Source organism: Arvicola amphibius, chromosome 13 (assembly GCF_903992535.2).
Source record: "Arvicola amphibius chromosome 13, mArvAmp1.2, whole genome shotgun sequence".
Classification (NCBI taxonomy): domain Eukaryota; kingdom Metazoa; phylum Chordata; class Mammalia; order Rodentia; family Cricetidae; genus Arvicola; species Arvicola amphibius.
This window is the reverse complement of record NC_052059.1, coordinates 30,321,233-30,393,321: the sequence shown is the minus strand read 5'-3', so window position 1 is coordinate 30,393,321 and position 72,089 is coordinate 30,321,233. Positions and strand designations below refer to the sequence as shown.

General features: G+C 40.0%; 1 pseudogene; it reads right to left on the bottom strand.

The window, feature by feature from the left end:
* Positions 1-60,931: 60,931 nt before the first annotated feature.
* On the bottom strand, positions 60,932-69,675 carry LOC119800338 (annotated as a pseudogene).
* Between the last annotated feature and the right edge of the window lie 2,414 nt (positions 69,676-72,089).

Sequence of the window (72,089 nt, the reverse complement as noted above, 5' to 3'; positions counted from 1 at the left end):
ATTTGAAAGAGTACAAACTGATATAAAGACCCCAGCGGCCATTTTTTGTAACCTAGGTTGGGTTTTTTGTTTTGTTTTGTTTTTGTTTTTGTTTTTGTTTTTTTGGTTTTTCGAGACAGGGTTTCTCTGCAGATTTAGAGCCTGTCCTGGAGCTAGCTCTTGTACAGCAGGCTGGTCTCGAACTCACAGAGATCTGCCTGCCTCTGCCTCCCGAGTGCTGGGATTAAAGGCGTGCGCCACCACCACCTGGCTCTAAATTGGGGTTTTATATATCTCAAATATAATTGCTGAAGGAAATGCTTAGACTAGCTCATACCTGAAGAAGAGGTAGAAAGACCATTCTGAACCAATAAGAACTTCTTTTGTTGTAACAACTTCTAAGACATCTGCATTGTCCTATAATTCTCTCCAGAGTCTCCCCCAAAATGTTTGTTGATTGAATGACTGTTATTTCTCAGGGACTCTAGCCTGCTAAAGACTTGTAGTTTCAAATTTTGCTGCCTCTCAATGACTACTGTTTTTTGTTTGTTTGTTTGTTTTTGTTTTTGTTTTTTGTTTTTTACCAGACATATATGAGAAGCTTATGGAAGAAGCAAGGAGAAGCACAACAAACTAATCATAGAGCCAAGTTCCTGTTCTTTTTTCAGAGCCCATGGACCTTCACTGGAACTTCTTACTCCTAATCACTGGTGTCGGAAAAGTCAGGAAAGTAATCCTCATGCTGGCCTGTTCCAACAGCCTCAAGTCAAGGAGAGACCTCAGCTATAAGGTATATATGTAGTTAGATCCTCTTAACTACAGTTCTAAAGTCATCAAGAAAAGTCTATGAAAATAAATAGCTAGGCTTTCTGCTCTGTGGTAATGGGAGGATGGTAATTTTGTCCATTTCTTCCTGTGATTCTTGAGTTGTATTTCTGATCCAGGGAGCACGTGTGAGATTTGTCCTATTGGCAAGGGAAGAAATCAAAGTGCAAAATAATTGGGACTTTGACCATTTTGTCTGGCAGTCAATACTGACCAGCCACTAAGAGACATGAAGGCCATCAGTTGATAAACACAATTTAGATTTAGATGCACACACAAGATTAGAATTTGGGTGCACCAACTTCTCATTGAATATTGTTTGGCCAATATGCACTCTGTTTCCAATACCATTTTGTTCTCTCAAAAACAAAAGCTATTTGTTCTATATTAGTTCCAGAAACTGTTCTAGATCCAGATGAGTTAGTTAAGCCCTTGGTAAATCCAAACACCAACCAGGTTAAGTAAAGAATTACACGGTTTGTTCTGTTGATTACAACTGAAGCTTGAAAAGGATACTGTGGGAATGCCACAACAAAGACTGACATTGTCTGAGGCTCTCGAAAGGAATACATGTTTACGTGACCTCTTAAAACATAGATTGGAGAGCTTGAAGTTATGTAGCAGTAAAGAATTTCCTTGCTTGTGCAAGTGCATGTGCGCGCGCACCCACACCCACACAAATAGGGTAAATGCCAAAGAGAAATGCAGGAAAATGGCAACTAAGTAACAGCCAACAATAGAAATGCTTAGTTATGATAGGGCTGGGCAACGAAGAAGACTGTAACTAGGATAACAAATTGGAACTTAACTATTTGGGCTAAGGGCAGCTAAGGAAATGTGATATTGTATTGTTTTAAAGCTGATTAAAGACTGTCGTGAATACTTAGTAAGGGTACCGTGCAAGGTTTTAAGTACCACTTTCCTGGCACACTAGCTAGAAACAAGAACAGCAAGGCTTCTCTTTGCTTTCTCTAACCTCCCTCTGCCCAAGCTGACATCACCATTCACCTGCCTTTCCACGGGATCCAGGAGGCATTAGATGTAATTGAGCATCCGTAGCAAGTTCTGTGTTGGCAGTGAATGGAGTCATTCATTCTGGCTACGGGATCTTCATTACAATTGCATGAAGTGAAGCTTTCAGTGCAGGCCACATTATCAGAGTCTACTCAATGCTGGCACAAGGAGAACTGCCTGGTGGAGCCAGCCACAAATGTCATGTCCAGCTTTTACACACAAAGGAAGTGGGAGCTTTTATATACGTATGAAAGTCCAACACCCATTTTCACCGATTCATCTTCCCAGCAGCACCAGGATGTCTCAGATTACATTGTCTGACTCCAGGGAGAGAGAATGTGGACAAGGTGGAAGGGAAGGGATTGCCGCTGGGAAGTCAGAGGCTCTCGCCTGAGGTTCCAGCTGCAGACAGCCATATTCCACGCTGGAAGTCAAGCCAAGGTCTTACCAAATGATGGCTGAAATGCCTTTATAAAACAGAATGTGAACCCTAGAATCTACTGCTGCTGGTGGGAGTTGAGAAAGGAGCCATGGGGTTTGGTTATAATTTTGTTTGTCTGTGATAACCGAGCCAGGGGAAGAGGTGTCACAAACATGGGGTAGAGAAAATAAGAGAGCTTTATATTGAGCCATTGGATTCACTAGAGATGTCGGAAAACTACAAAGAGTTAGTATAAACACCTGCATGAGTGCATGTACAGGTGTGTGCACACCCCCAAACACACACACACACACACACACACACACACACTTACTTCCCTGGAATGCCCCAGAACATTCAATGTAATGATTACTATTTTCAATAATATTTTTTTTTTATTCTCAGACAGCCATGATCATTCCCCCAAATTTGGTCTAATCTATAAAGTCCTCAGTGCTTACACTGGAAGAGAGTCAGTAAGGGAACAATAATCACAGGGATTTAATTTTAAAAAATTCTAAGATCTGGTCACCATAAAACTATTGGTTTTACATTTACTACTGGAACTTAATGCCTACAAATCAGGCAGGAAGCAAAGGTAGTTGTCAAACAGGGTAGTAGGACCAAGCTAGAAGCCATGTCTGGGTCAATGGAACCTACAGGAGATTTTTCTTCACAGTGACAATCACACCCCTTTCTTTATCCAAAGTTCTGAAGAAGGATCCAGCGGAAGATGGAGCAGCTTCAGGTTTAACTGATGCTTGATACCAGATGGGTGAGGAGTGGGCCAGTGAATAGGTAAATAATAGGGCAGGTAAGCAACCATAAAACTATCTAAAAAATAATCTGATGACCCACCCACCAGACACTATAGTTTTGCACCAAAGCCCTCAAATACAGCATACCTTAATCAGACCCAAGGAAAAGAATCCCAAGAAACATAACACAGTCCAGTCAATCAGTGTTGCAAAGCTGCCCACATGTGCTTTCAGGATTAATTTTCAAATGGGAGGTATGTGGACTATAGATGTGACTATGATTTCTCAGGGCAGCCACAACACAGCCGCATAGATGGGGCAAATTAAAACTACAGACATTTATTCTCTCATGTCATAAAAGGCTGAAAATCTGAAGTCTAAGTTTTAGCACAACAATACTTCTTCCAAGAGCTCTTCAGAGCCCAAGAAAAGGTCCTGGAAGAAAGACTATCTGGAGACTTCCTCTAGTCCTGGTGTTTTTTGGGACACGGCTCCTCCCTCTGCCTGTCTTCTTCACATGGCCTTCCCTGTGACTCTCCATGTTCCCCCCCCCCCCTTCTTATGAAGATACTGATCCCACTAACCTTAGGACCTAAACTATAATCACATTTGCCACAACTTTATTTATGTGTCATGGTTCTGACACCATGTACTTCCCAAGATTTGGTAGACAGGTGTTGCTATAGGGGAATGGTGAAGCCACTGGGAGATGGGGCCAAATAGGGAATCCTTAAATCACTGTTGGAATAACTTTACAAGGTAGTTCTCATGAGGCTTCATGATACTTCCCCAAAGAGGGGTGTTATAAATCCCAAAGTAGCTTCCATCAGTTTTCTCTGCTTTTAGATGGGGATGTAATCACTTGTTTCCTCCCGCATACACGGTCCTCATTGATTGCAGGCATGATGTGATATGACCAATGCAATCAAGGTAATGCCATGTTCTTGATCTTCCAATTTGTGAGATGAATAAACCTTTTCTGTTTAAAAAGTCAATTCTGTTTCCTTGTGCCAACCCTAAGCTTATCAGTGGCTGAATGAAGTCATATCCCAAGGTTCTGAAGAGTGATAAACCGTGAAGGATCCAGTATGAGCTAGTTCAAATGCTAAAGGTGAAGTCTTGACTCAGAAATGAGTGTGTGAACAAAGAATTTGCAAATTCCCTAAGAATAAGCTTCCATTCGAAGAATTCTGTGCTTGTTTAAGAGTGTAGTTATGATACCAGGTAGAGCCTACATGCGCTGATATAAAAATAAGGGATACCAAGAAGGCTGAAAGGCATGCAGTTTCTGTTTTCTTGTTCATTTCATCATGGAACAGTCTACATTGTTATTCAAAATGGAAAATCTTGGCTCAGAGAGATTAAATATTACTCCCAAGATATCCCTTCAGAAAGCAGCGAGGCTGAAACTTAAACCCAGGATTATCACATTCCAGAGAGTAATTTTTAATTCCGCGTATTATGTACTAGCTAATACTAGTGGAGCAAATGCTCACAACCTTCCTTCTTTGAAACATCTCTCCGTCATCCTTTAATGCTTTTATTTAATATTACCTGCTCTCTGAAGTTTTCTTTAACTCACTTAAACAAATGAGGTCTTCTCTAACCTCACATACAATGGTTACTATCCTACCATTGTACATATGCCCTTGTACTCTGTAACCTACTTACACATCTGCTTCCTACCTTATATACTGATGACATATCTTACCAGAACAGAAGCCCAAGTACTGACCCAGGGACCAGAATGTATCAGGAATTCAAACTATCTCCTTAATTGCAACTCTGAAGGAAACATCATCTCAACAGACAAAAAAATAAAAATAAAAAAGTAAAAGGAATAAAAGGCAAGGCCACATCTTTGGGGGGCGGGGCTACCACCCAAAGGCTCACTGATACTTTCAGTGTGGTTAATCATAATTGCCAGCTTGATTGGATCTGCAATCAACTAAAAGACAGACATGCCACTGGGAAGTCTCTGAGGGTATTTCTAGAAAAGGTTAACTGAGGGGTGGAGACACTCCCCGTAGTTGATTGTGCCTCCCGCTCCAAATCTAAAGATTCCTAAGGGGAAAGCAGTACAACCGGCTGGCCTGCACGTGTTGCTGGTGAGTGTGTCTCTGCTGCTACTGTCATTGTTCTCTCTCATCAGACGCCACTTCCATCCCAGGCTGAAGACTACGAGTTCTCCTGGAACCTTTCAGTTCTCTAACGCCAGACACAGCCTGCTGAGTCACTGCAGACCCATGAACTCTGTATCTGCCAGGTTCTCAGTTTCTCTCGCATGTGAACAGACATTACCCGTCTACTGAGCCCTTATCGTGTCAACCAATCTCATAGGTCCTCTTTATAACATAATCCAATCTATCAGATCCGTTCCTCTGGAGAATTCTAAGGTCCATGAAGCTTTCAGCAGCCAAATTTTCTTCCTCTTTATTTAGTGGCCCTTTGTGTGCTCTTTCCTCCTCTGTAGTCCACAGCATGGGCTACAAAATCATGAAAGGCTAATTTGTTTTAACTACCTGGGCATCTCTTACCTCTCTAAATGTTTTAATATATACCTGCTCTGTCCTTCACCCTGACTCCTCAAAGGATAGGTTAAGATCAGTGGTAGGAGCATCATGCAGGATCCTGAGAGGAAAGCAGAGTCTTTGGAACTTCGCAACACTTCTCACCTCAGACTCCACACTTCAGGGCATTTTTTAGTAATTCACATATATTCACAGTCCTGGCTATCGAAATTGGCTGTGCCTTAGAGGAACTAATACGTAGGCTAGAAACTTGATATGTTAAATTACTCTCCTTGTGACCTTTAGAAAACCACTTTGCATCCCTGACTCTCAACATCCTCAACTACTATGGAAACTGTAAAGTGATCCAAGAGTCATTGCAGCAGATTCTTAAGTCTCCCTACAGTTACTAAATCAGACTCTCTCAGAAGGTTATGTTTTTAACAAATTCCCCAGCTTATCCTTAAGCACACTTTTACTTAATAGTCAGTATAGCCAATCAACGTAAAGAACAATCTTTTCTGTCTCCTTCTCATTGCCAGTGACATTAGAGTAACACAAAGAAGAGGAACGATTTGAATAATCTTTTGGAAACTCATGCTCATGCCATATTTTGCCTTCTTTCTTTAGTCTACTCTCCCTAAGACTGAACTATGGAAGGAAATCATTTTCTGTGTGACTTCCATGACAGGCAACCCAACCATTCTCAACCATTCTACCTGAACAAAACTATGTGGTGTGCAGTGGGTGGGTGTTGTTATCAGTGACTGCACATTGATCTGACTGCGACAGGAATACCAACAAGAATACCACAGAGATTTAATTTCTCACTTTCTAACTCTCAAGACGCTTCTGTTCCTAGCCTTTCCATAAAATGTTGAAAACCAAGTGCTCTCCTCTTACTGCTATGCAGTTTTTGTAGATCAAAAAAAAAATCCCTTCAGTGGTCCCCAAAAATCTTAAATTAGGGAAGAAATGATGGTGATAAACATTTGGTGACTTTTGGCTCTATGCTGACTATACAGGTTACCTGTAACAATAGCTACAGATTCAGAAACTCCCCTCTGTTATTCTAAGATGCAAATACTGATCTGTAGTATTCCATAGGTGAGGATGAGGATTAGACGCATTGTTTGCCTTTTTTTTTGCATGTATTTTATTCTGGAATTCAGTTAGCTCAATATTGTCTCAAAGTATGCAAGCACACACATATGTGGGTAGGCATGCACAATTGCATGTGGGTACACACACACACACACACACACACACACCTAAGAACTGATAAGTCTAACTTATAATCTATTAAGCATGTTAGTCCATTCATCATTTTCAATTTTACAGTATCATGGAACTTGGTTCATAAAATATTGCTTAGTGCCTTTTCTGTTCTTTGGGGCCTCAGTACACAAGGTTAGGGAGAATTACTCAGGCACTAAATGATGACAGAGCCTATGAAGACTGGCTCACAACCTTCTTTAGAATGAAGCCTGTGCAAAGAAATATGTTGATGCTGTGGAAGAAACAAGACATCTGATGTCAGGCAAGGGCTCTAGAGATTCCCAAAAAGGAAGGTGCTGTGTTTGGCTGAAGGAAACAGATATAGAGAGGATTTTGTTTTAATTTGTTGTTGGTTTGGTTTGGTTTTTTGTTTGTTTGTTTGTTTTTTGAGATAGGGTTTCTCTGTGGCTTTTTTTTTTTTTTTTGTTTTTTTTGGTTTTTCGAGACAGGGTTTCCCTGTAGTTTCTAGAGCCTGTCCTGGAACTAGCTCTTGTAGACCAGGCTGGCCTCGAACTCAGAGATCCGCCTGCCTCTGCCTCCCGAGTGCTGGGATTAAAGGCGTGCGCCACCACCGCCCGGCCTCTGTGGCTTTTTGAACCTTCCTGGAACTAGCTCTTGTAGACCAGGCTGCCCTGAAATTCACAAAGATCCACCTGCCTCTGTCTCCTGACTGCTGGGATTAAAGGCGTGCGCCACCACTGCCAGGCATTATGGAAACAATCTTACAGTTTTGAGATGGAAGGTCAAGCAGTGCAGGAGAAACATCTAAACAAAGATGAGGGAACAGGAAGCCCCAGGGTCTATCCAAACAAACTGATTGCTTGCAAACCAGGGGGTATGTTTGGGAAAGCAGGGGCACAGGGATGGGCAGTGTTATCAAAAGCCTGGAACATCAGGCTGGGTACATGTCGGGTATTCAGAAAGTTTCAGAGTCAAAATTTGTGTCTAGAAAACTCAAAAGCAAGTGTTATCAAAAAAGAAGGCTGCAGACAAACCAAAGCCTAAGAGCAAGTGATAGCGAGAAGGGAAGCTGATGACCAAATGCCTTGGGATGTGTGCACATTTGGAAGACTGAGCAAGGGCAGGAAGAAGAGCAGACACACAACGAAAGGCAGGACAGAGAGGAAGCAACCTGGAATCCTTGACACCACCGAGAACTGATTATACATCCCTAGTCTCTTTAGTTTCTCAACCTTGTTGAGTCTGCATACTTACTTGTACCAGAATGCGTTATATTGCAGAGAATCTCTGAGAAGTGATTGAATGAATTTATCAAACACCCCTTTCGAAACCAGGATCTTTAGACTCAGGATTTTTTTCTCTCCCTAAGTCCTTACTACTCAGAGCATGGCTGGTACGTGCACCATCAGCAGCAAGAAACAGAGAAAAAGAAGCTAGAAATTAGACCACCAGGCCTCTTCCCAACCTGCAGAATCAGAAGGTGCACCTTGACATGATTGGCAAACATTTGTGTGCACATTGAAGCATTGCCCTGTGTAATCTTTGGAATCTCCCCAACTGTATTCCAGACTTCTTAGCCCAAACTCCTCTACCCTTTGTCTACTGTCTTGAAAGAGGAAAGAGAAAACATGGCAGCCAGGGAAATATAGCAGTGACTAGAAGAATCCCTATGACTACAACACAGCAGCACTAATTTTTTTCTTTTTGCTAAAACTGTCACTAAAAAGCATTCTTAAGACAGTTTTTCAAAGTGAGATTCAAAAATGTTTAAAGAAAAATGACTTCCAAAGACAATTCAGTTGGCAGTTTCTCTGCTGTGTTTGTGTGGTTGGGACTGTCTCATTATTTTATTGGCATACCCGTAGTCAAGCATTTAAAATGATATATAAAGAAAAAAGGCATTGTGCTGGTGACACTCGTAACTCAATTTTTAAGGCAACAATCAGGACCTGTAGCTGAGAGAAAAGAATCTTTGATTCTGTGGATTAAGGATCAAATTCAGTCCTGAAAACCTTTGCATGTGGTCACCATTTAAATCAAAGGCTCTTGACATCATAAAGCGACAACGTAGTAAAGGATAAAAGGATGGAGAATTCTCTGTGAGGAAGGACAAGTTTGGACACTGCCCACACGTGTATTCTCTGCACAGCATCAGCTAGAATGGGATGCTGGTAAAGCTCATGAGCCAGGAGCTCAGGCAGCAGAAACTGGCATTCAGATTCTGAGCAGAGAGGACAGCAAGGGGATCTCTAAGGTCCGTGCCTGTGAAGGGGCATTAGTGATGAGAAAATGAGAGCAGCAAAACAAACAGCCCTGGATCAACATCTCAGATGTTCATCCACCATGGACTTGTATCTCTCCATAACAGTCTTCGAAATACTTCACAAAATCTGCCTGGAAATACACTCTTGAATTCCCTAACCCTGAAAGAAAACAGGGACTATAGGGCATCTTCTAATGTTATTTCAGTACATATAAGGGAGATCTAGGTAGATTTTTTTTTTAAAAAAAATGTGCTTGGTTGAATAGTATATGACACAATTAATATAAATTTACATATTTATTGGCAGTTTTATTATGATAAAGTAGAATCCGGATAATGACACTCTTTACCAGGTCCCCCTGAGTTCTTACATTTAAAGATACATTTTGAATACTTATAAAGCATCCAAAAATAGAAAAAAGATATGTCCCCAAATATAGTGGAATCAGAAAACACACACACATACATGCACAGATAGCAAAAGTTAGCCAAGATAAAAACAAGAAATATACTGCAGAGATTGGCGTTCCAGACTTCAAGAAATATTATAGAGCTATAGTAATAAAACAATACAGTACTGGACCCACAAGGGACATGTAGTCTAATGGAATAAAATGCACACAAACATGAGTGCTCATAATTATAGCCATCTAATATTTGATAGAGAGGGAAGATTTAAAAACCTACCGGAGAAAAGAAAGTATCTTCAACAAATTTTCTGGGAAAACTGGAAGTCCACAAACTAAAGAATGAAATTAGAACAATATCTATCATCTGGAACAAAATTAGCTCCAAGTGGATCAAAGACCTCAATTTGAAACCTGAAATTCTGAAACTTCTAGAAGGAAACATAGGCAGTGCACTAGAAAGTGTAGCCATAGGAAAGAACTTTCTGAATAGAACTTAATTTGTGTAGAAGTTAAGGTCAACAATTGACAAGTGGGACCTCAGAAAACAAAGAAACAAACAAAAAGAAAACAACCTCTGTACACCCAAAGAAACAAGCAAGCAGCCAAAAAAGAAGCCCACAGAAAGGGAGAGAATCTTTGCCAGCTGTACATTTGACAGAGGATTAATATTCAGAATATCCTAATAACTCAAAATACAAAGAGTTAAAAAAAATGACTCAAATTAAAATGGATACGTTGTCTATAGTAGTCTCTGTCCATTGCAAATGTAGCCTCCTTGATGAGAGGTGAAGACTATACTTATCTGTAGTTACAAGGACAGATGTTTATAAATTGTTGTTATGGATCATTCTGAGTTAGTAAATGAGTAGCTGCAGATTTTCCTCCACTAACTGTGATTTCACTAGCACTGAGGAGTTAGTTAGCTTTACAATACAAATCATGCTTTCCTCTTATTGAATGATTCTTAAGCCCAATTAGAGAGCTGTTGGTTACCACCTAGGTATGCACCTGGAGGATTATCATGCTTTCATTATCATCACTGATGTGATTCTTAGGTTGTCATGTCTTGGTAGGGCTGTTGCTGCCTCCTTTTACATGGCACCTTCTGGTAACATGAAAGCAGGTCCCCAAAAAAGGGGTATTCAGATCTGTTCTAGTTCCTGGGTCTCTGGACTCTATTTCTGAAGTGCAAAGTACTTCTAGTAAGAGAGACTTATGTTCCACCTCTGGATAGTAACCAAGGCAACAGAAGTAGGAAATCACTACAAAAAGCTAAAACCAATCAAAATGCAGAGTTGTGGAGGCCAGTCCCAATAGATACATTCAAAAACCACTCAAGTACCGAAGGTTCAGAGAACACTGAAAAAGAAGGGGCAGAAGTTTATGAAAGCCAGAGGATCAGGGAGCTTGATTTTTCAATCTATGTCAAAAGATACACCCATAATGTCTCCTCAACATGAGCACTGAAAGCATGAGCTGAATAAATGGAATAAATGCCAAAATGGAAGAATAAAAGATCAGGAGGCCTGAACCCTGCACAAAGAACTATTAGCAACTGAAGTAGGGAGAGGAGAGGTAGCATTGCCCATGAAAAAGCATACCAATTTGTTGTCCAGTGCCAAAAGATCAACCCTGAAAATATATATGCAAGTGACATATTGTCTCAGCAGGTTATATTTAAGAACAAATATGTATATACAAATAGATATATGCATGCAGTAACAATGAAAATGAAGCCATGAAACTGAAGGAGAGTGGGGAAATATGGGCCGGTTTAGAAGGAGGAAAGGGAAGGGAGAAATTAAGTTATTAAATTACAACCTTGAAAATAAACAAACAAAAATAAATAGGGGACTACAGACAATTATAATCATGGTCATGTTTACTAGCAACACAAGGAAATAGAAGAAAAAGAATATGGTAAAAAATACAAATAAATAATAGGCTAGGAATCTAAACAGAATTCTCATAAGAAATTAAAATGCTTAAGAAATACTTCAAAAATTGTAAACTCCATATTTAGCAATTTCATCATCAGTAAGATTGGAATTTGATTTACTATTCTTAGGTGACATTTTGTAAGAACAATTTCTGACAGAAAGAAATTGCTCAATAAATGGAAAATCACAACTGGACTCAATGAAGAGATCAACGGATTGTGGAGAGCTAAGTCCTAATCGATATATCTACATTATATCCCCTGCATCTATAGCTCAGAAAACACTGAGAAAGAGGGCTCAGAAAAATTGTAAGAGCTAGAAAGCAACCACCAAAGATCCTTAAGAACCAAAATAATAGGAAAAACAAAAATGCAAAAGTCCTCTCATTGCGTTTTCTGTTTACAAGTTGGATGCTGGCATAAAGACGGATATATAAGCTGTTGGAATATAAAAGAATGAAGAGAAAAGCGTGTGTATGCATGACCAGCTGAAGATATACACTAAAGGCACAGTGAGAAAAGAAAAATCTCTTTAATAAATGCTGTTGGGAAAACTCAATATCCACAAGAATGAAATTATATCCACTCAGAATGGATTCAAGATATAAATTTAAATAAGACCTAAAACTGCAAATTCCTAGAAGAAAATGAAAATCTTCCAAACATTGGTCTTGACAATGATTTCCTGTCAAGACCAATCATTTGACTAAAATCATAGCCAAACAAAACAAATCTAGTATGAGTCTGTATCAAATGTGAAAAGCTTCAATAAAGCACAGAAAACAGCCAACAAGTGTAATACCAGCCTATGGGATGTGGGAAATATGTGCTGTGTATCTGGTAGTGGGTTAGTATCCAGAAAACATAAAGGACTTTGACAACATAATGGTTAAAGTAAACAAGCAAAAACAACTAAAAGATATATAATAAAAGGCCACTTGTTTTTCTCAGCCACCCAGACTCCCTAAATAACCACACAGAAACTGTATTAATTAAATCACTGCTTGGCCTATTAGCTCTAACTTCTTGTTGGCTAGCTTTTACATCTTAATTTAACCCATTTCCATTATTTTATATTTTACCACAAGGCTTGTGGCCTACCGGCAAGGCTCCAACATATCTATCTCTGGTGGTGTCTGCATGGATTCTTACTAACTCCTTCTTCTTTTTCCCAGCATTCAGTTTAGTTTTTCCCACCTACCTCTATTCCCTGCGCAGGCCTAAGAGAATTTCTTTATTAACCAATAGTGTTCACAGCATACAGAGGAGAATCTCACATCCAAGATAGACAAGACTTGACCAGATTCATCTCCAAAGAAAATGCACAAATGGTCAATATCTAAACCAAATACATCTATCATTATGCATGTGGGAAATCTAACACCTCAATGAGATATTGCATCATGCCCATGAAAAATTAATCTTCTTTATAAACAGAAAATAAGTATTGACAACAATGTGAAGATATGAAGCACTTGAGCACTGTTGGAATGTGTAATAATACAGCCACTACAGAAAATGATATGGAAGCATCTTGTTTGGTTTGTTGTTGTTGTTTTTCTTCTTTAACTTGACACACTATAGAGTTAAGTGGGAAGAGGAACCTTAATTTAGAAACTCTCCCCATCAGATTGGCCTATAGGCAAGTCTATGGGATATTGTCTTGATTAAAGATTGATGAGGGAGTTCTCAACCCACTTTGGGTAGTGCTATCCCTGAGCGGGTGGTCCTAGAATATATAAAAAAGTAAACTGTGCAAGCCAGTAATCAGTGTTCTTCCATGGCTTTTGTTTCAGTTCCTGCCTACCGTGCCTTGAGTTCCTGCCCTGACTTCCCTTAGGAAGTGTGTGAGTTCCTTCTCAGGCCTGGGGTATAGCCTGAGAGTTCAAAGAAGAAAGTCATTCTTTCCTCCTCAAGATGTTTTTGGTCATGATGTTTTGTCATAGGATACAAAACTTAACTAAGACAAGAGATTTCTTAAAATTATAATTATAACTGAAATTATAGTCTTGAGAGATTTGTTATCCCGTGTTCATTCCAATGACATTGTATGTAGTTGCCACAGCCAAGAATAACCTACATGCCTAACACTAGAAGAAATTAAAGTGAGAAGAGTATAAACATACAGCAGAAGATTATTCAACCTTAAAAAGATAAAAATGTGGTCTAAAGCATGAATGAGTCTTGAGAACACATCATTAATTGAAATAAGCTGGTCACAGAGGGCATAATACCACAAGCTCCCACAAATATGAGGCACACAAAGTCGTCAAATTCAGATTCAAGGAACAGTGGTTGCCACTATCTGGGAAGAGTGAGAATCTAAGAGTTGGTTTCCAAGGCTTATAATGTTTCAGTCACACGCGATGAGAAAGGATAAGAGATCTGTTGAAGGTTATACTTACAATGAACAGTGCTGTCATGTATGTTCAAACTATATCTCACATTGTGTTTTGTGCCACATTAAAAACAAAGCAGTCATTGCATACGAAAACTTGAAGTGAAAACCCATTAGTGGAAGGAATTTTAAAGAATCTGATCTTTTCCTCTAAACCAGTAGCCAACCACAATTCAAAAGCACATTTGATTTCGTTTTTCAAAGTGTATTACACAATTTTTCTTGGTAGCTCCCTCCATTATCCTCAGGAAATTTTTCTTTAAAGTTGTCCTAACTCTATCATGAAATATGACTTCTGCTTCCTTGTCCTAAGTCTAAGTGTTTTATTTGGTACTTGTCCATGCCCCTGAGACTTTTTTGTGTGTGCCTTCTCTTCTTGTACCATAAAAATTTTAAAATGGCCCTGGGACTTTATCATGCTGTAAAGAACTGAAGTTCCTTGGTGTTGTCTGGCAGATGGATGATAGCTCGGGCTTCGTAATGAAATAACCACTTCAGCCAGCAAGACAGTTACCTCATCAAATTGCATTTTCTTCCCTGGCCTTCTTTGTTACCTAGCTCTTGTCTTTCAAAATGCCTGGAAGTGAGGTTCAATTATTACTTGTATAAGCAACATGTAACCACTTATATTTATGTCTAAATTAATTATCATTATATAAATATCTGAATTTCCGGTCTGTAGTCACCAAAGTCACATATCATGTGGTCAATGGCCACCTGTGGATAATGGCTATGGTGTTGGAAGATGCAGATAAGCATTTCTATGTCTTTAGAAAGTTGCTATGGGTAACCCCATTCTATCTTCTGGTCCCACCTTCCCAAATCCTCCCTTTCTATTACCATATCAGAATACCTCGCTCTAAATAAACTCCACTGTCTCATCTGAAAAATGAGAATACTCCAGAAAGAAGGCTGACACAGATTTTTTTTTTTTGATGTTCCTTCATGGCACGAGTTTCTCTTTTGTGAATCTACTAAGATTTGACCCTTGATCAGGAAGATAACTCCATTATAATAATGTTTCTTTGGAAAAAAATATCAAATTTGAATTACATCATCCTAACTCACTGTCTCTGCCAAGAATATAACCTACTTAAGTGCGGGATCTGCTTTCCAGCTCCGCAAATTCCTTCTCGGGTCCAACATGGCAGGTGGTGCTTAAACCATAGCAGTTTCTTCATAGCCCAGCAGGGCTTGAAAACACTGTGATAAGAGAACTGGCTTCTCAAAGAAGGGTCACAGCATGCATATGAGAAGACATCTGGGATGCAGAATAAACACTTAAAAATGCAAGCCACATAGTCTTGAAAGTAATTAATTGGAGAACATAAGTTGGATTTGAACTAAAACCGAACTTCTGATTACACTTAATGTCTTCTCGATGATTAATGTATAAAGTATTTGCTGTTTACTAAACAAAGGATTTGTCTTTTCTTTACCATCTGAAATTTTTTGCTTAAAACACTTATTTTCAGGGATGTGATCATTTCTTTGGCACTTACTGGACTGTTAAATTGAATTCATGCTGTCCTTCCACATTTCCCAGCCTACTCAGGAAGTATGAAAATGGGAAGTGATGAACAAGGCCTGGACATGTTTCTACATCCACTGTGCTAACATTTATTAATGCCATTCAGCCCTGCACACAGAACACCACCTGGACCAAGATAAATGGTAAGCGGTATCCTTTGATGCCTGGGTAACTACCCTTCCACTTAGTCCTAAACAGAGGAAGTTTCCTAACTCGAGAAATTACTCATTTTTATCACGGCTTTGTTGAGATCACCGTGTTTTATCACCACCATGTAAAATAATCAGATATGTTTTGATGAAAATAGACTCCAGGGTAAAATAGGCTCCAAGTATCAGTGTTGGCTCTAGGCTTTCCTGGGAAGGAAAAATAAAGAAAGAGAAGAGTTATTTTCTCTATCATTTTTTTTTTCAGTAAACTTCTGGGCCTTCAGTGGGGTCATTTCAGCTTTGTTTTATCATTTGGGGCTTGGTGTATTTGTGCCGTGTAAAACTCAGGAGGTTGTTAGAATAGTCAGAAACAAGCAGTTTTAAATCTTGAGACTTACCAGCCTCCATGAGATAAAAACTAAATAGTAGAAATATGGACATTTTTGCTGTTGTTGTTTTATTGGAAGGATAGTAACCCTCAATTTTTTTTAAAGAGTCCATGGTCCAGAAGAGACTAAATTCCTGACTGATGGATTTGGAATACAATCTACTCATGAAGAAGTTGCTACTTCTGACACTAGTAAGTATTCTTAGTGGACACATCCTATCAGTTAGAGCTTTATGATTAAGAAGAGGAGGAGGAGGAGGAGGAGGAGGAGGAGGAGGAGGAGGAGGAGGAGGAGGAGGAGGAGGAGAAGGAGTGGCAGCAGCGGCAGCAGCAACAGCAGCAGCACCACCACCAAGGTGTGAATGCTTAAGTCAAGATCCTGCTGTTAGCCTCAGCTTTTAATCATTGAGAAGTTATCGAGAAGCCTTAATGATGGACTATAATTATGATTTACAATAAGAAATAGGTATTTGATTTCTATACTCATTTTTGACACATCTCTTAACAGTTTTTCAAGTCTTTGTAATTTTCTAAAGGATGAGAAATGTGTGAGTGTCCTTGGTTATAATACTTGGTATCATGTTGTTCGTTGTCTACACAATTGCAGAACCATAGTGACAGAAATGTCTCACTATTCATATAGTGAACAGATGGTCCTGGAAAGAGCTGCACCCTATCCTGAGCTTTCTGCAAGGCTGTTTAGAACTTCAGTAATATGGAGATGATGGAATGTTGTAAGAGCAGAGCCAAATGGTCCAGGCCTTCTTTAGCCCCCTGCATTGCCATCTTGTTGCCTTTTTCAGTATGTGATCAAACATCATTTTAACCGTGAGGTGAATCCTTTAAAATGTTCACACAGACTCCTAGCTCCTACCAACTAAGCAACTAAGAACTCAGTCATATAAGACTCATATAGATGTGATATATAGGAGACCTATAGCTGGGATTTCCCCCACCGTTCTATGACTCACATACCCCATGTTTCTACAGACATACTTGAAAGGCATCTATGATTTTTTTCTTCTGTTACTATAAAATATCATGGAAATGCTACAGCATCAGAATATGGAACTGAAAGCAACTGAATCTGTATCACCAGGCCAGGGCCACTCATATTTGGCTCCAGAACAAACTGTTTCTTGTTCCTTTTGAAGTAAGAATAGTGTTTTTGTGTCAAGAACACCAATCTCTTCCAAGCTCACTTGCATTTATATTAATGGGGGATTTTCTGGAAAGCCCTTAGATTGTCATAAGACAAGGGATAGGAATGTTTAGCACTGTTCTCCTGCCTCCCAGAGCCAGGGGACTGAAGGCTGAACTGATTTGATGAATCATTCTTATATCACATCACCTATGTAATAACCCAAAAGGAGGGAGCTCAGAGAATTTATTGTGTCATAGAAACACAGAGATGACAGGAGAGTGGCATACTTGGAGAAGGTATAAAAGCTCTCAGCCCCCTTCTCCACATCTTGCACTAGGTATTCCTCTGTTTACTTATTCCTTTTATATCCTTTATAACAAACTGGTTTAGTACTCAGTGCAGGTGCAGAATAGTGGGGACCTTTCTGACTCTCAACCAGTTGCTCAGAACCCCATGAAGCAACCTGAGTTTGTAAGTGGCATCTGAATGGGGCCCCTATTATGAGTTTGAGCCCTTTCCCTGTGGGATCTCATGATATCTTAAAGTAGACAACTTCATAATTTAGTTAAATTATAGGGCAGCCAATTCGTGTCTACAGAGAACTGGAAAATGGTTTGGCACAGAAAACCTACACATGTGGCACCAGAAACTGAAATAAAGCCATTTTCCTACAGTTGGTCAATAGGAGAACACAACTTTGTCTTAGATGTTTAGGCCATGCTATATGCTCAGTTCTCAGCCAACTGGCATACACTCTTCCATTTCATCTTAATAGTCTTCAGATAGGTCTAATGCACTCTAAGATAAAGAGACTGAGGCCCATCCCAGATAACCAATCTGCTCAAGAAAATAATACTAATGTAGTCCATTGCCAAATTAAAGCTTGTGCACTGAATCAAATAGTTTGCAAGTCAACATTGCCCAGCTAGGAACATCTTTCCAGAACCCAGGAATTCTACTGAGAATTGGTAAGAATTCAATTTTCCTGCCATCCTGCCAAAGAGAGAAAAGGTGGCACAACACAACCCCCCCCCCTTTTTTTCAGCAGAATGAAGTGTGACTAATTTTAGAAGTTGAGTGAGGAAGGATTGAGGTACTTCCCGGTAGACATTCAACACAAGTGACTTTCATTAACAACAACGGGGTGGAAGGACAGCTTCTGAGAGCAGAAGGCAGCCGCCCCCATTTTCTTGTGCTTCTCTGCTGGACTGCCCCTTTAAAAAGCTTAGCCCACCTGGTCATATTCATAGATCCTCTAAATAAAAACCTTAAGAAAGAAAACCATCCAGGAGTGATCCCTAACTAGTAAAAAATGAGACATTTCAGAAGGAACAGAGAAGAAGCCATCTGAAGGGCACTGTCAACTATTCGAGAGGAAGCTGTCCGGAACAGTGAGTTTTCCACAATTCGTGAAATTTACTTAACCCCAGCAAACCTTTTCTGACTCCTGCTCTACTCAAGACTTGCACAAAATGCTGAAGGAAAGGCAAAGACACATGGAGAGAGATGGGTGCCCGTCAGAGGCCTGCGGCTAATGGGTAGAACATGTACACACCAGGTCTGAAAAAGCTGGCAGACATTAGCTACACTGGAAAACCAACTTCCAAACAATGTTCCAGATGGGTACCGGAGAACCACAGTGATTCTCGAGATGGGAAGAAGCAAGGATAAAGGAGGCAGTGAGAGCACAGGCTCTCCTGGTGAGAAAACAGTAAGATGCTGGTAGGGGCAAAAACAAAGCAGCAGAGGAAAGGGTGTGTCAGAAAACAGGAAAGGAGGGGAGGGGAGGGGAGAAGGGAGGGGAGGGGAGCGGAGGGGAGGGGGGAAGGTAGGGGAGGGGAGGGGGGAAGGGAGGGGAGGGGAAGGGAGAAGGGAGGGGAGGGGAGGGGAGGGGAGGGGAGGGGAGGGGAGGAGAGAAGAGAAGAGAAGAGAAGAGAAGAGAAGAGAAGAGAAGAGAAGAGAAGAGAAGAGAAGAGAAGAGAAGAGAAGAGAAGAGAAGAGAAGAGAAGAGAAGAGAAGACCAGGAAGCACAGTGGCCATGGAGAGTTAAGGATAGAAAGGCAGTATGCTTGGCAAAGCAGGCTGATACTTAGGGTGCTGATTTATCTCTGACAGGTCTGTCTCGTGGACTCTGTAGTCAAAAGAAGCAACTCTAGGAATAATGGAGACCATCTCAGACCAGCAGGAGCTCCAATCTCACTCGGGACTGACTGTATTCCAATATGCAGTTTTACAAAATCCTCTGGTATGTCACAGGTACAGGAAGCACTGAGAAGCATTGCTATCAACAGGGTAGAGCCATTGAAGGCTTCCAGGGAAGAGGATGCAGCAATTCCTCCTTATCAGTTTCACTTCCTAGGTTTATTTGCTCCTGCCCCCAAAAGATATGTGGTCTAAAAAGCTGGTGTGGAAGTTTTTAGATATAAGCAATTCTGAGTTTTAAGTTATGTGGTATTCTTAATACCATGATGATATCTCTTGACATCCTTTATCCTGCTTGGGACAGGAGTCACTTTGATCCAGATTATTCACACTGCATAAGCTACTGGCCCATCAGCAGCTATCTTATTTCTTACCAAAGTAATTCCTCCGTACCAATGCCCAAATGTTCACCTCGTCTTTACATACCCATAATCACAGAGCGGAAGAGTGGTAATTCCAGCGTTTCTGATATGGCAGGGAGGAGCCAGGAAACATTTCCTTAAAGTGAAAGGTGAAGGGATCATGGGATATTTTGAAGAGAGAGACCACATTCATTTAATGCCTATCGCGGTATAGTGTTAGAACAGCTTTACTTCATTGTTAGCTAGCATGGTGATAGCCTACTGAGCTTAATTGTAAGTTAAGCTTTTATGTATATGTAGGAAATGCAGCGCCCACAGCATTCAGTGATATCCACAGTTGTAGTGTCTCTTGGAAGTTTGCAACCTTGCCTCTTCTCTTAGAGGGGACTCCTCGATAATCTGTTCTTATCTGTGCTTGGGACACACAAACTTGTGACACACGGTAGAAGGCACGGAAGATGGCCATTTGATAAGCAGTTACTCTGTGACCCAAATCTTTTACTAAAACATGCTCATCTTTTGAAATGATAATTATTAAACGATATTTCAGTCACTGCTGCATCATTTTTGACTTTGGGGTAGTTAGAATATGAATTCCCTTAATGCAACCTATTTGCTGAAAGGAAAACCAGATTGCTGCCAAAAATAACTGTAAGTCACTATCTGGAATCTATATAAACAGGTTGTTTGATTTTATATGGTTTGAAATTTGCAGAATTGTTTGAAATCTGGAAGTCCTAGACCCTGTGATATGGGATGATAAGATTAATCAGACAGGCTCAGTGGCCTCATTCCAGAATAGTCTCTAACAACCCTTATGCCCTCCCCCGCTCCCCGAACACACATTTTGAGATAGCCAGGATAATTTTCTTCATTTCCTGCCCAGGCAGCTGTGGAATGTTGTAATTCATTGTCAGACAGCTGCAGCCATCCTCCTTAGGAAGGGATACATCTTGTCAAGGATACAGTTATTCTCAATTTTTGAGTTTATTTTTTACACGGCCATGTACCCGCCAGATGTAGAAATAGTCTAGCTCGAGAAACCTCAAAGGGAAGCCGAGTTTAACATGTGCGTCCCTGCTTGGGGGTCAATGCTACAAATACCCTCACCAGGTCGCCTGTAATCTTCTCTGCTCCAGCAAACAGTCCAACCCACTCCTTCTGGAAAATCCTCTGGACTCCTGGAAATCACTCCTTCCTCGCGGAGTCAACTTTAACCCTCTCCTGCAAGCAGATAAGGAAATGCATCTTGCAAGTGAAGAGGAGCCAACCGTAATCCTCAATTATCTCCCTCTCCACATCCACCAAACAGCCCTGCTAACTTCTGATCTTTACTAGAAAGCTGCGGGCGAGAGAGTAGAAGCAGAAGCGGAACTGAAAGATTAAAATCGCTCTGTGTCAAAGTAAAAAGCAGACTATGGGATGGGAGGCCTGAAGGGAGTGGGGAGTGAGAACGAGAGCGAGTAACAGAATACATTGGGAAAGCCGAAGTGGGACTGCTGGGGAAATATTAGCAAGAGGGGGCGTGTGTCGTAAGGGGGGATAGAGGGAGAGAACTAATGAATACACCATGTATATGTGTGAGGACATCGGGAAGAAATCCCTTTTCTCTTCAAGCTAAGCAAAATAATAATGATGTACGACAAGGGACAGATAGAGACAGCTACATAAAAATAGAAATTTCCCTCCAATAACAATAGACACGACTTGGAAGACTCCTGGGATTGGAGACACTCTGAGTCAAGAGAAGTGCCTTGGAAGGACTACGTTAAAAGACTGAGGGAATGACTGTTAGGTCAAGGGACACTAATTGCAGTGCCAAGGCCTGTAATTTAAAGACCATGAGTCACAAACAGTAAAAAAAAATGAATGAAAAATCTCTACTCAGGGCTTCCTTTGTTTTCCACAGAACTTGATAATCTAATACTATTTCAACTTTTTTAGATATCTTACAGTCAGAAAAATGGATCCAGAAACAAATAAAGTATTCTCTAGTTTCTTTCAAGAAAGTGGTGTTTAATGTTATTTGGGGAGTTCCTCCCAATAAAAGTTCATTTTTCCCCATTTCTATTTCAGAATATCTAATATTTAGTAAATTAGACAAATGCAAACCAAGCTATTCCAGATGTCCATACAGCCATTCATGAGACTCTCGTCCCTGAAACCGAAAGGGACAGAGGCTGTCCACAAGCAGAGACAGCAAGTTCAAATAATGAAAAAGGATCATCAACAATGCTCTGAGAAAACTATGAGTACCTGATGCCTACCTAGCACCTTGCTGGGCAAAGGCTGCAACAGGGCAAATCCTGAAGGCAAAAATCCCTTCTCACAAAGCTTAAGGCAATGAAAGGACAATTGCCATATCGTTTATCAGCATTACTGCAGCGGCCGCACTAGATCTCAGAAAAGGTCTCTAGATTAACTCGGAAGAAGCAATTCTCCAAGAGTTCATTGGGAACCCTGATGGCTCTTTGTCTTGGAGAGGGGTGGAGTGGGGGTATGGGTGGAAGGGAGGGGAGGGAAGGGGGAGGAGGAGGGAAGGAGATGGAAATCTTTAATAAAAAAATGAGGAAAAAAAACCTAACATCAAAATAAAATAAAATAAAATATATAAAAAAAGAAATTATGTGTTATTCGCAGTGCTGGGCGTGGAACTCATTGCTGTTCATGGAGCCCAATGCTGTGCATGGTACCCCAGTGCCTTGTTCATGCTAGATAAGTGCTTTGCCACACAACCGCATCCCTGGCTCATGTTTTCCTGTTGCTTTTTCTAGGTTTTTTTTTTTTTTTTTTTTTTTTTTGAGGCTGAGTCCCACTTGGTACCTCAGCCTTGAACTCATGTTCTTCCTTCCACCTCCTGAATACTGAGTCTCAGTACTCAGACTGAATACTGTAGGCATGGGCTTTCATACCTGGCTAGGTATTAATTTTGATGATTTTTTTAAATAAATCAACCTGGATATGCACAGGCAGGGTGGGCCAGTTCTAAAAGAGTTTATAGCTTGGCTAAAGAATGTGTAGACTATCATCACTCAATGTGAGAACAAAAGACTTGCTGATTGTTTTCATTTTGTTTCAAAAACGTAGTTGTTGTTCATTAAAACATGGTAGCATAATAATAAGAAAAAGAATTAAGCAGGGCAGTCGTGGACATGCTCAAGACTTCCTTGCATCTTCAAAGAAGGTTGAATCCTGTAGTCTGGGTGACCTCTGTTGGTATAGTCAGGAATTAATTATAGGTGGTCTGCAGGTTTATGAGCAGAAAGGTCTCTGTCAGCATCCAGTAGATGAGAACAAGAGCTAGATGACCTAGGTTGGAATCCCAACTCTCCTGTTAGCAGATATCTTAAGTTCCACTCAAGCTCTCTGTACCAAGATTCCCTATATGGGAAATGGGCTGACAACTCTACCCACCCCACAGCGTTCCCCTAAGATAAATGAGCTAACATTGCAAGGGCTACACTAGATGAAAGCCGGAGCCATGTGGACAGCTGCTCAATAAATGTCTATAAAACAAGGAAGACACATCATAATTTGTCCCAGGTAATGATCACTTCTATGAGTGAGATGGTGCTTCTGTAAGGGAGGACACCATCCCTTTGAAGAAACCTCACTCCGAATCAACAAGGCCATCTGGACTATATACAAATCAAACGGGTCTGAAGATATCTCTCCAGATGGGCCACTCTGAGTGGCATACATGCCATCAAAGTTCTTGCCATGATAAAGCCCAGCCCATGCTCTTGAATTAATAACAGATATTCACAAAAGTAAGAGGCAGTCTCTTATGAAGGGATTAGAGATCCTAAAAATCTGACAGCAAATTAGCATTGTACTCAAGCCATATCACTATATATGTTTCTTCGCTCAAAAGAAATCTGAATTTAATTACATTAATTGGATTTTTTTTCTTACTTAAGATTATATAATTAGCTGGAGCAAATCTCTGCTTTCCTGATTGTTCTCCACAAAAGTTCACAAAAAAATAAGAATCGCTGTTTCTCTGGATCATTTTTTTTTTAAATTACACTTAGGCGTACACACTGCCCCTAGACTGACAGACTTTGACAAAACTAATTTCCCATCCTCTTATCAGAGGTCGGTACTGAGGCAGCAGCCACATGGAAACTATTTATAAGTTGCACAGGGCAATGAAATGCCAGGAAGTAAAATTGGCTGCCTTTTAGATTTTCTACAGACATTCTACATCCCAGAGAGACTGCTGTTCCAAAATTTTCATAGTTAGTCATTTTCTTAAGCGGTGACAAAAATAAAGAACAAAAGCTTCTCCGAGAGGATATTAGGAGTGCTGTACCCTACTTTGTCAGGCATCTTAATAAATGTCCCGCCAAAGAGGGTCAGGAGCAGACATCCTGCCACCCTCACTGCAGCCGAAAACTCTCCTGATAGGCGCTTGAGTCCCTGACCTGCAAATTAACATGCCCCGTTTGTCCAGATGGCCAATCTCCAGCATGTGGGCTGACAGTCATGTCAAACAAGGGCGAGTTCTTAACCACTCGCCTCATTTTCAATTGTGAGTAAAATCAGGATCTGAAGCCATGTCTCTGAAGATCAGATGCAATGACATGAACTTGGTCCCCTAATAAATCACAGCCAGAGTGAATGTTCAGGGGAGCGGATGCGGTACGATTCTGCCGGCAGGATGAATTACAGACTCCGGTGTCCCTTTTTGCCTTGGCATTGAACTTGGAAGGAACTTTAATCAGTTCCTAAAACTCCACGTTTACCCACTGCTTAAAGGCATTGTGGTTGCAGTTGTTCTTTAGGGAAATCAACATGCAGATGTCCTCGGGAGAAAATTACGTATTTTATATTAAAAATAAGGGGCAAAGTTCAGAGCAAAAGCCATAGCTTTATCCAGGAATTGCTAGTGAAGAAAGTACAAAAATTGCACATCAAATCAGCGTTGAAAGAACGAGACTGACTTGACAAGTCGTTTTGTTTGAAGTATTTTTAACATCTTATGTTTTCTATCTAGAAATGCTGAAAATAAGTAATAATGCCTGAAAATTATGATTTACCTCATGAATTCAGCTTTGGTAGAACAGGTGGTACTTAAGAAAGCATCACCAGTGAAAATCAAAACATCATAGAAATATTGATGTATTACTTCTGTGCTCTTCTTAACGAGTTTTAAACGGGCCAAATGGTAAAAATTCAGCATTTAAACTTTTAAAACTACAAATATTCTCTTTTGATTCTTAATGCAAAGGTGTGTGCTCATGAAGAAAAATCAATTTGTCAAGCTGGTGTGTCCACGACAGTTTCCACTCCCCCACTTGCTGGGGAGGAACACAGGCAATGCATACCGCTGAATGGAGCAAGTAACATTTAAGAGCTGAGATTGGCTTTTTTCTGTTTGTTTTCTCATTAACCACCTTAGTTGTATTTATTATTAACTTTTTATTTCAAATACTACATGTATGAATAAGCCTTCCCTACACATTTAAAATCAAACCATATAAATTTCTTGCAAAGAGGCAAAACTGTTCACCTGTTTGAAGAATCCTCTTACACCTTTTCTCAAAGGGATGCACATAAAAGCACCAAAGACCAAATGAGGAGACAAAATGTCTTTTATGGACAATATTTTATATGGATGATGATTTTTCACATGTCCTAACTGATTTATTTATTTATTCATCTTGGACACGGCTTTATTTACCCAGTCTGGTCTCGAATGTATCCTAGTATGGCTTTGAACTTCTCATCTTCCTACCTCTACTTCTCAAATGCTGGAATCATAGGTATCTGCCCTGACACTCAGCCTAATCTTCCTTATTTTTTCAAACAAATCCCCTTCAGGACCATGAGCTCACCTTTGGTATCTTCTTGAATTATCAAAATGCAGTTTCTCGTAATAGAATCAGATTTATTTCTTGAGAGAAAAAAAGTGGATCATTGATGGTGTATCTTATATATTTGGTCTTTTCTGTTAGTCACTTCCTGATATTTTAAAGTTGGAAACATAAACTACCTACCCCACTATTTTTTAAGCAGAGTACTTTTATCTAAGGAATTTTTGCTTTATTGAAAAAGTGCATTGCTTGGTTTCCCAGACTGGGTAACTACTAATACCTCAAATCATTCTGATTTTGCATGGGAATACAGAGGTCTTATTTGATGTTAGGCCTGTATAATAACAATGAGAGATTCTGTTTCTTGTTTCACTTGTTTCTTGAACAAAGATCACTGCCATATTGGAAACTTAATCATCATTTTCTTCATAATACTACAATTCAGATATATACAAACAAAGTAAGTTTACTTAGATATCAGGAATTAGAAATTTGGATCTAAATGGCCTGGATCTTAATCACTAAATACTCATGCCTCTACCGTTGGGCATTAACAAAACTATGATGGTTAGCATCTTGTATTAGTGTTTGTTTTACTTCCATGACAGAATATCTGAGGTAGGGTTCTTAAAAAACAAAAAGTTCTGTTTAAAACACAGTTCTAGAGCTTTCAAGTTCAAGGTTGGACAGGCCTATCAACTCATCCTTCTGCTACATCCAAGAAACACACCTTTACATCAAAGATAGACATCACCCCATGGTAAAGGGTTGGAAAAAGTTATTCCATGCAAATAGACTGAAGAAAACAAGTTGGTGTCACCATTTTATTATCTGACAAAAGAGGCTTGAAACCAAAGCTAATTAGAAAAGAGAGGAAAGAGTTATACATGCATCAAAGAAAAAATCCAAGAGGACACTGCAGTTCTTTACATCAATGCACCAAATACAAGGGTACCCAAATTCCTAAAAGAACACTATTACAGCCTATATAAACCCTCATACACTGTTAGTGGGAGACTTCAATACTCCACTTTCACCAATGGGCAGGTCATCCAGACAAAAACTAAACAGAGAAATACTGGAGCTCACAGACACATTATAAGCAAAATGAATCTAACAGATATTGGTGAAGCATTTTACCAAAACACAAAAGAATATATCTTCTTCTCAGTACCTCATGGAATTTTTTCCAAAACTGATCACATCCTCAGACACAAAGCAAGTCTCATCAGATACAAGAAAATTGAAATAATTCCCTGCATTCCATCAGAGCACCACAGATTAAAGTTGGATGCCAACAACAACAGAAACAAAAGGAAGTTTACCAATTCATGGAAACTATGAAATGAATGAATAAAAAAAATGGGTCAAGACAGAAATAAGAAAGGAATTAAAGACTTTCTAGAATACAATGAAAATGGATACACAGCATGCACAAACTTATGGGACACAATGAAAGTCATGCTAAGGGGGAATCTCATTAACACTAAGTGCCTGTGTAAAGCAAAATGGCGAAATCTTATACCAGCAACTTAGCAACATACCTGAAAGCTCTAGAACAAAAAGAAATAAGCATACCCAAGAAGAATAGATGATAGGAGATAATCATACCGAGGGCTGGAATCAATAAAATAAAAACAAAGAAGACAATACAAAGAATCAATGAAGCAGAGACACACTTTTACGAAATTAACTAAAAGATGGAGAAAGAATATCCAAATTCTGAAACAAAAAGGAAGACATAACAATAGGCAACAAGGAAATCCAAAATATCATCGGGTCATACTTTAAAAACCTGTACTCCACAAAATTTGAAATGCTTAATGAAATGGATAATTTTCCTCATAGATACCAATTACTAAAGTTAAGTTAAATCAAGATCCAACAAACAATTTAAATAGACCTATGATTTCTAGTGAAATAAAAGTAGTCATTAAAAGTCTCCCAACCAAAAACAGCCCAGGGCAAGAGAGTTAGTGCAGAATTCTAACAGACTTTCAAAGAAGAGTTAATGCCAGTTACCCTGATACCCAAACCACACAAAGATTCAATGAAAAAAGGTAATTATAGACCAATTTCCCTCATGAACATACATACAGAAATACTCAATAAAATACTCACAAATTGAATATGAGAACATATAAAAAAAATGATCTGCAATGATAAAGGAAGCTTCATTCCAGAGATGCAGGATGGTTCAATATACAAAATTCAGTCAGTGTAACACACCATATAAACAAACTGAAAGTTTAAAACAACTTGATTATCTCATTAGACTCAGAAAAGACCTTTGACAAAATTCAACACCCTGGAGAGATAAGGGATACAAAGGAAAAACATAAACACAATAAAGTCAATTTATAGGAAGGCTATAGCCAACATCAAATTAAATGGAAAGAAATTCCACTAAAATCAGGAACAAAATTGTCCACTTTCTTGATATCTATTCAATATAGTATTTGAAGTTTTCACTAGAGCAAAAAGATAACTGAAGAAGATCAAGTGGATACAAACTAGAAAGGAAGAAGTCAAAGTAGTACTATCCACAGATGATATGAAAATAGACGTAAATGACCGTAAAAATTCCACTAGGGAACTCCTACAGCAAATATAACTTTTAGGGAAATGTCTGAACACAAAATTAACTCAAAAAAAAAAAAATCAGTAGCCCTCTCTACACAAATGACAAATGGACTGAGAAAGAAATTAGGGAGACAACACCTTTGACAGTCACCTCAAATATTATAAAAATATCTTGGGCGTAATTCTTAGCAAGCAAGTGAAAGACTTCTATGATTAAAAAACAAAACAAAGACCTTAGAGTCTTTGGAGAATGAAATTGAAGGACGTATCAGAGAATGGAAAGATCTCCCAAGTTCATGTATCAGTAGGATTAACATAGTCAAAAATGGCCAAGCTACCAAAAGCAATCTACAAATACACACACACACACAAAAAAAAAAAAACAAAACAAAATTACACACAATTCTTTACAGACCTTGAAAAAGCAACTCTCAACAATTCTAAACAATAATGGAACTTCCAGCGGTGTCATCATCCCTGATTTCAAATTATACTACAGAGCTGTAGCCACGTTTGGTTGTTATCTCAGAATTCTGTTCTTCTCTAGTGAGTGACCTAAAGGGAGCGCATCTGGAGAGAAATGGGGTTTGAAAGGAAATGAAAGGAGTGCAGGGAAGGGAAGCTATAATCAGGATTATACTATCTGAGAAAAGAATCTATTTTCAATAAATAGATAAATGATAATGACCTCAATAATGGAAATAATAATAGCGAAATATGCATATCATTTTAATGACTCGGTAAGGCAATGGAAGAAATTATTGTTCCACTGAAAGAAATGCCAAAATGATCCTCAAAGTGCAATTATTCTGGATGTAAGCCGAAGCTATTTAGGGATTTTAGTTAAATATGAAGTGTAAGAGAATCACGAAACAAGGCCTCCACGGCCCAGTGTGTGCCTCCAGCTGCCTATGCACAACACAGACTCTGAAACGCCATAGACAGTGTTCCAAATGCTTCATTTCTCATTTTCATTTGGACTGATGTTCAGTAAAAGAGTAAGATATGCCTGAAACTGAATTCATGAAGCATTTATCGACTGCCTTCTCTGTAGAAGATATCATTTCAGCAAAGAGCTTGAGACTTTCATGATATTTAACTGCAAGTGGCTCCAGGGATAACCCACAATCATGTCTCTATTGTTTCCCCATTTAAACAGAATGGATTTGGAAGAGATATTGTATTAGTCAACTGTTGCTGTGTAATAAGCAAGTCCAAAACAATTTTCACTTATTCTCCCGTGTGTGTGTGGCTGGCAAGCTCAGAGTCAGTTGGTCTGTGTGAGCTGAGCTCAGCTGGGCTCAGCTCCAAGGGTCAGAGTGGTTTAAGGCTGGTCATGTGTCTTTTACCTTCTTGGATGAAAATATTGTTTGGAGCTTACTCTTCTGAAAAATAGCACATGTGCTGGAGGGCAAGGGCATCGTGCAGGCTCATCTCAGGTCTCTGTACCATCACCCGACTAGCAAAAGCAAGCCACCTGCCCGAGACTGAAGTCAAACAATCAAATTATGCTCTCTCACTAATGAGAGGGACCACAGAGTCACCCAGCAGGCTACATGGCCTGTTGGGAAGTCCTGATGGTCAGAGGTTGCAGTCTCCCAGAGTCTGGCAGCTTTCTCTAAGCTTGGCAACATGGGGGACTCCCTCCCACACAGTGAGGGTTTCCTGTTCTCTCCCTGCCCTTATTTGGAGGATGGCTCTAGACACAGATACCTTATCTCTAGCATGACCCTTGGCATAGTTTTCTGCTAGAAACTCCCCACCCCCGCACATATGGTAATTAAAACTTGTACTATAGAACCTTACTTTGCTGTAGAACCCTGTTGCCACATACAAAGCCTTGTGATAGGAACATGCCACTTAATAGAAATGAGGGTTTGTCCCCAGGCTTCCCAATCCTGTGTATTTCCTATACTCTGGAATAAAGCTGAGCTGATTCACCAAGGTCATACCCCAGAGGGTTATCTCCATCATACACACAGCTGTCAGAGCACGGTTCCCCACTTAGGCTCCCTCCACCCTCATGGATCAATGCACAATGATCTCAAGGAAGAAACAGAGCCACAAGTTTCTATAAAATTGTTAGGTCCATATATATATATATATATATATATATATATATATATGTGTGTGTGTGTGTGTGTGTGTGTGTGTGTGTGTGTGTATGTGTGTGTGTGTGTGTGTATGTGTGTGTGTGTGTGTCCTATAATCAGATTAACTATCATAATACGGTTGAGTGACATGTACCATCCTTTAAAAATCTAAACTAATCATTCTCTAAGATTTCAAAAGTATCACCTATGATCTGGTCACTACAAATTACTCACCCTAATTTTATAACAGTGAATTTCAACTAAAGTTCATTAGCCATGTCTGCATATAAGGACCATAGAGAATCCCATTTAAAGGAAAACTGGTCAAAATTAATTCCCACACTTCTTCATTGTACCTGCCCAGTGCCTATCATTGAATACATGCTTGAGAGAGAAGCCTCAGTTGCTGAACATATTCTCGAGACCGGTGCTCTGTGCAATCTTTACTGCTCAGGTGCCACCCAAGCTTTCCTCTGCTTGTTGGTTTACTCTGAGCCAGAGGTCCAAGCTTCTACTCCCCATGCTTGCTGACTGTTTGGTATAGTGATTGTTTGGGGCTCAGGGCTACCTAACATGTTAGGAAAGGATGCCAGACTGTGTCAAGTCCCAGTCACTGCACAGATCCTCCACGTAGTTACAGACTGAAAAATGCAACTGCTTCAGGCAGTTCTTTAGTCCTCCAGGCCTGTAATAATCATAATAACCACAATTAATGAAAATATCCTTTATTAAATGCTTACTACCACCAGGCACTCTGATTAACAGTATCCACACCCTTAATGGGGATAATTGATCCTCATATCCACTGAATGACTAGAAATTAGACCTATTTTGTAGGTAGCAAATCAGGGACTCAAATTAACTACTCATAATATAGAATGGTTAAGCAGCTGTAAACTCAATGGATTCCTGAGTTGTTACTACAGTTTTGGGAATGGCCCTTTGACATGTATGTGAATTGTCTAAAGATGACATCTTTGTTGATATTTTTATTTGATATATTAAAGGATTGAATGTAAACATTTCAAATCACCAAAACACTTGAAGATTGAGATTTCTCTATCTTTCAAGAAAGAATTATTAACTCGTGAGACCTGGTGATCCCAGATTCTCAGGAAGCTGAGTCAGGAGGATCACAAGCAAAATGCCTGCCTGGGCACCATCGTAACATCCTGTCTCAAAATAAAAAGTATCCTAAAGAGTCTGGAGATGGACTTTGGTGATAGGTGCTTACTTCGAAGATGTGAGATCCTTGGTTTGATTCTCAATACCTAGGAAAAAAGAAAATTTTGACTCCCAAGTGCTTTGGAGTATAATAGATCATCCACTATGTAAGAACAAAGGAAATCAAATTTTTAGGAGAGCTAGAAGTCCCTCTACAAAAAGTGGAATTTTCCCAATATGAATGTGTTAGAAGAAAGCAACTAGGAAGAAGGTTGTGAATGAGTAAAGACTTCTCAAGATGGCAGTTACTGTGGGAGCCCACAGTTTTAGATCTCTCCCATCTTGACTAAAGGTCAGAGAGTTCAAACCTATTCTTGCTCCTCAAGGACAAATAACCGGATGTTTGGCCAAAGGTGTGGCTACTGGATGTCTTGCTACTCAAAGACCAGACAACAGAATGTTTGACTTAGGGCATGGCTACTAGGTGTTTTGAGATGTAAGGAGGTAATTATTATTGCTTGTCCCATGTATCATTTGCTCTCCCCTTTTGATTAGGGTTTCTAAAGACTGTGAGTGATAAACTCAGGGCTTCTTGTTATAGTATTCGCTAGAAGCCCTCTCGACTCTACCTTCTATCTCTTGTTTATTTCTTTCCTCAATCCACACTCTCCTTCTCAGCAATGTGCAAACAGGTTGAGCCAGACCCGACAAGTCACATCTAAGCATGTCAACTTAAAAAATCTGAGGAGTAAGAGGGAAAGGCAGTATGTACAAGTGTCAGAGAGCAAGGACTCGAAGCCAGCGACGTTGGATGAACCCTAATTCCTCGTCTAAGTGCCCTTTTGACCTTTGACAAATTAATTAATCTCTGTGTTACTCACCCACTACTCGGTTTTCTTTCTTGTACAATACGGATTTATTGGCATATTCCATTATGAGATTCTGCAGGTTAAAAGGAATGCTACCCTCTAAAAAAATTAGAACAGTGCCAAGCAGAAGAATATGTTTAGTGGGTGTCGTTCCTTATTAGTTATTCAATATTGGAGTCTGGAGTTGAGCGGAACTGTCATTTCACAACCAAAATAAGACCCCTTTCCATGACATGTACCCACTCCCTGTGTGACCCCAGTGGTACCTCCTAGTGGGACACAGAAGGAACTTATTCCCAAAAAGAACTAACCATCAGTCTGTGAACTCCTCGTTGGAGCAGCTCCTGACCGTGGCACAAACTGACATTTCCTTTCTAAAATCCCCTTGGAAACACTGACATCTTAAAAACAGAAAGTCTGTTAAACTCAGAACCCAAATGGCTAACAACTAGAATCCCAGATGCCCTTTTCTAGGACCCCAATTCAATTTTACTTGATTCCTTCACGTGTAACAAAACAACCACCACCTTATAGTGCATTATGAAAGTTAAATGATACAAACATACAAGAACAGCTAGCCCAGTGCCCGACACACAGTAGGTAGGTTTTAAGTAGTCTTTTCTTGAAGATAAGATTGTCCGCTCTTGCCCCCATCAGAAGCACTGTTAGATGACTAAAGGCTTAGGAGAAAAAGCAGAATGGGAGTTGGGGAATTAGCTCTCTCCCTATTTCAATGTGGCCCGTACCAAATCCTCTCATTCATTCCTGCCTTACATGTTTGCTTTTTATGAGGTAGACAGGTCAGAAAGCATGACTCCAGTATAGGAGTCCCGTGAGGATTATAGTAATCACTACTAATAGCTAGCTTCAAATATATAAGAAAATTGACTCCTGGTCAATTTCAAGAGGCTCAGTCTCTGGAAAACTGAATCTTAATTTATTTCCGCGTGTCAGGAGGAGATCAGCTCCATGGTAGTCATTAAATTCATTTAAGTTCTCATGACGGAAGGAGACTTTCCAGACAGACTTCTGCATCATTAAATAAGCACCTATGTAGTGTCACCAGAGGTAAAAGACTTAAATTGTAAGGAAAAGAAGAGCAAAGGCACTGGCATAAAAATTAATCATATCAAGCCTGTCAGTAGATAGAGATCCACAACCTTTACCATCCCCTGTTGACTACATCATGAAGGTAATGAAAGAATCAACCGCAGAGGCCAACAACAGACAGACCACCAAGCTAGAAACAAAGCTTCCTTAAAGCTCCATGAGGAGACCGCACCTAACTCTCTGCAGGACAGCTAATTTCTCACACCAATCAATCCACTGCGAGAAATGCTGAGGAGGGGAAAACAAATTCACGCTGCACGCCTGCTCTCCTGTCTTTCCCCAGATTCTAAATCTTGACACTGAATGCGATTTGCAAGTACAGGCAATCTCGGGGACTCTATGTGTTTCCTCTACCATTACCCGCTGTTCCTTCAATCCTAGAGGGATTCTCCAATCAGACAGGAAATGGGACTCAGAAGTGCTGCAGCCCATCTGTGGCTTCTTGCAGGAAGGACAGCGTTGCTGAGTCTCCTCTGCTTGAACTTACACATCCCATCTCCTGAGAAAGTTTTAAGCAGACCTGACTTAGGCAGAGTCCTTTGCTCTCTGGACCAGTTCAGGAAATAAAAGTCTCCAGGGACACAATGGCTATAAACTGCTGAGTAGTATGCACTGGACTCTGAATCACATGCCTTTCAGGATAGAAGCATGATATGGGTTTTTCTTCACCATGGATGTTGGGATCATGTTCTTTGTTTCTAGCTGGTAGGATTAGTGCTGATCCAAACTATACTATGACAGTCTATTTAGAGGCCACATACTGGCCAATAGAGTGACAATAATGTAATCACATTAACAGTAAGGGACTTAGAGCTTTTCCTTTAGAATAAAATACTGGTGAAATATTTTTAAAATAATAAGTTGAAAATATGTGCATATATCTATGTCAAACTGGGCTTTATCTGTGTAAACATATGAAAACATATCCATAGGAACTAATAATCATTAATTCACTTTTATCATCAATAATTCATTTCCTTTTATATTGAAATGGGACTTAATAAAGTCAGAGATGCTAAACAATGAGATCCTTGAGTTCAAACTGACAGCGAGAAGCCTGAATGAACTCAGAGATACCTCTGGCCAGGATGGAAAATGCTCTCCCTATGCTCAGTATACAACTACTGGCTTCCCATCCCAACCCTAGGCGATCTTTGCGCTCAAGTTTGTAGAACTAACAGGGTCTGCAGTTTAGATGCCACTTGTGATATTTCTACCACTAATCAAAAGCCCAGGTCACCATAAACAGAAGCTTTGAAGGTACCCATGGTACCTTTCACAGCTGTGAGATAGGGATGCTATGATGACCTGTTGTTTACTAACGAAACCTGTCCTGAAGGTAAGGCATTGAAAATGTGCACTCTACCTCATATTTGTGGCTATTCAAGTAGAAGTCAAAGGTTTCCTCTCAGTGGCATAAAACCAAGTGAAAAGATAAACAGACATCCTTCGTAGTCTGGTCCCTTTACCGGGGGAAGATTATGAATGTGAAGTAGATGTTTTCGACTCTTTCACTCAGGAGCAAAACACATCTATGTCCCTGTGGGTTAGGGATTGGACACAGGTCTCAAAACTTTGGCACATGAAATACTCTGATAGATAAGCATTCACCATGAAGTAATGACTACGGATTATAATCAACATAATAGACTAACAGGTATGCTCTTTACATGAACAGAACAAGGTGTGTTTTCAAATGAAGATTCATAGCCATTCCTCTGCCCAAGCAAAACTAACTAGTCATCACCGGGAAAGAAATTAGAACACATCCACATAATTTCTTCTGGATCATCTCTCTGTCTGCTCCTCACTCTCCCATGGTCTCTCTTCCATTGTCTACAGTTGCCAGCAAGTAAACACCATTGCCGAAGCAAGAACAAAAGCAAACAGAAACATATATTTATGTAAACTTGTATTGATTCAACTAGGAAGGAACTCCACAGCTTTCAACTCCCGAGTCACAAATCATTATGATCAGAAATGCTGATGTGTCTGGAATACATGAGAGTGTCCCCTTGCCGTCAGAGCACAGGCCCATTGTGAGCTATAGTTAATCTGGGAAGCATTAAAAATAGTTTTCAGCCTCCACTTTATCCTGTGCTATTTTGGGAAAGGGAGGACACAATGGCCACGCGTCCTGGCTTGGGTATTGAGCTCTGCATTCAGTCGCATTTGGAAAAATCCAAGGGAGGCCACATCACCTCTCCAAACATGAGAAAACTCTGCTCTTCCCCAAGATGACCCGAAATGTTCTAATTATTGGTTATTCCCTCTGGTCGGTGATGCAGCCAACCAGCGCGTAGAGTTCAGTGAACCCACAAGCACACAGCTGTTATCTTTGACTTGTGGCCAAAACAAAAATTGGAACAGAAATTACCCAGACAAGTGTAAAGGCTCCTGCTTAAAACAGCTATTTTCCAAGCCAGATAAACAGCTTTGAAATGGAGAAGAAATGAATCCTTCTCAAAAATGTCTGAATCAAAGCGAGGTCAGTGAGCGGAAGAGAAGACGTTAACAGATTAGCCATGAGGCTGCCTGCGCAGGATCCCATGCGTCCAGTTCCCAGTACTTCTTTTGTCAACTGGTTTTGGGGTTTCAAAAACAACTTTCTGCATTTGGCTATGTTTATTATTTCCTTCACGGTATACAACATGAAGAGTCAACACACTGCTCTGCTGGAAGCTTCCATGAGCCAGCAACTGCATGGGCCAGTGGCCTTTTATGGCCAGTGGCATCCGAGGCTCATATCTGAAAGTCGGGAGGAAAAAAGAAACAAAGCAGCTTTCCCTTGAGTCAGTGATTCTGGCCTTTGAATTTCTTCGAAGGAACATTAACAAGTGCCTCATTTTTTATAAGTGGCAAAGGGCCTGGTAAGCAATGGCTGGTGGGAGAAACAGGAGGAAATCACCCTCCCTGTTCCTTACACAAACACTGTGTGCCTGTGCTAAGCTGGCAATCCATCTTATGATCACCAAACAGCACTGAGCAAGGAAGCAATTCACACTGCAATAGTGCTCCTCCGAGCTTTTCGTAGCGTGATGCCTATTGCAGCTGCTTATATTGTACCAGCAGGTGGGTATAAAATAGCAGATTCCAGAGCCTCCGGAAGTCGTGTCCCAGGGTAGAAGAGGAGATGATTTTTTTCCAGCAGAGTGCATATGCATATCAATGTACCTGAATGGAGAGCTGGGTCCTGGTGAGCTGTCATCAGCAGCAAATCCATCTGCACTTCCATCTCAAGTGGTCTATTTCGGCGATAACAAGGCTTCTGCAGCCAGGGGTTGAAAAGCCTGCTTTTCTTGATTCCTGTGAGGCTGCAGCCCACATCTACAGCACAGACAGCCCTGAGCCCGTCAACTTCCCTTCATTGCCAAATTCTCCCTGCGCTCTTCCTCTGCAGCAGTTGTAAAAAATCTCACCGGTTTTGAAGTCCTGGCTTTCGGGGATAGTAAGCATCAGGTACCCAGACAGAAAGGATTGCCACTAAACCTACATGGCCATTCTAAAATCCTCCATCGTTAAAGCAGTCAGCTGCATAATTGGGGTCAACTTTATACCCGATGGGCAGGGATAGTTATCAGAAGTCCATCAAGCAAATGGATGGGATGTTTCAAACCTACAAGCTTCAAGCTTTTTCCAAAATAACAAGAAGTGACAGCTGAAGTCATGCTTAACAGAATCGGTTTTAAAATGTGAAATGGGGTTTAAAAGTGGCACTGCCTTCCTATGGGGTGTGAAGGAGCCTCAGAATCCAGGAGGGGAGATCCCTAGTAAAGCCAGGACCGCTGCTTTGTCTTCTGTGTATGAAAACTGGCGATCTCTGAATAATACTTGAAAGGACTATGATGTATGTGCAGCAGAGGAGTGGGCGGCCAAGGCTGTGCACAACCACCTTCCAAGAAAGAGCGACAGTAAACGTTTTAAGTAGCACCATTGCAGCAATGCTTGTGATAATTCCAGAATGGCAGTTTCTTTACACCAGACCAGTAAGGAAATTATGTCTGCCCTCCTTTTCCTTGCCAGAACCACATGTTTTCTGATATTAGTTGTCCAGTTTCTTTACTCTTCTATGGATTCATGGCTTTCTTACAATTCCTTAATACTTGGGGGCCAGCGTATGCTTTCTGCAAAAGCCTGCAGTGAATTAAAACTGTGTGGTTCATTCCCTCTCTGTCACAACTACTTAACTCTGACATTTCACTTTAGCATGCTGGACAGCTACAGTTCATGGACAGCAAAATAATGTGGCTGGCTTCAATAAATTATATTTACAAAAGTAAATTTGGGGTTAGATTTCGTTTGTAGACCCCTTTCTAAGATACTCTATCTTGAGCAAATCCATAAGGTTTTATTTCCTAACCTACATTTTGATACCCTGCTGTAGACAGATGACCCCCTCCTTTGCTCACACTTTTCATCATCTGTGCCTCTTCTACAATGAATGTCATGTGTGACATGATTCTTCCCTCGGTTTCTATGTTAAAGTCCTGGCTCCTACGAATGCAATCCTATTTGGGTAAGAGTATGCAACTAGTGGACTTACAAGGAGATACAGGAGGAGTGTGCACACCAGTAAAACCCATGTGACAAAGCAACAAGAGAGCAGTTATCAGCAAGTATGAGAAAGGGAAGCATCAGAAGACTTCAAATCTACCAGTGCCTTGTTCTTGGAATCCTAGCATCTAAAACAATGAGAAAATCAATTAATGTTGGTTAAGCCTTCTGACCTGTGGTATTTCACTATGACAGTGCTGGAAAAGTCATGGAACCTGACCCTGGAAGAAACATGGCTTTCTTGAGCCAGTAGACAGTAGCAACCACATTGTAAACAAAGACTCAAAAAATACCTGTGGCTGATCTTGATACCTGGGCCAGCAACCTTATATACATTCTTGACTATTCTTCCAAATATTAGGAAATTCGTGGCCAGATATCTCACCATCTCAGCAGGCAAGGCAAACCCCAGATGTCACTGTCTGACTGAGTGGCAGCTATTCTTAAGTAAATGAAGAACTATACTAAGATTAGAGACGCCCACAGCTCAAACCTGCATAGAGCACTGTCTTTGTTGGCAATCACTGATTGTGAGTGATTTCTTCCACACAGTAAATATTAGACAAATTACATAATTAATTACCATATATTCTCATCCCAATACTAAGCCCATCCTATTTTTATCCATCTCACTTGGGATCCATGAAAGCTTCATTGTTTTCAACCTTTCTGTGCTCCTTCTAACCATCCAGTACTTCAGTCTAGCAGGTTATTCATATACAACACCAACATCTGCTAAAGAAATATATTTATTTCAGTTGTTTCAAAACAAATACATGCAAAGTTAGTACTGCTGTGGGATAATGCTCTTGTATCCTGTAAAGATTTGTTACTTGTATTGGTTTAATAAAATGCTGATTGACCAGTAGCCAGGCAGAAAGTATAGGCAGGGCAACCAGATGAGGAGAATTCTGGGAAGAGGAAAGACAGAGATGTGGTCACCATCTAGAAGCAGAGGAAGCAAGATGAGAATGCCATACTGAGAAAAGGTACCAAGACACATGGCTAAACATAAACAAGAATTATGGGTTAATTTAAATTGTAAGACCTTGTTAATAATAAGCCTGAGCCAATAGGCCAAACAGTTTATAATTAATACAAGCCTCCATGTGTTTCTTTGGGACTGAATGGATGTAGGACCAGACAGGACAGAAACTTCTATCTACATAGTACCATTTACATTTATCATCCCCCAACTCTAAAAATAAGAACTTTGACATTAGTCTGGTCTTGCTAAAATCAAGGTACAAGGATTACATTTGTTCAAGCATACTTGTGGGAACATGTTTCCTTTCTGATGTAAACAAAACCATAATTTACATCCTTGCTCTTGTAGGACTGAGAAATCTATTTCTTTGCTGACTATTGACTAAGTGTCTTCCTGGTGTGCAGAGGTCACCTCATCTTGGCTTATGGTTTCTTTCTTCCATCTTCAAAGTCAACAAAGATAGATCAGAACCTTCTCATGCTTGAGATTTTAAAGTTTGTATTAATTTTTTTCTTCATCCATCACTTTCTCTGGCTCCTGTCAGGATACAATACTCTGCTTTGAAAAGGTCATACTATTTGGCCAACCCCCCACAATCAAGCCCCTGAGAATCGAGGATAGTCTGTCCATCTCAGGATCCATACATGTCATCAGGTTTTCAGAGTTCCTTTTGCACATAGAATATTCATGGAATATTTAGAGATTTGGATGTGGACATCATGAGAAAGCAGGACCCTTTATTCTGCAATTTCAGTTGCAATTTGTGACAGTGAATTCAGAGATTTTAGCTCTGACTTGTTCTTAGAACTTTTAAGTGAATAACTGAAAGTCCCTTGTGGCTAATTCCTCACTACAGCAAGCATCACAGTAGGTCAACAGTTCAGAGCTATTACTTGTCTTTTTTGCAATCTCCATCCAAATTTCCATGTCTTCCCATTGCCATAGCTCTTTTCTACACTTAGTTGTAAATTGGCACATGATTCTCTAAGTATGAGTTTTCAAGTCCCTGGAATCCCTGTGTGTTGAGCTAATGATCTCTAGCAGGTAGTCATTTTTCTATCCCAACTCCTTAAACTCTTAAAAAGCTGTCAAGCTTATATGTAAGATTATATTCCAGGAAAGCCTTATAAGAAAATATCATAAGTCCCCATTCCTGTGTACTTAGAATTTTTCATGCTGCTTTATTGCAGCCTATTAGACTTACCAGCACCCACTCTGTATTAGTTAGGATGCCTTCAGCTGCAAGTAAAAGAAACCCAGATTTAAACTGGCATGTGCGATATGAAAAATGACTCTTTCACATTATAGGAAGCACCAACTCAGATCAGGCTTCAGGGTTAGTTAACTCTGTGGCTGAGAAAAATAATCAATGTCCCAGTTTCATTCTCTTTCTACCCTGACATTCTCTGTAGTGTGAATCTGGTCTTCAGCTTTTTCTGGCTTCAGTACAATTAAAAAGGATGTAGCAAGAGATCATTTGCTTATTTCCCAGTTGCCCAATCTGAATAATCACACAGAAACTATATTAATTACAATACTGTTTGGCCTATTAGCTCAGGTTTCTTATTAACTAACTCTTACATCTTTAATTAACCCATTTCTATTCATCTGTGTATCAATACAAGGCTGTGGTTTACTGGTAAGTCCAGGGTCTGACTCCTTTGGCAGCTACATGGCATCTCTGTATATAACTCTTCCAGCCTGGCTATATTCTCCCCTGCCATAGGCAGAAGCAGTTTATTTTTTTTTTTTGGTTTATTTTTTTATATTTAAAAATTTCCATTTCCTCCCCTCTTCCTCCCCTTTCTTTCCCCTCTCCTCCACCCATACCCCCTCCCTCCTCTTCAGGCCAAGGAGCCATCAGGGTTCCCTACTCTATGTTAAGACCAAGGTCCTCCCAACTCCCCCCAGGTCCAGGAAGGTGATCAACCAATCTGAGAAGGCTCCCACAGAGCCTGTCCATGCAGAAGAGTCAAAGCTCAGCGCCTTTGTCCTTGGCTTCTCGGTCAGCCTCCACCATTGGCCACATTCAGAGAGTCTGGTTTGGTCTCATGTTCCATCAGTCCCAATCCAACTGGAGTTGGTGATCTCCCGTTAGTTCTGTCCCAAAGTCTCCATTGGTGAATGCACCCCTCACGGTCCTGACTTTCTTTCTCATGTTCTCTCTCCTTCTGCTCCTCATCAGGACCTTGGGAGCTCAGTCCGGTGCTCCAATGTGGGGCTCAGTCATTTTCTTCATCTATCGCCAGGTGGAGGTTCTATGGTGATATGCAAGAAATTCATCAGTATGGCTATAGGAACTGGCCTTTTCAGGCTCCCTCTCCTCAACTGCCCAAGGAACTAGCTGGGGACATCTCCCTGGAAACCTGGGAACCCCTCTAGGGTCAAGTCTCTTGACAACCCTCAGATGGCTCCCTAAATTAAGATATATGCTTCCCTGCTCCCATACCCACCCTTACTGTATCCCAAGAATCCCATTCCTCCGAACTCCACCCATTCTCCCCTTCATGCATTTCTCTCGCCATCTTCCCTTGGCCCCATCTCGCCCCACCCTCAAGTTCCCAATTTTTGCCTGGTGATCGTGTCTACTTCCAATATCCAGGAGGATTACTATATCTTTTTTGGGGGTTCACCTTCTTATTATCTTCTCAAGGATCCCGAATTATAGGCTCGATGTCCTTTAATTATGGCTAGAAACTGATTATGAGTGAGTACATCCCACGTTCATCTTTTTGGGTCTGGGTTACCTCACTCAGAATAGTGTTTTCTATTTCCATCCATTTGCATGCAAAATTAAAGATGTCATTGTTTTTTACCGCTGAGTAGTATTCTAACATGTATATATTCCACAGTTTCTTCATCCATTCTTCCACTGAAGGGCATCTAGGTTGTTTCCAGGATCTGGCTATTACAAATAATGCAGCTATGAACATAGTTGAGCAAATGCTTTTGTAGTATGATTGGGCATCTCTTGGGTAGATTCCCAATAGTGGAATTGCTGGGTCCTGGGGTAGGTTGATCCCGAATTTCCTGAGAAACCGCCACACTGATTTCCAAAGTGTTTGCACAAGTGTGCATTCCCACCAGCAATGCATGAGTGTACCCCTTACCCCACAACCTCTCCAACAAAGGTTATCATTGGTGTTTTGGATTTTAGCCAATCTGACAGGTGAAAGATGATATCTCAAAGTTGTTTTGATTTGCATTTCCCTGATAGCTAAGGAGGTTGAGCATGACTTTAAGTGTCTTTTGGCCATTTGAACTTCTTCTGTTGAGAATTCTCTGTTCAGTTCAGCGCCCCATTTTTTAATTGGGTTCATTAGCATTTTAAAGTCTAATCTCTTGAGTTCCTTATATATTTTAGAGATCAGACCTTTGTCAGTTGCAGGATTGGTGAAGATCTTTTCCCAGTCAGTAGGCTGCCTTTGTGTCTTAGTGACAGTGTCCTTTGCTTTACAGAAGCTGCTCAGCTTCAGGAGGTCCCATTTATTCAATGTTGCCAGTAATGTCTGTGCAGCTGGGGTTATGCTTAGGAAACGGTTCCCTGTGCCCATTTGTTGTAGAGTACTTCCCACTTTCTCCTCTATCAAGCTCAGTGTGTTCAGATTAATATTGAGGTCTTTAATCCATTTGGACTTGAGTTTTGTGCATGTTGATAGATATGGATCTACTTTCATTCTTCTACAGGTTGACATCCAGTTATGCCAGCACCATTTGTTGAAGATGCCCTCTTTCTTCCATTGTGTACTTTTGGCTCCTTTATCAAAAATCAGGTGTTCATAGGTTTGTGGTTTAAGATCCGGGTCTTCTATCCGATTCCATTGGTCGACTTCTCTGTTTTTATGCCAATACCAAGCTGTTTTCAATACTGTAGCTCTATAATAAAGTTTGAAGTCAGGGATGGTAATGCCTCTAGAAGTACCTTTATTGTATAAGATTGTTTTTGCTATCCTGGGTTTCTTGTTTTTTCATATAAAGTTGATTATTGTCCTCTCAATATCTGTGAAGAATTTTGATGGGACCTTGATGGGGATTGCATTGAATCTATAGATTGCTTTTGGTAGAATTGCCATTTTTACTATGTTGATCCTCCCAATCCACGAGCAGGGGAGATCCTTCCATTTTCTGGTATCCTCTTCAATTTCTTTCTTCAAAGACTTAAAGTTCTTGTCAAATAAATCCTTCACTTCCTTGGTTAGAGTTACTCCCAGATATCTTATGCTATTTGTGGCTATTGTGAAAGGTGATACTTCTCTGATTTCCGTCTCTGCTTCCTTATCCTTTGTGTATAGGAGGGCGACTGATTTTTTGGAGTTGATCTTGTAGCCTGCCATGTTACTGAAGGAGTTTATCAGCTGTAGGAGTTCTTTGGTGGAGTTTTTGGGGTCGCTTATGTACACTATCATGTCATCTGCAAATAACGAAAGTTTAACTTTTTCCTTTCCAAATCGAATCCCCTTGATTCCCTTATGTTGTCTTATTGCTATTGCTAGAACTTCAAGCACTATATTGAAGAGATAAGGAGAGAGTGGACAGCCTTGTCGTGTTCCTGAATTTAGTGGGATAGCCTTGAGTTTCTCTCCGTTTAATTTGATGTTAGCTGTCGGCTTGCTGTAAATAGCTTTTATTATATTTAGGAATGACCCTTGTATCCCTAATCTCTCCAAGACCTTTATCATAAAATGGTGCTGAATTTTGTCAAATGCTTTTTCAGCATCTAATGAGATGACCATATGGTTTTTTTCCTTCAGTTTATTTATATGATGGATTACATTGATAGATTTTCGTATGTTGAACCAGCCCTGCATCTCTGGGATGAAGCCTACTTGATTGTAGTGGATAATTTTTCTAATGTGTTCTTGGATTCGGTTTGCCAGTATTTTATTGAGAATTTTTGCGTCAATGTTCATGAGTGAGATTGGCCTGTAATTCTCTTTCTTGGTTGAGTTTTTGTGTGGTTTAGGTATCAGGGTAACTGTAGCTTCATAGAAGGAATTTGGCAGTGACTCTTCTGTTTCTATATTATGAAATACCTTAAGGAGTATAGGTATTAGGTCTTCTTGGAGGTTCTGGTAGAATTCTGCATTGAAACTATCTGGTCCTGGGCTCTTTTTGGTAGGGAGGTTTCTGACAACAGTTTCTAATTCTTCACGACTAACAGGACTATTTAGAGCATTTACCTGGTCCTGGTTTAACTTTGGTATATTGTATTTATCTAAAAAACTGTCCATTTCTTTTACATTTTCCAAGTTTGTGGCATATAGGCTTTTGTAGTAAGATTTAATGATTCTCTGAATTTCCTCTGTGTCTGTGGTTATGTCCCCCTTTTCATTTCTGATGTTATTAACTTGCGTGTTCTCCCTCTGCCATTTGATTAGTTTGGCTAAGGGTTTGTCAATCTTGTTGATTTTCTCCAAGAACCAGCTTTTTGTTTCATTGATTCTTCGGATTGTTTTCTGTGTTTCTATTTTGTTGATTTCTGCCCTCAGTTTGATTATTTCCAGTCTTCTACTTCTCCTAGGTGAGTCTGCTTCTTTTTTTTTCAGAGCTTTCAGGTGTGCTGTTAAGTCACCAATGAGTGTTTTCTCCGTTTTCTTTAAGTGGGCACTTAGTGCTATGAACTTTCCTCTTAGCACTGCTTTCATTGTGTCCCATAGGTTTGAGTATGTTGTGTCTTTGTTTTCATTAAATTCAAGAAAGACTTTAATTTCTTTCTTTATTTCTTCCTTGACCCTGGTGTGGCTCAGTAGTTGACTGTTCAGTTTCCATGAGTTTGTAGGCTTTCTGGGGGTAGCATTGTTGTTGATTTCTAATTTTAATCCATGGTGATCCGATAAGACACAGGTGGTTACTAATATTTTTTTGTAACTGTGGAAGTTTGCTTTGTTACCAAGTATATGGTCAATTTTCGAAAAGGTTCCATGAGCCGCAGAGAAGAAGGTATATTCTTTCCTATTTGGGTGGAATGTTCTATAGACATCTGTTAAGTCCATTTGGTTCATTACCTCCATTAAGTCTTTCAATTCTCTGTTAGGTTTCTGTCTGATTGACCTGTCCATTGGTGACAGAGGAGTGTTGAAGTCTCCAACTATTAATGTGTGTGGTTTGATGGCTGCCTTGAGTTCTAGAAGTGTTTCTTTTACATAAGTGGGAGCTTTTATATTAGGGGCATAGATATTCAGGATTGAGACTTCATTCTGAAGGATTTTTCCTGTTATGAGTATAAAGTATCCCTTTCCATCTCTTCTGATTGATTTTAGTTTGAAGTCAACTTTGTTGGATATTAGTATGGCCACACCGGCTTGTTTCTTAGGTCCATTTGCTTGATAAACCTTTTCCCAACCCTTTACTCTGAGTAGGTGTCTGTCTTTGTGGTTGAGGTGTGTTTCTTGTAAACAGCAGAATGTTGGATCCTGTTTTTGTATCCAATCTCTTAGCCTGTGCCTTTTTAGAGGTAAATTGAGTCAATTGATATTAAGTGATATTAATGACCAGTGGTTGTTAACTCCGGTCATTTTTTTTTGTAGTAGAGTTTGTGTGTTTCCCTTCTTCTAGTTGTGCTGGTGAAGGGTCGCTAGATGCCTGAGTTATTGTGGGCATTGTTGGACTCCTTGGTTTGTGATTTTCCTTCTATTACTTTCTGCAAGGCTGGATTTGTGGCTACGTATTGTTTAAATCTGTTTTTGTCCTGGAATATCTTGTTTTCTCCATCGATGGTGAATGCAAGCTTTGCTGGGTATAGTAGTCTAGGCTTGCATCCATGTTCCCTTAGTGTCTGTAGCACATCTATCCAAGCTCTTCTGGATTTCATGGTTTCCATTGATAAATCAGGTGTAATTCTGATAGGTTTCCCTTTGTATGTTACTTGACCTTTTTCTTTTGCAGCTCTTAATATCTGTTCTTTATTCTGTATGTTTTGTGTTTTGATTATTATATGACGTGGGAATGCTTTCTTTTGATCCAGTCTATTTGGTGTTCTGTAGGCTTCTTGTACCTTCATAGGAACATCCTTCTTTAGGTTGGGGAAGTTTTCTTCTATAATTTTGTTGAATATGTTTTCTGGGCCTTTGAGTTGTAATTCTTCTCCTTCTTCTACCCCAATTATTCTTAGGTTTGGTCTTTTCATGGTGTCCCAGATTTCCTGGATGTTTTGTGTTAAGAATTTGTTAGATTTGTTTAGTTCTTTAATCAGGAGTTTCTTTATTAACCAATGGAAATAATACATATTCATGAAGCTCCACGGGAGCGGGAGCAGATCCAGTCCAGGGACATTTGTGAACTAGGACTGAGCCAGGGACCTGGACCAGAGCAGACCTGAGACAGTGAACTACACAGGAACAGATACAGGGAGCAACTGCTGAGTAAGTGAGCCAGAGACAGAGACCACTGAGGGTCCGGACATGAATCTGGGATCTTCAATGAAGTAGACCTAAGCCAGGACCCCTGTGGGTCTGGACATTAGTCTAGGACCTCCGAGGAACTAGGCCTTATCCAGGACCTCTGTGGTTCTTAAAATTATATAACATATATAGTAGTTTATATTGAAAATAACTGGGGTAAGCTAAAACAATGAATTAAAGCAATAAAGGAAGTGAGGGAAGCTATTACATTGATGTCTGACTAAACAACCCCATCTAAAGGAGCTTGAGAAGACATTTAAGAACAGCAAGTGACCATAATCCTCATAGCCAATAGAATAGCTCAGAAAGCTCCCTATCATGTTCCACTCTCTAAGTTCTTGAATCCATAAAATAGGAACCAGTGGGTCTCAGAAAAATTTCCTTAGAGGCCCTTTCCTCAAACAGGAGCCAAAACAATTCACTTCGTTGGTATCCAGATCAGGCGCCCTCTGTAGGCCATTCCTTGAAATGTCTTTCTGCCACCTATAAAATCCTCCTTTGTCTTTGAGAAGAAAACAGGGAACATTGTTCATGCCAACTTATGTTGGAAGAGAGCCTCTTATTTGTCCAGCTGCCCAGAACCGAAATAACCACACAGAAATTGTATTAATTAAATCACTACTTGGCCCATTAGCTCGAACTTCTTATTGGCTAACTCTTACATCTTAATTTAATCCATTTCTATTAATCTGTATATCACCATGAGGTCATGGCCCACCAGCAAAGTTCCAGCATGTCTATCTCTGGAGGCAGATCCATGGCGTCTCTCTCTGACTCTGCTTTCTTTCTCCCAGAATTCAGTTCTGTCTTCCCTGCCAGCCTAAGTTCTACCCTATAAACAGGCCAAGGCAGTTTCTTTACTCATTAATGAAAGCAACACATAGACAGAAGGACCTCCTACACCAAACTTACTCAAGCAAACTTCTTCTACACTTTAAGACGCAACCTAAACCAGGTTCCAGTGCACCCAGCCTCTCACAGGACTCAGTGTTGTTTAAACACTTCCACCTTCCCTCTAAGCTCACCTATGTCATCGTCTTCATGGTCCCTAAAGGGCTTTCCCCATGGCAGGAGGTTTCTTCTTTTCCTTGCCCTCAGGAAACCAAGACAGCAGCTAAACTGAGTTCTATACACTTTCCTTTATGGGGCCTCTCCTCTCAAGGACATCTGATCTTCTATAGTACTCTCTGTGGATGTTCTCAGCGTAACACAACATTGTATGTCCTGTGGTAATATTCAGATTGTTACATCGTGGGCCATTCAGAGAGTGCTCCCTTTGTTCTAGCCTTCTTTACAAGGCAGGATGGCATAAATTAACCTTGTTACCAGTGCCAGTACAACAATCAAATTCTTCCTTACCAAGCCTGGGGTTTTTCATGATTTATCTTTTCTCGTGGAAGAACAGTGTTAGGGAGAAGTGTGTTTTATCATCTACTTTAGTATTATTGTTTTGTTATATAAATAAATATACTACGTATTCAGCTCTGGTATGCATGTAGTCTTTCAGAATTTCTAACTCATGACCCTTTGAGAAACACATTTACTCCCTACACTTTCTCTACATGGTTATATTTGTCTTAACAATATTCAGTCAAAATGCTGTTTTCTCAAGTTACTGAGGTAGTTTGTGCTTAGGAGAGGTCCATTCAAACATACTTTCAGGATCTGCATTTAAGGGTTTCCTTTTATAGGCTAAGCCTAAATAAGTATTAAAGGTATATTATGCCTAATCTGTAAGTATCTTTTTTTATAAAAATTAAAGCTCTTCATTGAAGGAGAATAGGCTTCACTCTTGAGCATGTTGTATTTATGCTTTATTATTTTTGTAAGCAATACTTTGGATGCCTGAGATGATCATTATAAATTTCTTTTTATTATTCCAAATTTGTATTATCCCCTTAAGTAGTATATTGGATTGTTATAGTTCACAACTTCCAGATATAAAATAAAAAGCAATTAAAAATCTTTTAATTAATGTACAGCTATGCAAAGTTTGTAATTAAGTGCAAAGCTATAATTGGACCCAGTGCCCGATCTAACAGCAACAGCAGTGAAGTAGGGGGAAGAAAGATAGCTAGGAAATTCAGTCATTGAGGTTGAATGGTTATTTATAATAACTGAGAGAAAAAAGCTTTATTCTAGAATTTAGGGAGGACAAATATTCATAAAAACCAATAAGGAGAAAATCTGTCTCAATTTATCATTGCACAGGAGAATAAGGTCTACTATACGCATGACAGACAAAAGTGGGGGGGTGAAGACAAATTTATGGATGTAGAGCTAAGAAAATAACTTGAGCTGTTAGCTGAAATATGCCCACATACACCCCTGTACACAACCAACCTAACACAAACACGCATGCACACCTCCATCATGGAGAGCCTTAAGTTTCGACTGTCACTTGATTTTTTCCCCATAAGCTTTAACATAACTATTCTGAGTCTTGATACAAATGAAGTTGATCTGTCTTTGGGTATTATTATTTTCAATTATGCTATCAACTGACCAGCAAATATAGCCTTTTATGAATAACATTTCCATTTTTTAATTAATGATTTAGGAGTTCTTTGTTTTGTATGAAATAGAAAGCATGCCACTATTTGGTGATGTTAATTTTAGGATCTATTTGATCAAAGTTACTTCCCCCCTAGTCTTCTAAAGGTCTTCAGCATGCACACACACACTCCTTAAAGCTGGAGCCATCCATCAGTCCTGTTTCTACACTGGAGCAATTCACTTTATCAACAAGTCCTATTAGTTCTGTCTCCAGAATCTGTGCCAGAGCATGGATTCATCTACATCTTGAGATCTCTAAAGCCATTGTGCTAATCCAACCTGCTATCATCTATTACCGACAGCTAGAGTTGCTCCCAGCTCTTCAACCTACATCCACTTTCTCTACCTTGAATCTGTCTTCTTCGATGGAACCCAAGTCAGTTTTTTTCACAAACATAAAACTGACAGCTTTACTCCTGTGTTGAAAGACTCTTAAAGGCTTCTCATTTCTTTGCTGGGCAAGCATCATACTTGCTCTTGTTCCTTGAGGAACTCCTCTGACCCAATACCTCACCTCTTCAGACTGAAGTCCCCAACTACTTTTCAATTCTTAGAACATATCTTTCATCTTTGGGACCTTTATCCATCCTTTCCTCTCTGTAGTACCTGTTAATTTTTTACTCATCTTTCATATATTCACTGAAATGTCACCCTTCCCTGTCCCCACTCCCTGCCTCAGAATAAAGCAGGTACTTCTCATTTATTCTCATAGCACAATGGACTTTTTCTTTATTGTTCTGGTTATAATAGAAATTCTGCATTTACCAGGCTAATTACATAGTTAATTCTTTTCTTATAATTATAATTTCTTATAATTACTTCTCTTACTGGACTACATTTAGATTCTCTCTACTATCTTCAGTCCCTAATAGAGCTAGCTAGTACTCAGGACTTAGTAGGTAATCAATGGGTGTTTATTAAATAAATACTGGCTAGGAAAGGAACAGCCTGAAAATGCAGCATGTTCATTGATGCCTTCTTTATCAGCCATCAACAGCAGGTGGAATAAAAACCCTGTCAATGCACGGGATTCTCCTATTGTGATCCCCAAAGTTCTGTGCCCAAGACAGATGGAAACCCTGCAGCAGCCTCACAAAATGCCTCTTAGGTATGACCTGCATACAAAGCAGAGAGCAGGAGAGAGCTGCAGAGCAGAGAGCCTGCAGCCTGTTGACATCCATAAAACACAGGCTAGCTCTGTCTTTGACCCTCTCAGGTCAAGTAAAACATGGTAAAGATGCAGAGAAGAGATGGGCTGCTTTCTTGGGATCATTCCAGACACTTATAAATATGACCAAATTTGAATGTATGGCCATTCATCAGCCATCCTGTATTACCTGATAATGTGCTATCATCTTTGCAGCCTAAAAGAGCATCAGACTAAATGTTGTGACAGTGATTTTTCTTCTTTTCTGGAATTTCCAGATGACACATCTCAGTAAGATAAAAATCAGGGCAATGCTTTCTGACCTTCTGTTTTCCAACTATATCCACAAAAACATTCACACACACATACACACAAACATAGAGAGAGCTGTGTGCGTGTGTGTGTGCATTTTTTAAAAACTAAACTCACCTGCTGTAGACATCTAGGCTGATTCTATTTCTTCCTGGCAACCATAAATAGTGCAATTATAAACACAGGTGTGTAAATATCTCTTGTGCTGACTCAGAATCATTAGGGCACATGCCCAGGAGAATAGCTGAATCATATTATAGGGCTTTTTTTAGTTCTTTGAGTGACATCCACAATGATTTCCATTGTAATTAGATAAATTTCAATTCCCACCAGCAATGAAAAAGGTATCTATTTTCTCACATCCTCACCAGCATTTGGTGTTGATTATTTTCTTGATTATAGCCATTCTGACTAGTATGAGATGAATTCCCAAAGTAGTTATAATTTGTGTTTCCTTGGTGGGTAAGTAAGTTGAGCACTATTAGGAATATTTATTGGGGAAGTCATTTATAGGTTTTGGATATTCATATTCTGCCAGATGTATGTATAGTTGGCAAAATTTTATTTCACTCAATAGGCTGTATATTCATCCAGCTGATCATTTCTTTTATTGTAAAGAAACTTTTTACTTTCCAATCTCACTCATCATCTTTTGGGGTCATTTAATATTTAGGAATCCTTCTCAGAAAAATCCTTGCCTGTCTCTGTATCTTGAAGCATCTTCACCAAAATTCCAATCATAATATTCTTCACAGAACTGGAGAAGCAGCTCTAAATTCCATATGGAAGCACCAAAGGCCACGAATACTGCCCCACACCCAGAAAAAGGCCCAAGCAGAGTGAACAGTGCTTGAGGTACCACAATACCTAATCTCAACACATACTAGAGAGACGTAATGACAAAAAGAGCACAGTACTGACCCAAAACAGACACAGAGAACAGAATAGAACAGAGAGAAATAAACACAAAACTGCAGCCACCTACTCTTTGCAAAGGTGTCAAAAACATACGTCAGAAAGAGGACAGCTTCCTTCACAAATGAGGCTGAAGAAACTGAATATCCACAAGGTAAGCATGAAACTAGATCCATATCTCTTACTTGCACAAAACCAAATTCAAAAGCTCTTAAAAGTCCTACTCGCTCCTATCTCTACTTTTACTGATATTGGTCAACTCTCAACCTTCCCTTCCTGAACTTTAGCAGTAGACTCCAAATTTATCTCATTGTCTCTATCCTGTCCATGGTCTTCCAAAGTTCTCTGCTCATGCTTTGTCAAGGACATAATTATAAGAAATAGCAAAAGTTCTTTGCAAGTTATATATGTGGTTCACAATCCGAAGAACACAATTGCACCCCTCATCATCAGAATGTCAATTAGATATCAACAACACCTTTTGCATTCAATTTTGTGAGGCCTTAGTGGATGTGTACATGTAAAATATTTAAATGCAAATCTGAAACAGAAACATTGTTTAGAAAGAACAGATTATACCCTAGTGAGAATTCAGTAAGTATTCAATAACCAAATAATTGAGGCATCTAGTAAAAACACATGATGACTCATTTACACTTGGTTAATCATCATAACTAGAAGGCAAAATGCATTTCTGAAGATGCCATGCTTACTTGATGCTGGACATTGAGATCCAAGCTTGTACTGAGCTGGAAGCTTTCTCCCTGCTGGCTTTCTTTCACAGTGTTGGAAGTTGCTATGCAGGTAGCCAAGGGAAAATAACTCCATGTGTTCTTACTCAGCTCTGGATTTGGCATGCTACAGTACCAACCTTTAGGCAGAACTGCCTTCCAAATATTTTTGTTTAGAGTCAGGCATGGTGGCACACACCTTTAACCACAGAACTTAGGAGGTAGAGACAGAAGGCTCTCTATGAGTTCAAAGTCAGCCTGGTCTATATCTTGAGTTCCAGGACAACAGGACTGCATAGGGAGACATTGTCTTGAAAAACAAAACAAAATGAAATAAATAAATATTTATGTTTAAACCAATAGATAAGTGCTCTTAGCTTTGGTCAGAGAAAGTTCCTTCTTCAGTGGTAAATAAGAGAATTATGGCTGTTCAAGGTACTGAGAATAAGTAAATGGTAAGTGTTTTACCCTAACATGACATGAATACAAACAGTTGAAAGATTAGGGACATTACAAAAGAGGGAACAGAGAAAAATATGAGTTCTACAATGGAGAGCAAATGCTGCCTTTGGGTATAAATTTGTCATCGTATGCAGGAACTCACAAGGTGGCTTACACAGGATTTGCACAAATCTGTACCCATCATCATTGAATCGTGGATTCAGGAGAAGAATTCCTAAGGCCTTCATCAAAGATCTATTGGCAGTCAGTGGCTGCTGGGGAATGGGAAGTCATCGTCTTCAATGGTATAACCACCAGTGAGTTGCTCATTCTTCAGTGGAAATCTTATGGCCATGCCAACATGGACGGCCCTAGTTAAACTCAGTAGATCACAAGACAAAAAGGTAGGAGAGTGTCAGAAAGATGGAAAAGGTAAAGAGTAGAGCCAAAACGTATTATATATATTTATGAAATTATCAACTCATAAATAAAAGTAAATCTAATACAGAAATAAAAAATATGCTGACTCACATCCCACTTTGGAGAAGTCCAAACAACCCAGCACAGTTGACATCCAATTCCACTGTGCAAGGGAGCAAAGTGTTGGCATGAAACTATTGCTGGCCTTCAACCATTCAAAGACAAACTTCTTGGTTGGAGAAGCTGTGTGGTTTGCAATAAAAAGCCTGTGGGCTGTGAATTTTATTTCTGTTTTTATTATTTTTTTATCTATGGGAAATGATTTGTGAACATTTTCTTTTTTAAAGTCTTCCAGGTTAGGTACACAGAATGCAAGGACTGCCTTTCACTCAGCAGAATCTATAGTTATAAATGATGTGGCCTGGATAGTCTAATGATACAGATAGACATGGTGGTTAGCAGAGTTCTTTTAGCTATCCACTGTGCTACCTGAGATTGCTGAAATAAAGTTATAGCTTCTGTGAGGTGTAAGGGTTTTGAAAACAAAGCCATCCTGCAAGTCATAAGTGGCATGCCCCATGTCTCAGGGACACTACAAGGTACACTGTGAGAAGACATCTTGGCTGTTGTGCAACCACCTCCAAGACAGCCCAGAATTCTATTAGGACTCTGTCATTGTTCTTTTATGTAAACCCAGCCAACAAGCTATTGATGGTATTAGTGTCCTACACCACTGGAGGGCAGAGACTTTCCTCTTCAAACTGACGACTTATATATAAACTTAGGATAAACCGTGAAGGTCTGAGGAAGATTTTTCTTCTAGAACTATGAGCTACAGAGACAAAATATGTACTGTTTCCCCAAATATTCCACTGAGGCAAGGTGCAGCCACAACTTTCAGCCCCCCAAATCATAACCTCCTGCCTAGAATGAGAAAATGGGTTACTTCAATAATCATGGCCAGAAAACTACATTTTTTAACGCCATGAGCTATCATATAAGTATCGTGCACTAACCCAGATCCAGAAAGATGAACATGGTATGTACTCACTTATAAGTGGATACTAGCTGTAAAACAAAGGATATTGAGCTCATAGTTCATGATCCTAGAGAAACTAACAAGGTGAACCCTAAGAAAAAATATACATAGATCCACCTGAAAAGGGAAAATAGGCAGAATCGCCTGAGAAAATTGGAAGCATGGGCATGGGGGGGGGGGAGGAAGGGCATAATGGAAAGAGGAGGAGAGAAGGGGAGGAGGGAGGAGAACTTGAGGGAATGGGCTAGTCAAGATGGAGGAAGGACAGAGAGGAGAGCAAGGAAAGAGATATTTTGATTGAGGGAGCCATTATGGGGCTAGCAAGAAACCTGGCACTAGAGAAATTCCCAGGAATCCATAAGGATGACCCCAGTTAAGACCCTGAGCAAGAAAGGAGAGGGTGCCCAAACTAGTCTTGCCTTGTAGCCAGACTGATAAATATCTTAAATATCACCATAGAACCTTAATCCAGCAGCTGATGGAAACAGAGGCAGAGACCTGCACTGGAGCACTGGACTGAGCTCTCAAAGACCATTTGAAGAGTGGGAGGAGTGAGAATATGAGAAAAGAGGTCAAGACCATGATGGGGATACCCACTGAAACAGTCTCCCTGAGCTAAACTGGAACTCACCAACTCCAGCCAGACAGGAAAGGAACCAGCATAGATCCAAACTAATCTGAATGTGGGTGACTAATGTGGGAGTCCCCTCTGTATGCTGTGATTACCATTAATGAATAAAGGAACTGCCTTGGTCTGTTGATAGGGCAGAACTTAGGTAGACAGCAAGGACTGGACTGAATGCTGTGAGAAAGAAGGGCAGAGTCAGGGAGACACCATGGATCCGCCACCAGAGATAGACGTGCCGAAACTTTGTTGGTAGGCCATGAGCTAGTGGTGATATACAGATTAATAGAAATGGGTTAAATTAAAATGTAAGAATTGACCAATAAGAAGCTAGAGCTAATGGGCCAAGCAGTGTTTTAATTAATATAGTTTCTGTTTGGTTATTTTGGTTCTATGCATCTGGGATGAACAAGCAGCTCCCCTCCTTGCAACAGGTGACAGTTATATGACTGGGGCAGACTGAGGGGTCACTGGCAGTGGCACCAGGATTTATCCCTACTGTTTGTACTGGCTTTTTGGGAACCTATTCTGTTTGGATGGATGCCTTCCTCAGCCCAGATATAGTAGGGAGGGCCTTGGACCTCCCCCAAAGCAATGTGCTTTGCCATCTCTGAGGAGAGGATAGGGGGTCAGGGAGGTAGGAGGGGAGGGAGTAAAAACTGGGATTGGTATGTAAAATGAAAAACAAGTTTGTTTTTTTCTTTTTTAAAAAAATAAAATAAAATAAATTTAAAAATAAAAATAAAAACATGAGCTATACTGACCAAATGCTTCCTCTTCTCCTCACTCTTCCACGAGAGCAGGACAGAACTGCAATGATCAACCAAAGTCCAAAACTACACCAATGATGTGAAAATATAGTCTGCTTTTGGAAATCATGGTCAGAAAAGTACTTTTAAAAGAAAAAAATAGAGAATCCAGTTGTCAAAATTTTGACTTCTTATTTTTTGCTTCTTACTGCTCTAGGATTCGGGGGGGGGGGGATCATATAATATGATTGAATTGGTACATAACTTAAATGTTTATTATGGTGTTTAGCATAGAGCATAGAATATGGCCACCACTGAGAGGATTTTTCATACATGTGTACTATATATGAATCACCACCAATTTCCTTCCTTCGTTGCTATTCTTATTACTGGTCACCATTTCTCATAGTTCAGTACAGATATGAACAAAGACTAGACAACTGTGTGTCATATATGTGTGTGTGTGTGTGTGTGTGTGTGTGTGTGTGTGTGTGTGTGTGAAAACATTTTTTATCTATGCACCACCACATCTACCTAGAATCCCTGTCAAGTAGACACAATTAATAAATTACATTATGAAAATTAATCATAACTTCACAATTCCCAGGTAAACTCCCCATAGCAGTTGATAATATACTTGATCCCGGAATTCTGCTTTTGGCCTCCAAGGTCCTTGAACTTTCTGAGATTAACAGAAACATAGCAAAGAGTCTGGCAGAGCGGAATATAACAGAAGCTATGAGACAAGATATGTGTCCTAGGAAACTCTGTTCCAGGTGGTTCCCTTTCCAGAACACGGGCAAGGGATAGAGCTGTCAAGCAGTTGATTTTGTTTGTGTTAATGTCTTATAAAACTTTGCTTTGGCATTCCTGATAAAATAATTGTAAGGCATCATTAGGCTACATTCATGGAATGTCCTTCACTGGCCCAGCATGAAAAGCCAGCACATCACTGTATATTATAAGGCTCAAGTTTTTCTTCAAATTTATAACACTTGTTCCAAGAGAGAAGTGAGATTCTGACAAGCATGGGTTGATTTCCCATTATGTTTCCTGGCTTCTTGGCTCAATAAGCTAGACCTTCAGTGGTGCCAAGCATACGTTGACTGCCCTGAATCACCCAAGGTATGCTGGAGGCCTTAGGAGACCATATGTTAGGCATCTGACATATGTTAAAAAGGAGCTGGTCATATTTCTGAAACGGATTTCCATAATGGAGCTTCGGCAGTGCTAGAATTAGCCCTGTAGCAAATCATGTTTAATTCATGCTTAATTACATTTGAATGCGTGAACTTTTCCACAAAGTCTTCACAGTTATACCTCCTTTGTGGTGGTATACTTGCTGAATTTCTCTGCGCTTAAACCACAAATGTCAATGCCTTATGAAATTTCACAATTATACTCTTCACTGTCGTTTTTCATCCAGCCATGAATCAACATAATTTGATGATAGCTGTAAAATTATGAAAATATTATCAAGTAGACATCACCCTTGTGAACCTCATGCTAAGCATTATTGTAATGAAGCCAGTGAAAAGTCCTGAAATTCCTAGCCAGCCTGAACTTAACAGAACATGAAGTCATTTAACTTAATTGAAAGTGTTAGCACTGAGTCTACTCAGTGATAGAAGTTCCATACAAATTAGAGCTGCTTAGAGAAGGATTGCCTCATGGTTGCCTTTTACCCAGAGCAGACACAACTACCAGATTGACGGTGGCATTTCATATTCCCTCTCCTGTGTCCCTGAAAATCATCTGATTATCTCCTACTGCCTTGTTGGAGTCCCAGAAAGCCACACATCAGCAAGTCCTAGAATCATAGTTGAAAAGAAATGTACAAATTAACTATTTCCTACATCATTCTTGCAGACTTGCCTTGGATCACAGCTACACAGCAACTGATTGAAAGTGGATCTCAAGTGTTTTAATGTCCCAGCCATGAGGCTGCTTTGTATGATCAGAGTGCTTTGTTTCAGTGGCTGAGGTTTGGAAGGTTTTGTTTTGCTGTTGTTTTGTGTTGTGTTTGAGACGGGGTCTTACTATGGTACCCCTGACTGGCCTGAAATTTACTGTAGATCAGTGTAGCTATGGATTTACAGAGATCTGTTGGCTTCTACCTCTTGATTGCTAAAATTAAAGGCATGCATCATCTCATCCAGCTAAGATTAGGTTTTGCTCCTCAAAAATGCAATACCCAAGGGTCAAGTTTTGTTTCTTTCTCTATGCAAAAAAGTCATTGTTACTGTTTTGGTTTCAAGCCAGAAAATTTCATAGATCATGGCTCCTTTTCTAGAGATTGACACTACTGCTTTTATAGGTGAATATTGCTAAGATGGAAACAGTTAAGTTATATACATGAGAGGAGAAATGATTAATATTTCAAAGACCCCATTCGCATAGATTTCAAGTCATAAGTCAGAGCCTGAATGAACAGGACAAAAAATGGGCAATATTTTGTGGAGGTAACTAAGAGAAGAAGGAATAAGACATGGTACACAGAGAAGACAATGGTGGGCACTAGGAACCTGAAAATCTGTAAAGCAGACAAGCTTCAGAGGGGCAGAACTAAGTACTTATTATGGGTTTTGAAAAATGCAAATAAAACATGTGATTAAGAAACATGGGGTGGGTGACTAATGCATACACTAGGACTATGACTCAAATTCCCTTCTGTGAGAGTCATACAACTACAAGGTATTTTTTTCACCCTTTTTATATGCAGAAAAGGTAAGAACATTTCTGCATCTTCTTAACATGTGCATCTGAGATCTTCTCTGGGCATTTATTGCCAAAAGGTGGTCAGTTCCCAAGCAGAAATTCTACATTCCATGCTCAGTTCAGGTGGTGGAATAAAACTCCCTCAAGTAGTCAGTCTCCCATAACCTGCTACATAACCTCCTCAACATTTCGATCCATTCCAAAGTCCACAAAACTTAGGAAAAGAACCATAGCTACCTCTGGCTCATCCCTCTTATTCATCCTTCACATTGCAACCCACACATGCAGGCTAGAAGAAATAAGGGATGATGACCATGTTTCAGAGCTCCTATTCAGTGTCGTGCACTGAATTAAATGGGAGAGACATAACAGGAATAGGCAATTCCTATTGAAAGGTAATCACACTCCAGTGTGTCTAGGTTGATCCAGCAAGGGTCTGTGTAGTTGAGAAGAACAGAAAAAAATAACAGAAATAACAGAAAAAAATAACAGAAAAAAATAGAAAAATAAGGTTTTTTTCTCAAGAAATCCCATAGCACAAGAGAGAAGAGAAGGGGCTCTTTGCAGAGAGAAATAGTCAGTGGTAGAATTAAGATCAGAGGAAGGGAACCAAAGAGAAATTGGTATGGAATGATAAATGAATGAAGAAGAGAGAATATTAAGTTATAAGTCGGTGATAATTGTAGTTGTGTGAGAGCTGTGTCCTGAGCATAGTGCCAGGATTTATGCACATTATCTTATTTCATGTTCTAGACTTTAGATGTCCAGGAAGAAATACCATGCTTACTCGATTCGTACCTATCTCCAAAACCTCAGTTGTGGAAGAGGCTAAGCAAGGGCACATCATTCTTGGATGTCAGGAAAAGTTAGTCCCTAGAATTCGGTAGTAGCAAGTCAGTGACAGAAGCACCTGAGAGGTTTCTTCCTCAAGGAACTTTATCTACCACTGTATCATCTTGCTTTGGGTACCCTCATAGCTGCCTTGCCTCCCTAGATAGAGCAAATTTCCAATATGCACTTGTTTCTCCTTGAACAGTAGCTTCCTGTGTCCCGAGCAGCTTCACATTGTTGCCCTTAGTGAGTGGTCAAATCCCAACCCATTAAATCATCAGTGTGCAAGCCTCCAAAATGCCCGAGCTAGTGTAGCCAGGGAAACCCACTGTGAACTGATACATTCTCAGAATGGACAGTCATAAAAATGCTCACCCCTTTCACACGTCCGAGAGCTTTTCCAGGTGCAATGTCACCCCGCCACGCAGAGAACACAGGTGGAACGGAGAGATTAGTGATACAAAGACAAGAGTGGTCAGAAAGTGGCAGAGGGCAGGGGAACAACAGCACTTACCATGCTAAGAACATTTCTACCCAACGCGGGCCAAAGCTTTGTCTGCCAGCTTTGAAAATTCTGGCCACAATAGGCCCTTGGTTTGCCAGAATAAAAGAGATTCTATTGTGCAGTTCTCTCTAGGCTCAGGGCAATAATTATTAACCGTGGCTTCCACGGGCTAGGATTATGCCAGGTGGATAAAACCAAGGGCTTTAATCTGCTTGATCTGAAATGTCAAATTGGGCCTAAGCACTTCCTAGTGCTCTAAAGTGCTCCTGGGAGAGCCAAGATCTTGTTGCCATAAACCTTCTGCTCTCAACTCAGCCTTTTCTTTTACATTTCCACATTAATTAGAATTCTTTGCAAGGGGGAGAATAATTGTTCTGGCTATTATGTACTATCAACAAGACATTTCCAAGCCTTTACCCAAAGTTCAGCGATTAGACCGCAGTCAGCAGGCCTTCTGCTTACCCTGGCTTAGTCCTATGCTCTTGCTGAGTGGACAATAGGCAAACTGTGGTTCTGAGATGGGAAAGATATTAGACCTCCTCTTACCTTTAATCTCTGGGCCTACAGGGAACCCAGGCCGAGAGACCAAAGATGAGTCCTCCTCCTGGGACCAAAGCAGCCTATAACTCACTTTTATCAAACGGACAGATTGAGCCCTTCAGAGGCACATGGGAAACAGGCCTGAAGCAACACAGGGTCATTTCAGAAAACTGGGGCACAACCAGGCTGGCAGTGTGGGCCCTCAGGAATGAGGTGGGTTGGTTTTCACAAAGCGACAAAATGAAGGCAGAGCCAGAAGAGCAAGAGGGCACCGGCCTCTCCAGATGGAGTCTCTGGATGGTGCTGCACACTGCGGGGTGAGCCAGCTTGACGGGGGCTTGTCACCGCCACTCATATGTCATCAGGACCATGGCCATCACGCGCAGCAGGTTACTAAGCCCAAAAAAGAAAAAATTCATTACCTTAGCGTGTCCCTCTGCTCTGTCTAGGTTTTTGAGTTGAAGAAGTCTATTCCAATAGTAAAGATGTTTGGCTATGCTCTCAAGGAACAAGCAAGCTGTCTGAATTAGGGAGTCGGACGGCGTTGTTGATGTGTGAGGACCAACAGCTTTCCATTCTGCACACCCCCACTCCATGCTGCCATCCAGAAAGCCCAGGTGCCCCCTCTATTGGCACTGACAGTTACTTCAAACCAAACAAGCTAGAAGCCATGGGTGGTAACTCTCACCCCAGTCATGGCTTCCTAAACCCTATAAAATCTCCTTTCTCCACTTTTTAAAGCTGTTTGAAGACCAGTTTAGAAGCATGCCTGGCTGTCTCTAGAGGACACATCCTGCGGATAGAAGACATTTTCATATCCTTTTGATGCTTGTATTATGCCATCGCTGCCTAATTTTGAGCTGGGGATTGACCCCACCTCTATGGGTTGAACACAATTCTTTAAAATACATAATAGCAGAGACATTTAAAAGTATAATCAGGGGAGACTCCAAAAATGTATTTTTAAGCCCAGAAAACATTTGCAAAATAACATTAATGCAAGATTCCATTTATATAAAACAACCATTTGATATAGCTAGGAACAAAGATAGATACAGAAAGAGATGCCAGCGAGCAATAGGTATTTGGGAAAGTAGATAATTCAGAGAGGCAGGATGATAGGTAGACAGAAGATAGATAGAAAAAACACAGATTGACTGAAAACTTATTAGTCTTAGCTTGTCCTATGCAAGGAAAAAAAATCAATAAAAACTAGCTTAGAAATTACTTTCTCTCATGTCTTGCTCTTATTTTCTTTGGTCAGATGGTCTTTTATTGAGATATTTTGTCTTATGTTTCATTACTAGCTGGGCATTCCACCGCACCACTGTTGATATTGTCTATAATGTCACCAGGGTTGGTACTCATCTATATTGTAGCCCAGAGACTGTCAAGTGCCCAGAATCTCTTGAGTAGTGCCGAGTGTTTTCTGGCTAAAGAGTGGGGCTGTGTCTGTTGGGCAGTGTTGACAATCTCATCAAATGTGATGCTTCCACTGTATTTAATGTTTTTCTGCTTCTTTCCATTTCTTGACAACTTCTCCAGGGCATTGGTGACCAGAGAAAAGACAGAAGGTATGACTTTAATATAAGCCTGTCCTGCGCAGTGTCACTGTGACCCTCAGACCTTTCCAATCACTTGTTGTCTTGAGAATGTCATCACCAGGTTGTCTTAGAGACAGACACAGGGTACTGATCTGGGGAGCCAAGGTGGATGTGACACCAATCTTACCTCAGGTGCACTTCAGATACCTGACTTTCCTGTGTTTGGCATGGAACTTGAGAAGTATGGTGGAGAAAGCTGTTGTGAATTCAGGAGCACCAAAGAAATTTGCACTGTAGCCCCCTCCAAGCAGAAAGCCAAAAGCTTACTGTCCTTACCTAAGTCTTAAATCAGTTACCATAATATTTTATTTTATTTTATTTTTATTATGTATAGTCTTCTGCCTGCATGTATTCCTGAGGGCCAGAAGAGGGTGCCAGATCTCATTACAGATGGTTGTGAGCCACCATGTGGTTGCTGGGAATTGAACTCAGGACCTCTGGAAGAGCAGCCAGTGCTCTTAACCACTGAGCCATCTCTCCAGCCATATGTTATTTTATTTAAGGCACTTCCAAAAAGGAAGAGAAAATATTGAGCCTGAAACAATTTTAAACTAATTAAAGCAGCTTTTACTCATCAGCTGAGCAGAATATTTTTCAGTGAAGGTAGCTCACATTTTGTAAGGTTGTTAGAAAATAAGCATACTGGTGAACTGTGTCAAAGACTGAGTGACTTATACAAATAGCTTCAAAAACAACCAAATTCGGGTCTGGAGAAATGGCTCAGAGGTTAAGAGCATTGCCTGCCCTTCCAAAGGTCCTGAGTTCAATTCCCAGCAACCACATGGTAGCTCACAACCATCTGTAATGGGGTCTGGTGCCCTCTTCCGGCCTGCAGGCATAAACACAGACAGAATATTGTATACATAATAAATAAATAAATATTTTTAAAAAAACAACCAAATTCTTTGACCCATTAACTTCATGTCTAGAAACCAATCATAAAGTAAAACAATAACTACATAAAGGCAATACATATACATACTCTCCTCCTCATTATTTTTACAATGAATTTTCATTGCTAGCAGTAGAAATGTGCACATAGTTTAATCTAAGTAATAGGAAGACCGTGGTGAACAAAGGCCTCAGCTCCACTTCTCTTCATTCTTTGCTGATTTTTCTAATATGTAGTTCTGTTATTTTTAAGTCACAAACTGGTCTGCTATTTCTGGAGTCACCAATATTAGGTATGATGTGTTGATCTCATTATTGTAGCTGAGATATTGCCTCTTCCCTCAGTGTCATTCCTGCTCTTCCTATTTGCCTTTTCCCTTTCAGACGGGAGCTCACTGTGCAGCCTCGGCTGACTTTGAACTCACTACGTAGACTCCCATCCCCACTTTCCATCATCTCTTCCTCTCAGTGTTGTTACAACACACTCTTCATTCATAGTCACTGTAAATCCATTCATTGGAAACACCTGATTCCATTAAGCCAAGGGAGAACGGGGCAACAGTTTTCTTTCTTTTTTTGTACAACATTTTGCCTAAAGTTAATTATTCTTTTCTATGTCACTTTCATAACTTCCTGGTGTTGCCAGATGTGTAATATTTGGCTCCCCCTTCCAAGAGCTCCATTCTGTGCTAGACAGATAGCAGCTAACTGGATGTTCTCATCCTGTTTTCTTAAGTCTGCTTAAACATGGCTTCCAGGAACTTCACCAATGGGAGACTAAGGGAGAAGCTTTCTCCATCCTTTTTCCAGTGTGTGTGTGTGTGTGTGTGTGTGTGCCTGAGAAGATCTTTGTTGTTTCTTTTATAACTGTTTCATCTTTGTCTTTTGTTTCTCATTGGTTTGATGCTGGACTTTCTGGATTGATCTAACTTACTTCCCTTTATTTTCTGTCTCTTTATGTTTTGTTTGCTGAGGGTTTCTCAACTTCATCCTGCAATCATTGTATTGATTTGTTTATGATGCCACCATAGTTCTAATTTTAAGGGTCTTTCTGATTCCTTGATTATTTCTTTTTATAGCATCTTCTGTTTGTTTTATAGATGCAGTATTTTTTATTGCTCTAAAGATATTAAATATAGATTTTTGGTTTCTTCTTCATTGCCTCTGTTTTTTATGGGTCCTTTTGTTCCGTTTCTTTCACTTTACTATTGGATAAAATCCTCAAATATATAGCAATGCTTATATCTTCATGTTGAAGGCCAACAATATCAGAACCGTTGATTGGATGTTTAGTGTTCATGATGAAGATGCATCCTCCAGTAAAAATACAATATTCATGAACAAGATTTGTCAGCAATGGGCCAGATTGGATGATGTTTTGATTTGAAGTAGACAAGACTTAGTGAGTGAATAAGCACTGGTATTCTGAGATCTCTACTCTAGAAGTATTCTCTAATTCCCGGCTGGAGGTAAAGGGAATGAGCTAAAAGGCACCATATGGCTAGCAATTAGGATTCTAGAAGTTGGACGGGTGGAGACCACTGAGGATTCTAAAGACTAGTGTACAGAGATTTATGCAATCGCCATGATCTCAGCTCAACATCCTCCTCCGTTCCTGCTTACTTGAGCTTTGATATTTGCATGACGTAGAGAAGGGAGACAGAAAACTGGACAGACGGTGCAATAAAGGGAACTAAAGGGACTTTTTGGTTAGTGGAACAGTGCGTCTACTCCTCAGAATGTATGGCTCTGGAAGAGCTATGTGGTTTATTGATACTTTGGGTTTCCTGAAGATGAATCCTACTCTTAGGACTAGCTCTGGCCAGCATAAGGAGATAAAACATTGTAAGCCAGCTAAAAAGCACCAAGCAGCAGCCTCACATACAGCTATATTGCTAAAATAAATCTTCCTGGTAGCTGGTCTGGAACTCACGGTTTCTGTGTTGAATTTAGCCTATTTTTATAGTTGGACATTCCTATAAAGACACTTATTACACACTGCACAGACCTGATTATGAACAGTAGCTACAGAAAGTGAATTATGCAAAAGGAAGATCTTGCATTGTTAATAAACATGCTTGTTAACAAATATACAGCAGAGAAATAATACACTAGGAAACAGTCACTATTCCCCCAAACAAGCGCTGATTATTCTGAAAAGGGTATTTTTTATAAATAACTATATCCTTTGGCAAATTTTCATAATGATATCCTGTAACTTCAAGCCACAGAAGTCATGAGAGTTTTACCTTGATTCTCCATTAGAGGAAATGAGCCAAAGCCTCCTTGCCCTCTTCTAAACTCTTTGTTCTAAACAGGCTCACATCACTATCAAAAAGACATGAACTCAGAGAACATTTCAAAATATGGGAAAGACTTTCAGATCCAGAGGAAGGAACAGAGTGCTATAGAACACTGTCTTTGGGCATGCCATGACCATTGAATTCTGTAAAGCAGATCATTCCCTCACCCACACACAACCCACGCTGTAGAGGAGCCTCATCTGGTTAGCCAAGATCTTCAAAACAAAACCCTCGAATTCCCAAAGAAGAAAGAGTTCTGCTTCAAAATTAAAACACAGAACCCCTGCCTTAATATGACATTCAAAGTACAGATAACAAAAGCAAAAATAGACAGATGGTTCTGCATAAAACTAAAAAGTTCCTGAATGGCAAGGAAACAATAGTTAGTTAAGAGAATGGGAGAAATATTGTATGTACATTAAACATTTGGCAAGGGTTAATACTCAGATCAAACTACTCAGTAATAAGATACCTCATAAGTCAGTAAAGAATGTGAAAAACACCTGAATAGGCCTATCTATACTTCTGTCTCTATCACTAAAAAAGATAAGCAAATGTCCAACTGGTACAGTTTAAAACCCTCAATATCTAATAATCAAGGAAATGCAAATCAAAACCACAAGGAAATGGTATCTCATATGTGTTAGAATGGATAGATTCGAGAAATTCTGAAAGAGAATGTGGCTGATGAGGATAGGGAGTGTAGTGGATGGTTTTATGTCAACTTGACAGGAGCTAAGGTCATCAGAGAGGAGGGAGCCTCAACTGAGAAAATGCCTTCTTAAGATGGGACTGCAGGCAAGTCTCTAGTATATTTTCTTAGTTAGTGATTAAAGTAGAAGGGACCAGTCCATTATGGGTGGTACCATCCCTTTGCTGGTGGTTCTGTGTTGTACAAGAAAGCAGTCCGGGCAAGTTGTGAAGAGCAAGCCAGTAGGTAGCATTTCTCCATGGCTTTAAATCAGACCCTGTCTCTAAGTTCCTGCCTTGCTTGAGTTCCTATTCTGATTTCTTCGGTGATGAACAGTAATGATGAAGCGTATGCCCAAAATCCTTTGCTATCCAGGCTTATATTTAGTCATAGTGCCCCATCACAGGAATAGTAACCCTGACTAAGACATGGAGGAAGGAGAACCCATTGTACCCTGTACAATGTATTAGTGAAAATGTATTAGCACAGATACTATGGGGAACCGTTTAGAGAGTCTTCAAAAAATTTAAAAGAAATAACTACCATATCATCTAACCCCCATTATCCATGTGAGATCTGCATTCTCAGAGTCATGGCAGCAACGCCCACCAGGGCAGAGAACAGACTCAAACTGCCCATAAACCAACGAGTGGATTCTGTATGAAAGTAGTGTAGCACACTATATGTTTCGTCTTAAGAAATGAATAAAACCCTTTATACGAAGCAACCAATATAAATCTGAAAGACTTGTGTGGAATAAATAAGAGCAGCACAAAAGACAAATGGACTACATATTATCACTTGTCTGTAGAACTTCGAAAAGTCAGTTTTACAAGCAGCAAATGCAGTGGCAGTTACCAGAAGTCAGACTGAGGCACTGAAGGAGATGCTATCTTTCACTAATCTCTTTTAGATAGTAGGAGTAAGGAACAAGGTTTATCATACCACTTGATGGCTGCAGGTAATAACAATGACCGGTATTACCCATTTCAAAGTTGCTAGATGGGTGAATTTTACGTTTTCTCACCACAAATAAATAGTATGTGTATGAAATGTCAGATTGATTAAGGCATTCTGTTATCAATATGTAGATATTTAAGAACAGCATCTTGTATAACATAAAGTATGTATTTTTTTTACTTTCAACAATCTAAAAAGTAATAATAAGAGAGGAGAAAGGAAATCTCGCCTTAGTCTCTGAATCTGCAGCCTGCTTGCAAACTTCAGTGAGTTTCAAGAATTATATAAGAAAATTCCTTATAATTTCTCAATCTCTGCATTCAAATATAGGTCTCATGTAAGTACACATACATGTAGGTATGTGTGTATGTGTATAATTGTATAGGGCATGTTCCTATGTATAATAATTATGTATATGTATAAAACTGCATATATAGACACACATGCATGCATACACAATCTCTCCAGCTTCCTTTTGCCTCTATCCCTGTGGGGAAAAAAATTGATGAATATCAACTATAAACATGAATGAAAAAAAAGTGTGCTGAATTCAGTGGGACTCTGATATCATAATCATAAAATTGAAAAACAGGTAAAACTAAAGAAGACGTTTAGAGATGCATACACATGTGGGGAAATAGCAATGAGAAGGGTAGATCACACCCCAGGTGCATAACTGCACACGGCCTCAGTGTGTGGCATCAGGCAAGGAGAGCGGAGCTCATTTTTTGTGGTGTTGGTAATGGACTGCTTCTTAGGTATGGTGGTAGGTTTATGAGTATTCATTTTATTATTACGCTGTATATATTATCCGTGTACATTAAATGCAGCCTTTTTATGAAGCAAATATTTTATGATTAAAACTTCTTTTTAATAACAAATCTTATAAGCACCTATAAAAGAATATCTTGCCGCCCTCATTTTGGTGGCTTGGTGACTGGTTTTTAACATAAAATATTTCTTCCTGGAAGCCTCTCTCTGTTCCTTTTTCTTAGCTGCACTCTGGCCTCTTTTATCCTTGTTCCCCTTGTACTTTTCACAGCTTCTAATCCATTAACCACTCTGACATATGGATTTAAATGCCCTTCTTATTACACTCTGTCAGATCCAAGTTCTCTAAGTCTGATTTTCCCAACCCTCTCTTTCATAATAGGTAGCTTTTCTTATAATCTTCACTTCCCACCCACTTGTCTGGCTGTCCTGCCGTCCATTTCCTCTCATCTTGCCCTAACTGAAGGACGTCCCAGAGAGGGGGCCACATCCCCAGTGCCTCCTTGTGCTTGAATTCTTTTCTTAGCCTTCTTCTTTTGCCTAAGTTATTCATTTGGCTCAAAGTTCACACACAAACCCCTAAATTTCTTTCGCTCAATTCTCTCTTTGACCTTTTCTAATCAGGCTTTTATCCACTTCAGTCATCTGAAATACAAAGTCACAAATTACCTCTTCCTGGGGGCTAAGACTCCTGGCCTATGGGCCAGCCTTTGCCACAGACCTTGCAGCTGGTCTTGAAATCTTTAAATCTCTCTCTCTCTCTCTCTTATATATATATCTAATATATATATATCTCTATCATATTAAATATCTTATATTCAAATAATATATAATTAAATAAATATTTATATATTTGTGTTATATATTATTTATTTATATATCTATTTGTTCTGTTAATCATATTTGTTTATATCTTATTTGTTCTATATATATTAAAATAAATATATAATTAATAAATATTTATACTATTTTGTTTAATAATATATTTATATATGTTTATCTCTTTGTTTATATATATTTGTTTATCTCTCTTTGTTTATATATATATATCTATCTTATCTATCTATATTCCCACTCACTCTCTCACTTCCCTCCCTCTTTCTTTGTTTCTCTCTCTTTATTTCTCTCTCTTTGTTTCTCTCTCTTTGTTTCTCTCTTTGTTTCTCTCTCTCTTCCCCTCCCTCTCTCCTTCCCTCCCTCTTTCTTTGTTTCTCTCTCTTTATTTCTCTCTCTTTGTTTCTCTCTCTTTGTTTCTCTCTCTTTGTTTCTCTCTCTCTTCCCCTCCCTCTCTCCTTCCCTCCCTCTTTCTCTCTTTGTTCCTCTCTGTTTCTCTCTTTGTTTCTCTCTCTTTGTTTCTCTCTCTTTGTTTCTCTCTCTTTGTTTCTCTCTCTTTGTTTCTCTCTCTCTCTCTCTCTCTCTCTCTCTCTCTCTCTCTCTCTCTCTCTCTGTCAACTGATGGTTCCTATAAGGGCTAGCAGTAGGAAAGAAAAGGCATACAGATGGCTACCCAAAGTCTTTTGCATGCAACAAGGAAGCTCCCAGCTAAGAGAGGAGGTTGGAGATGAGAGTGAGTGTTCCATTTAAAAGTTGAATAAAGAATTGATCGAGCACACTGAAGTACCTTGAGGAAAGAAAGAACTGACAATGATTAGAAAGTGCAGACTTTCTTTCAAATAATTTTTTCAGCAATTTAACAAATAGTAGTTTTAAATAGAAATTTTGAAAGCATTTGAATTGAGTTCAAACCTCAAGATAATAGCCTGTCCTCTCACCTCTAATATGTTTCTGAACAGCATATTTGAGTTTTAGTTTTAGAATTAAATACACAAGCAGCATATTTGAAATGGTCTGTTTGACTGGTTTTTATTTTGATTTATAACAGGCCAAAAATAATCTCTAAAATCACTTTAGAATATACGTCTTCCTGATAGTCATGATTTGCTTGTTATCAAATATTCAGACTGGATAGTTTGTTTACAAGTCATTTATGGAAGTTACACTTGTTGATGACCTGCAGGCCAGCACTGGAAAAACCCTCTCTTAGTGGTCTGCCAAGAGCCACATTGGTGGGGTTCTCCTTGTTTGTGTGGCTCCCACTTCAGTAACAGTATAGGGGCAGTGAAGGCCAATTAAGGAAAATGGTCTCTTTCTGTTCAAGAGAATGGTATCTCCAGCCTGGGTGGAGACCAAACACTCCAGGTAGACACTATACAAAGGTACTTACTATATTCCATAAGCCAGTGCTTTTTCAGGCTGTTTGTTACCCTAGGAAACTCATATAAACAGCTTTTGACTCCATTTTTAAGAAAGGACAACTGCAGCCCCTAGGTAAACACACAAACTGTGCCTCTATGAGGCACCAACTTTCTAGTGTAGATTGATAAATGATTTCTCCATGAGAGCAGAAAGTCTTAGAAGTTTTTTGGAGTGAGCTGAAACTGTGGGGACACATGGCCCTATTAAAATGATGTCAGAGAAACAGGGCCCACGAATCAGACCAAGAAAAGCTTGTAACTCTCTCACCCAGATCCCATACAACAGTGGTCACCTAACACTGCCTTGGCATGGTCCCACACCAACATATCATATGAAATATGGTGTGTGCATCGAGGACCAACAAGCAGTGGACTGTATGAATGTCCCTGGAGCTTCAGGTAGGCTAGGTCCTTTTATGTTGGCAGAGTATGTTCTACTGCCTGCCCACTCACAGGTTTGACCCTCTGGGATCTGAATCATAATTTCCTGCTCCTGAACAAGCTTAGAGTTTAACCCACCAGCAGCATTTTCCTCCTGACAGTGGTCTGGCTCAACCATTATCAATACAGACTATTTCTCATTCTTCTAAAAAGCCATGCCGGGCGGTGGTGGCGCACGCCTTTAATCCCAGCACTCGGGAGGCAGAGACAGGCGGATCTCTGTGAGTTCGAGACCAGCCTGGTCTACAAAAGCTAGTTCCAGGACAGGCTCCAAAGCTACAGAGAAACCCTGTCTCGAAAAAAAATAAAATAAAATAAAATAAAAAGCCATGATCTCTACAGACTCTTTCACTTGTACACATTCTGCACACCATATATATGCATGTAGATATTTAGATAGATTTACCATGTAGTTTGTGATGTGAAAATTAATGTTAGTAATTAAATGGAAATAAAAGGATCTGCATTTGCCTTGGCTAGGTTTCCAGGGCAGGCAGGATTTTATGACTAATTGCTGACATTTAAATAGGTAAGGCTTGTGAATTTATTGTTTTTTTAATGAATTCTAACATTGCAGAAAGACATACAAGTGTTCATCTGTTGCTAGTAGAACACCCTCATAGCACCTTTTAGTTTGAAATAATTTTCAGCACACAGAAAAGTTACATGGACAACATAAACTTAACACCATTAGCAAAGGTGCACAGATGCTAACATCTGCACTATTTGGTACACCTTTTGCTTTCCGTGTGTCATTGCTATGTTACCCTTTCCTGGGGAGATACAAGATAATGTCCATTTACTCTAGATGAACATCAAGTGTGATTTCACCAAAGTCTAAGTTGGTGAGGTCATTGAATCTCTCGGACTTTCTTAAAGAATGTGGGTCAGAGACTACTTACAGTAGTGTGGGTAACCTCGCCTCTCCACACACACACACCACATGCACAGCTGTGTCATTTTAAAGTCCTTCCTTGTCATGGTTGTCGACCTCGTAGAAGCTGCATCATGGAGGCCTGCTTTCAATTAATCTTCTACTTTCTACATAGCATCCCCTACAACCAGACCACCTACAGCTGGGGGAGAAGGTAGAGTGCCCCTCATGGCGCCCCCATGTCTGCGTTCGGTGCGCTTTTACCCAGTTCGCAAGATTCGGGCAAGGGGCAGGAGGTTAAAATACACAAACACATACAGACGGAGAGACGACGACAGCGGTCATCCTTGAATTCCCCAAGAATGCCCCCTTTATTGTGTTCAGGGGCAGATTATATAGAGATAGCCACGCCCCAGCCAAACCCACCAGAAACCACTCTCCTGCCATCAGGCACTCCTGAAGGTCTCGTGCTCAGAGCAGCTGTAGGCACTCAGATCAGGGGATTACAAGAAATTCAGGATCTGGGGTCTCACTGCTCCCAACATCAGAGAAACAATAGCTAGACTCCCTTGCCTTGCCACCCTCCCCTCCTTCACCTACTAGGAAGTGTCAAGGGCTTCATTACCATTTCCACAGACCTGGCGATCACTGTATGGCTCTATCCTGCTTAGACTGTCAGGCTATGGACAAGGTTGCTATGGGGAACGTCTTCCCTGGGATAGGAAGTTAGTACAAGCTGTCCTTGGAATCTGCTCTTGGGCAGTTGTCACAGGTACTGTACTCTGTGTGAAATGTTATTGAGGTTGGCTTTAGAAAATACAGGACACTGGATTAAGCATTTTTATATTTAGTTTAACAGACTTAGCTTTACAGTTTTAGAAAATTGAACATTCAATACAGAAAACCATACCCTTACCTCACTCCTACCCTACCTATTCCTTATTGTCTTGCATCAGTGCGATTCATTTGTCATTACTACTGACTCAGTATAAATAAATTAATAATGATATATTTAATTTTTAAATTTCTAAAAATCTTTATGATTATTATGTATGTGATGGTTTCTACAAGCGACAGTGGTTTCCCCTCTAGTTCTTCAAAAACCCAAGATCTATATCACTCCTGACTTTGCACTCTGGTCCACGTCTTCCTCATGTTGCAGATGAAAGCAAGCATCTCTGGTCATCATACCAAGACCCTTGTTTCTTTAATATTACCTTTACAATATATAGGAGAAAAACCTCGGACAGAAATCCTGAAGTTTTGTTCAAGGGTAATAGAACAAAAAAAAATCCATCATGGCATTTAAGTTGGAATGGGACTGATAGAACATCCGATCAAACCGGACTCTCTGAATGTGGCTGACGGTGGAGGCTAACTGAAAAGCCAAGGACAATGGCGATAGTCTTGGTCTCTACGACATGGACGGGCTCTGTGTGAGCCTTGTCAGTTTGGTTGCTCACCTTCCTGGACCTGGAGGGAGTTGGGAGGACCTTGGACTCAACATAGTGTAGAGAACCCTGATGGCTGTTTGGCCTGGAGAGGGAGGGAGTGGGGGTATGGGTGGAGGGGAGGGGAGGGAAGGGGGAGGAGGAGGGGAGGAGATGGAAATTTTTAATAAAAAAATGAGAAAAAAAGATAATTGACTATATAGCTTT